The sequence below is a fragment of the Callospermophilus lateralis genome, chromosome 7 (assembly GCF_048772815.1).
Source record: "Callospermophilus lateralis isolate mCalLat2 chromosome 7, mCalLat2.hap1, whole genome shotgun sequence".
In the NCBI taxonomy this organism is placed as follows: domain Eukaryota; kingdom Metazoa; phylum Chordata; class Mammalia; order Rodentia; family Sciuridae; genus Callospermophilus; species Callospermophilus lateralis.
The window spans coordinates 60,089,603-60,161,691 of record NC_135311.1 but is presented as its reverse complement, the minus strand read 5'-3'; positions in this window follow the sequence as shown (position 1 = coordinate 60,161,691).

Genomic DNA, 72,089 nt, shown 5'->3' with positions numbered 1-72,089 from the left:
TCTGAGATGAGAATGGAAACCCCTGCTTGTCCACATAGTCCATATGAGGGATAAGTTTTTTCCCATCCTTTCACCTTTAGCCTATGTATGTCTTTGCCCATGAGGTGAGTCTCTTGAAGACAGCATATTATTGGGTCTTACTTTTTAATCCAATCTGAAAGTCTGTGTCTTTTCACTGATGAGTGAAAAGGCCGTTATCATTCAAGGTTATTATTGAGATATGATTTGTATTCCCTGTCATTTTGATTTATTTTTATTTGTCTTGGTTTCTCATTTGGTTGAATGTCTCTTTAGTGTAGATCCTCCTTTTGCTGGTTTTCATTTCTTTTTTCACTTCATCCTCATGGAATATTTTGTTGAGAATATTCTGTAGTGTAGGCTATCTAGTTGTGAATTCTTTTAATTTTTGTTTATCATGGAAGGTTTTAATTTCATCTTAAAATCTGAAACTTAATTTTGCTGATATAAAATTCTTGGTTGGCATCCATTTTCTTTCAGAACTTGAGATATATTATTCTAGGACCCTTTGAGGGTCTGGGTTGAGAAATCAGTTGAAATTCTAATTGGTTTCCCCTTTTTTTTGTAATTTGATTTTTTCCTCACATATTTTAAGATTTTAGCTTTATTCTGTGTGTGAGTCATTCTCATTATAATGTGTCTTGGTGTGGATATGCTGTAATTTTGTACATATAGGGTTGTATAAGCCTCTTGTATTTGATTTTCCATTCCATTCTTTAGGTTTGGGAAATTTTCTGCTATTATATCATTGAAAAGATTGTGCATTCCTGGAACCACTATTTGACCCAGCTATTCCCCTTCTCAGTCTATTCCCTAAAGACCTAAAAAGAGCATACTACAGGGACACTGCTACATCCATGTTCATAGCAGCACAATTCACAATAGCAAGACTGTGGAACCAACCTAGATGCCCTTCAATAGACGAATGGATAAAAAAAAAAAATGTGGCATTTATACACAGTGGAGTATTACTCTGCATTAAAAAAATGACAAAATCATAGAATTTGCAGGGAAATGGATGGCATTAGAGCAGATTATGCTAAGTGAAGCTAGCCAATCCCTTAAAAACAAATGCCAAATGTCTTCTTTGATATAAGGAGAGTAACTAAGAACAGAGTAGGGACGAAGAGCATGAGAAGAAGATTAACATTAAACAGGGATGAGAGGTGGGAGGGAAAGGGAGAGAGAAGGGAAATTGCATGGAAATGGAAGGAGACCCTCAGGGGTATACAAAATTACATACAAGAGGAAGTGAGGGGAAAGGGAAAAAAAATATAAGGGGGAGAAATGAATTACAGTAGAGGGGGTAGAGAGAGAAGAGGGGAGGGGAGGGGGGAGGGGGGATAGTAGAGGATAGGAAAGGCAGCAGAATACAACAGATACTAGTATGGCAATATGTAAATCAATGGATGTGTAACTGATGTGATTCTGCAATCTGTATGTGGGGTAAAAATGGGAATTCATATCCCACTTGAATCAAAGTGTGAAATATGATATGTCAAGAACTATGTAATGTTTTGAACAACCAACAATAAAAATTAAAAAAAAAAGAAAGAAAAGATTGTGCATTCCTTTGGTTTGTATCTCTGCTCCTTCATCTATTCCATAACTCTTAAATTTCATCTTTTCATGTTCTCTCATAATTCTTGAATAGTCTGTTCATGGTTCTCTAAATGGTCAACTCTACATTCAAGATTATATATTTTGTCTTCATTGTCTGAGGTTGTGTCTTCCAAGTGGTCTAGTTTGTTGGTGATGCTTTCTATTAAATTTATAATTTGGTTTACTGATTCCTTCATTTTGAGGATTTCTGCTTTGTGTGTGTGTGTGTGTGTGTGTGTGTGAGATCTCTCTTTATTGAAGTGATCTTTTACTTCCTGTGTTTTTTCTTTGATTTTACTCCTTATCCTATTATTTATCTCACATATTAATTTACCTATGTACAATCTAAACTCATTCTTGGACATTTCTTCTACTGTATTATCAGTGGCTTCTGTTGTTGAAGCATCTTATTTTGTTTGGGGGTTTTATTCCCTTTTTTTTTTTTTTTTCATGTTGTTGATGTCTTTTCACATCTAGAAGTATGGATCTAAGGCAGCATAAATTCTACCCTGTAAATCTATAATGTCCCTGAAGGTTTCCAGTGCCTCGCCTTTAATGGTGAGACCAATATCAACAGCACCCAGTGTAAACAATATATAGCTTTAAACCTAATATCTCCCACCCAGGCGTCTACTGCTTTCTTGCATTAAACCAAAATAATGAATTCAATAACTATCTATAGTATAAACAGAAAATTTGTTAAAACAAATTACAATTTCAGATGGTAAATGAGAGAACAGAGGTAGTGTATTATGTGATATTTGCAAGGGAGGAAGATAGGAGCTAGAAGTAAAAATTCACAGTAAGAGTGGAAGAGGATTTATTAGAGATGACTGTTGGTTGGAGAAAAGTTGGAAAGAAAATCCAAGAAAATAGGAGAGAGGAATAATACAAACAAAGAAAATTAAAGACATAAGAATACAACAAAAATGCAAAACACCATTCATATATCATTGTCGTCCACACACTGATGCATAAAATATCCTATTCCAAATATGGTAGAGATATTAGAAAATGGAAAAATAAAATAAAATAAATATTTCTGGAAAGTCAAACTGTCTCTGTCAGTGTTCAATAGTTTCTCAGCCCTGTTCTGATGTCTCTCAGGATCACCAATGATTTTATTTATATATATATATATATATATATATATATATATATATATATATACACACACACACACACACACACACACACACACATATATATATATATATATATATATATATATATATAAACAGTAGAGTATATTTTGACATGTTATACATACAAGGAGTATTATTTCCTATTTTTGTGGTTCTATATGATGTGAAGTTACACTGGTCATGTATTCATATATGAACATAGGAAAGTTATGTCTGATTCATTCTTCTGTCTTTCCTATTCCCATCCCTCCTCTCTTCCTTTCATTCCCCCTTATCTACTCCAAGGAACTTCTATTCTTCCCTCCCCCTCTTATTGTGAGTTAGCGTGCCCATATCAGAGAGAACATTCAGCCTTGGATTTGGAGGATTGGCTTATTTCACTTAGCATGATAGTCTTCAGTTCCATCCATTTATTGGCAAATGCCAAATTTTATTCTTTTTTATGGCTGAGTAATATTCTATTATGTATATGTACCACATTTTCTTTATCCATTCATCCATTGAAGAGCACCTTGGTTGATTCCACAGAGAAGCTATCATGACTTGAGCTATTGTAAACATTGATGTGTTTGCACCACTATTTTATGCTGATTTTAAGTCCTTTGGGTATGTGATGAGGAATGGAATAACTGAGTCAAATAATGAATGGTTCCATTTCAAGTTTTCTGAGGGAATCTCCATACTGTTTTCTAGAGTGGTTGCACCAATTTGCAATCCCACCAGCAATGTATGAGTATATATTTCTGGTCATCTCTTTATTATTTTTTTATCTACCTCATATGACAGAAATGTGATATTTTTCTGTGTCTGGCTTATATTGATTAATATGTTGTCCTCCAGTTCCTGAAATTGGAAAGATTTCATTTTTCTTAATGACTGAATAATACTCATTGAGTATATATACACTATTTTCTTCATCCTTTCACCTGTTGAAAGCAATGGGGATGATTGCCTATCTTGTTCAGTGTGAATAATTTTGCAATAAACATGGGTGTGCAGGTACTTTTTTGTAGGCTGACTTAATTTCTTTTGGTGAGGTAGATATATACCAAAGAGTCAGATATCCAGGTAATTCTATTTTTAGATTTTGAAAATCATCCATGTGAATTTTAGGAGTTTTCTCTAGTTCTGTGGAGACTGTCACTGGTATTTGATGGGGATTTCAATGAATCTATAAATTGCTTTGGATACTATGGCCATTTTTCAATACTAGTTGTCAGTCTATGAGCATGGGAGGTCTTTCTGTCTTTCAGTATCTTCTTCAATTTCTTTCTTCAATATTTTACAATTTTTTATTTTAAAGTCCTTTTGTATTCTTAGGTTTATTCCTAGGTATTTTTAACTAATTAATGAATTGATTGATTGATTAGTTAATTTAGTGTAGCCATTTTTAATGAGATTGCTTTTGTAAATTATTTCTTAGGAAGTTTATTTTTGATGTATAGAAAAGCTACTGATCTTTATACATTGATCTTGTATCTTGCATTTTACTGCATTTGTTTTTCAGTTCTAATCTTTTGGTAGATTCTTTAGGTTTTTCTACATGTAAAATCATATCAACTGCAATAAGCAAAGTTTGACTTTTTCCTTTCCTATTTGCATGCCTTTTACTTCTTTCTTTTGCTTAATTGCTTTAGCTCAAATTTATAGCAATATATTGAGGAGCAGCAGTGAGAGTAGAAAACAACTTGGTCTATGAGCTTGACCTACACATAACTTGGGGATTTGGGGGCTAGCCTGACATGGGGGCAGGCTTGGAGAACTGAGTCTTTGGAGTGTTCCTTGGTTCTGGGTCCACAGGAGTCAGCCTGGAGACAGGGGCATCATGAGAACGTCTGGAGATTGGTACCCTGGGGGTTTTCCTGGTGCTAGGGCAGGTGTTAAGCCTGGAGCTGCAGGGCTGTCTTGGCACAGCAGTGGCCTTGGATATAGGGTCAAAAATGGCCAACCTGGCACTAGGATTTACTGTGGTCATCCTGGTGCAAGGATCCACAGTGAAATTAACTGTTCATTTCACTCTTCTTCCCCAATGTGGGAGGTATCTCTCTCCATGATTCACTGACTGGAATTGGGGAAAGAGTCAGTAAACAATGTGAAATTGTCCTTCCTAAACTTTTTCTGGTTGCTTTTCTTATGTCTGTCCTCCACTCAAGTGCTACAATCTCTTCCATATCTTAGGTTGTAAAAGTACCATTGTGCATGGACGTTTGTTTAAATGATGTTTCTGAAAAAAATAATAATCTGGGAAGTCTTATTCTGCCATGCTACTGGTGTTACTCTCTCTGCAGTATGGAACTTAAGTGTCCCTTGAAACAGAACCAGTCCACTTCATCATAGTGCAGGCTTCTTACTCCAGAGTACTACTGATTCCTGCTTCTTATAGCATTGTTGTCCTTCATTTCACTCACCTATACATCACTGTCACCAAGCATGTTATCAATATCATCATTAAAGTTATCCTTTACCTTGATTAAGAATAAGAAAATATAAGTTTACATTTTTACCTTCCTCAATACTTTTCTTTATGATCTGCCTTTTTGACCTACAACATTTCTCTCTCCCTGAAGAATTTCTATTAACATTTCTTACCAAGTAGTCTAAGGGTGATAAATTCCTTCAGGTTTGTTTGTTTGAGAATCTGCATTTTTTCCTATACTTTCAAAGGTAATTTCACTAAAGTCAAATTATAGGTTCATATGTTTCTTCTTTTTTAACACTTCTATTTGCTTTGCTTGTAGTTTTAGAATCAAATTCTATCATAATCATTCCTTTTTCCTCTATAAGGTTTTTTTTTTTTTTTTTGGTTTGTTTGTTTGTTTTACCTGGTGTCTTTCATGACATCATCCTTATTATTATTTAAATATGATGCCATTATGTGTATTTTTTTTCTTTTTAAATTTATAATCCTTTATTGTTATGATTTGCAACCAAAATGTTCACGTGTTGACAGCATGGAACAAGGTTCAGATTTGGGACCTTTAGGCAAAAATTGGATATTGAGGGCTTTGATGTCATTGCTAGCTGCATGGATTTTGGGAGGTGGGACCTAGTTAGAGGAATTGGGTCCACGGAGCCATGTCCTGGAAAGGTTTATATTTTCCTCAACACCCCTCTTCCCTCAGTGTGTGTGTGTGTGTGTGTGTGTGTGAGTGTGTGCTCATCAGTTGCCAGGATCTGAGCAATTTTTCTCTGTCACACCCTTCTACCATTACATTTCTGCTGTGTAGCCTTCCAACCACAAACTGAAACCACTGAAACTGTAAGCCAAAATAAGTCTTTCCTTCTCCAAGTTATTCTTGTCAGGTATTTTGATCCCAGTAACAAAAAACTGCCTAAAACATTCATGTTCTATGACTCTAGAGTTTTAGTTTGTTGTCCATTGTTAATCATGGAAAACCCCATGCCTTTATATTTCAGAGTTTTTCTGCTTCTTTCTGTCTTCCTTCTCCCTGGAATAATTCTATTACATGTACGTTGTACTTTATAAATTATCCTATGGTTGTTTTCCAATTATGTTTTCTTTATGTCATAGTTGGGCAAATTCAATTGACTTATAATAATCAAGCTCTCTGATTCTTTTCTTGGCTGTTACCAGTCAACTGGTAATTCCAATCAAATGACCAATGAAAGGTAGTTTTCATTTCTGTTACAGTGTTTTCAATATTTAGCACTTCTTTACATGTTTTCTTATGGTTCCAATTTCTCTCCATACATTTCCATTTTTTTCTTGGGAATTTTGTGAAATTTTTCCCCACCCTAGATGACATAAGAAGGCTAAAAGGGGCAGAAATGAGAGCAATTCACTGCCTTCAAGTGAAAATGAGCTCCAGTAAAGTCTTTCCTCTGGAGAGTGGGTCTTGACTGTGGAGGATCATGTTTAAACCAATTACTTTAATTCTTCCCTGAGAACCTGATTGGGTATCTGCGGGTAAAACCTACAAAAGTGTGGACCTCCGCAGAGACTATAGTGACCAGGGCACTCTCACTCTCACATTCATCTACACTGAGTCTCCAACCATTTGCCAAAATAGGATTCTTGTGGCTTCTGCTCTTGTAAGGAAATCTCATGCATGACTCTAATTCTACTTATCTCTCCAGATTTCAGAGTAGTAAGTTTCCTTGTGACCTTAAATCTCTGGTGGGTCCAAAAAAAGTAATTGATTTTTAGCTTGGTCAAGTTTTTGAGAATGAAAGTGATAACTTCCAGCACCTTTCAGGCTGGGGCTCATTCTAGAAGTCTACATAGGGCAATATTTTAAAAAGCAATGTTCTGGAAGAAATAATACAATAAATTATTGCACTTAATACGTACTGGGTACTGTATTATATTCTGTATACCTGGCCTATTATTTAAAAGACACAACAAAACTATAAAACAGTTGTCAGGCCACCTTGTTCCCAATACTGTATTCCTTCCCCTAAGTCATGCTGCCCTGTCTCTCAGAAAGCTTGGTTTCTCACATCTAAATGGAAATAATTACAGACAAATATTTTATTCAGCAGAAAATTCTTTGTTCAGCAGGATTAAACTGTATTAATTACCGAAACAGTGTTTGACAAGCAGACTCCGTGTTGAGAAAAGACCTTGAGGCTTCTATTGAACCCCCTTTTTTTTCTTCCATTTGGTCTTTAAATGAATTACATTATATTTATATACCTCTGAAAGAAGATAAGGATATTTTTAATAATAAAATGACAGTTAATTTTTTAAAAAGGTCAACTCTAAGCAACTGGAGAAAAAATATTGTCTTCTTCAGAATATATTTCAAATAAAGAGAAGTTTGATAGTACAATTTCCAGGACAAAGAAATACTTACTAACATACTAGTACTGTACCCAAAAAAAAAAAAAATTGTTGCAACATATGGCACTGTATTTTCTTCAGGAAAACAAGCCTCCTGAGACCCAATTCTTTGATACTAATCACAGCAGTAATTAGAGATGATGTTGGTTACTGTTCGTGAATGCTCTCCATGTTAAGAGCAAATAACACTAGCAAAGTGTCTTCCTTCTCCCTCCCAGGTGCTGGCCTGACAAGTTCATCTCTAAGATTGGCTTCACGACTCCTGATTCTGAAGACTTGTCACATACGTTTCCAAGCATGAAATTGGAAAACTATTTATTTGAAGCGAAGTGAAAGGCTTTCTTTAATTGTAGCTATTTGGACTCTAAATAATAGTTCTATGGTTTCAGAAAATGTGAAGCACATAGGAAGTGGTCTTAAAGCAGGTTTGAACTTATAAAATTAGGTTTACCAAGTAAGCATCTAAATAAAAGAACTAGCCTACAATACTATAGAATGTCTCGACGTATTTATGAAAATTGCATCACAAACATAAGTGAAGGGCACTGAAGCAAAAGGTTTTATAGTCAGAATCCTGACATTTATGTGCTGTTGGAATAAGCCTACATTGTAACCAGGTCGTTTTCAAGAGTCATGGAAAGATTCTGATTAGGAGAGTGTGGGCCATATGGATGGCAGAATTTTGTGTTTTAAATACAGGTGCCAGTCAGTCTAAGCAGGCTAGCCGCATAAAATATGGAAATCAGTTAGAAATCAGAAATGAAAGAGAAGCGATTTCTTTAATATTTCTCACGGAGGGTTGCAGTGGGAGCAGAACAGGATTAGGCCACAGAGCAGATTTTGTGAAAAAATTGTGAGGCTGACTGGTAGTAGTTTCTTTTGAGAAGCCAGAAAGTTTCTTATTCTTTTTAACCCATCGTTGTTCACCAGTGAGAAGGTTGATGTCACTTTGGACTTTTACTGGAAGGGCCTACCTCACAGAGTTTGCCTGCTTAGTTCAGTTCAGCCCAGCAAACCACTGGGGACCTCACAAGCAGGTAGCAGTGCAAACTCACAGGCCCACTCTGACTGGTCAGTTGCACCGTCTCCCAGGAACAAGGCTGAGCTGACTGGAGGGTCAGCCAAGCGTAGGCAGAATGAGCACTTCAGACAAGGACAATGGAATCACACTGTGGAAGAGACATATGTTGAAACTTCTTAAGGTTGCCTAGAACACTTTTTTGGCCTCTGGATAAATCATACTTCTAACATTTATAGAGGTTAAGATTTTAATCTGGTTAAACACACTTTGGTCCTTTCCTTCTATCACTAGCTATCACTAGGCATTTTTACCTAGCTTCAGTAAAGTTCGCAAGAGGTCTTCTGAAACATCCATTACGATGGATGTCCCCCAGAAGGCCAATTATTGTGAAGCCAGAATATACTCCAGTTGATGCTTGATTATATGCACCAACAGAAGACAGGAAGCGGGTGAGCAATTGAAATCAGGGGAATGGTGAACCAATATATTTCTAGCTTTAGAAGTGGTATTTTTCCAAAACATGTACTTCAAATTTTGAAGTTGTTCTCATTGGTCCCATCACTCATAGGACAAAGTTCCTTAACATACCTATTGTGATCTGTGATCTTTCTTGCTTGCATAGGTCTCTTTCTCCACCCATACGAAACTATGTGTTTTAAATACAGGTGCCATATGTACATAGTATATGTGTTTTAAAGGTGTTTTTTAGGGATTGGCTAACTTCACTTAGCATGATCTGCTCTAATGCCATCCATTTCCCTGCAAATCCCTGTGGTTTTCATTGTTCTGAGCAAAGTATGGCTGAAATTCCCTACACCCCTGTTTCCACTTAGCAAGTTGTTACTCTCCTTCAATCTGAAAATCGAACTTTCCTCTGTAAACATTCTTCCACCGTCTAGTCCATTTCACGTCACTGGGAGATACTAACAAACTATCCTCTCTATTCCTTCAGAATTTTGTTCCTACCTCTTTCTCAGAACTCACAGCACCATAGAATAATTATCTACTTATGTGTCATTTTTTTTCTCATCTAAAGTGTGAGCTACCAAGGCCAGGAACCAGTTGAAATTCCCAGAGATCCTAAATAGAAATGAATGGTACATGAACAAGGAACTGAGATATAAAGAAAAAAGGTAAATAGGAAGACTTCATGGAAAGAATACACTGGGGTTTGTTTGTTGGTTTGTCTTTTACAAGAGACAATTCACACAGTACAAAATCTCCTAAAAATAAATTCCCAATTAGCATTTCAGATGTACATTCATTCTGTAGATTATATAGAGAGACCAAAGAGGCCATTTGTACAATTATTCTCCCCAAACAGAGCTCAGTTTTCCAACATACCTGATGAGTGATTTCTGGGGAGGCCACATTCACCCTTTCAAAAGAAGGAACACTCCATTCTTGAATGATTCCTGTTGTTAGAAAGTTGTTCAGGTTTGTTTGAAATCAAACCAAATTTTTTTTTCTGTGTTATTCCAGATTTCCTCTTCCAAGTTTGAAGTAAAAATTTGCCTTGATGAGCATAAAGAATAAAGTTAATATAATTGTGTATAACAAATGATCAAATATTTGAAATCAGTATCTGAGGAAAGTTACTTAATTTTCTAAGTTTCAAAAAAAACCTTTTTTTACATCTTTCAGTGAAATCATTCTTTTCAAACTACTTAAATACAACCAAATTCACAGGGTTATAGGAAAACTCAAGTGAATGGAAACATCTAAAGCAGCTATAACAGAGTCAGGAAATAATGGGAGAAAGCTACTATGCTAGTATAGTTTTGTTATTGTTGTTATTGAAGTAGTCCTATGGCTTCCCTTCCTTTTTAGTCAGTTAAATAACTATTAGTTCTTTCAAACGGAGGTCATATAAAACTTCTTCCACCATCCTGGCTGACCTTGTCTGGATATACTTCAGTTTATAAAAGTACCTCTGCTGATAAAACATCCAGAACAGTGCATATTGAAACCACATGAACAGGGCAGCAGAAACCAAACAATTCCAGTGGAATTATTTCCTTCCTTGATGGGACGTCAGTGTTCCATGAGAGAAACAACATTGATGTGAGGTATGAAATTTTTTTCTTTGTTTTTTTTTTTTTTAAAAAATTCCATGATACTACTGATTTATTTTGAGTTTCCAGTTTACCAAAACCCTTTGGTCATTTTAACAAATACAAAGCATTTTTATCTCAATCCAATTACTTTTCTTTTTCTTGATCTTAGATATTTATTAACCTTCACAAAGTACTAGTTCAGCAGGATATTAGCAACCACTTTGTGGTTTAGGCAAGAACACAGAATATAAAATAAATACAAATTTTGACCTGGGTTGTGCAAATAATTCAAAGACATGCAGGAAATTCCAGACATGTTGCCTAGAACATAATAAATACTTTATAAACTATACTTTCCCTTTATGTGATCTTCCAATTTGATAATCAAGATTTTGTATATTCTAGGAGAGGACCCAAACTGAGTAGTCCTACTAATAAAAATCAAACAGATGTCAGTCAACTACTATGTTCAGGAATTTGCTTATAATCAGTGAGGAATCCACTTAATTCTGCTATTATGTGTATTTTCTGATTACCTTACAGTGCTATTATAACTACCTTTGATTATGGTGTCCTTTACAAAAAAAATCTCACTCATATTTGGATATATGTTATGACTTCTTCTGCCTTGGTACATGAGTGTGTGTGTGTGTGTGTGTGTGTGTGTGTGTGTGAGAGAGAGAGAGAGAGAGAGAGAGAGAGAGAGAGAAAGGAGGGAGAGAAAATTGCCAGGGACACAAACAGAGAAAGACTCTTCTTCTCAGCAGGGCCCTCCTTATTTTCTTATAGATGCTCACTCTGCTGTTTCTCTATAAGGCAGTGCCTTGAGCTACATTATAATAATTCTGCTAAAATGTTAGTAACAAATACAGGTTTTAATTCTTCCAGAAAGATAGGTAGATCATATACGTGTGTGTGTGTGTGTGTGTGTGTGTGTGTGTGTGTGTGTGTGAAGGCAGTACTGGGGAATCCAGGGATTCTCTACTACTGAGCTATATTACCAGCCCTTTTTTAAATTTTATTTTGAGACAGGATTTTGCTAAGTTGCTAAGGTTAGCCTTGAACTTGCGATTCTCCTGCCTTAGCTTGAGAGTCACTGGGATTACAGGTGTTACAGTTTAGATAGTAGGAGTTCTCCCAAAATTTCACGAGAGAAAATGCAAAACATTTAGAGGTGAAATGACTGAGTTATGAGAGCCTTAACCTAATCAGTACATTAATCTACTGGAATGGACTATCTGGATGATAACTATAGGCAGGTAAGGTATAGCTGGAGAAGATAGGTGGCTTGGGAGTACCTTTGGGGTATATATTTTGTCTATGGTGAGCTGAGCTTACTCTCTCTTTGTGGTGGCCATATCCTGAACTGCTTTCCTCTTCCACCAGGATGTTCTATCTCACGCTGTGCCCCAAGCAACAATGAGCTGGACTGAGACCTCTGAAATTATGAGTGCCAGATAAACTTTCTGCTCTCTAAAACTGTTCTTTTCAGGTCTTTTGGTCACAGTGATGAAAATGTTGATTGAAGCAACAGGTACATGCCACTGGGTCCACTTGGAAAATTTTTATATTTTAGTAAAAGATAATGTAATCTTTCATGATTCAGAATAATGATCAGAATTTGATAGGATCCTAGGTAGCTTAATGTTTGCCAAGTCTTTCGGCCACATCCCAAATAACACCATAGAATTAACATGTCCATTGACAAAGTTGGTAAAGCAGACTATCACCACATCCATTCATTTTTTTATCAAATATTTTCTGGTTCCCTATTATGTAATAAATGACAAACAAGACAGGTATGGTCCCTCTCCCTCATAATGTCCCAGTAGATTCTGGAAGACAGGCAATAAACAAATTACCCCAGCACAGGTACTGGTGATACTGGTAGGATAATATATTGAGATACTAATTTACTCTTTTGTAACTTTATACTTTTTCCTTTTCTTTCCTCATTAGCACCCTAGGGCAAGTCTGAGGAAAGGAAAAAAAAAAAAACCAACAAGGTAAAAATAACAATATTCAGTTTCCTTGTTGTCTTTTTATTCAAAATGCCAAAAGTCATAAGAAATTAGGGTAGATACTCTCATAGGAGAGGAGAAAGGATGTGCCTCAGAAACTCAGGGGAAATAGGCTTTCCTTGAGGATAAAAGCAGTGTTTGGAAGGAGAAAGGATCCCAGTCTCCCAGAGGAGTAGTGACAGGAACATGCCTGGCAGGCCCTGGGAGGGAGGCCAGTCCTCGGAGCGGAGGGGCTCTGTGGCCTCTGTCTTCAGTACGGGGAATGGAGCAGAGTGTAAGGCATGATGACAGGGCCTCCCGGCTACCCTGATCCTCCCACTAACTTATGGAGGGGAAAGGCCTCAGGATTCACTGAGTTTGATTCCCTCTTTCCTAGGAAGATTCCTTAAAATTAAAATGTTTATTTCAGGCGTGCTTGATTTCTTGTAACTAAATCCATATTTTTTAAAATGCTATTCATAAAATCAGCAGGGTAGGATGATAGAAAGTCAGGACAGATATTTCTGAGGATTCTTTTTAACCTGTGACCTGAAGGATATGAATAAGTCTGAGGGGTCAAGAGTTGGAGATGGATTCCAGGCCTAGGAACAGTCAGTGTAAAGGCTGTGAAATAAGAGTGACCTTGGCTTGGGTGAACACCTGGGAAAAGACCTGGGTGGTGAAGGTATGGTGAGTTAAAGGCAGAGTGGCAAGAGGTAACAAAAGCAGAGACCAATACACAGGTGGCTTTCTACACTGTGTTAAGGACCGGGAAAGAATCCAGTGGGAAGCCATGGAAGAGTTTTAAGTAGGAGCCTGGTTTTATCTGGTTTGCCTTCTGAACCCACCATTCTGGCTGTTGTAGGGAGACTGAATGAAGATTTCATTGACAAGTGTGAAGAGATGGAGATCAAAGCAACAGTCCAAATGAGAAATTAATGGGACCCAAACTTACAGGGTGACAGTAGGGAGCGAGTATACTTGAGATACATAAGAAAGAGCATCAGGAGTGTTTGCTAGTGAGTTGCATGGGGGAGGGGTGGGTGTCAGACATCTACTGGTCTCTGGCTGTGAAGCAGGGTGAAAGTTCATTCTAGTTACTGATGGGAAACTCTAGAGGAGTAATAAGATTGGGAGGAAGAAACAAAAATTTCTATAATGGCTCTGTAGATTTATAAGTTCTAAGAAACACCTAGAGTGTTTTTGTGTATGAGCTGATGCTGCATGCATCATGAAATACATAACTTTTTAGATGCTGTGAACAAGCATGATGAATAAGCCTTCATGTCTTATCAATACGAGTCCATAAGACCTTCCTATTTGGGGGAAGGGTACAGCTCTCATAGGGATCGATATATCAGGTTGTCCAATGTGAAAATACATTAAGCTTACAGTTGATGGTGGAGGTGGCAGAGCCAGTCTCTGATGACCATTCTAGGCTTGTTTTGAAGTAGGACAGAAGTGGCTGGACACCCAAGGAATTTTCAGAAAGTAGATTTATTGACTGCAGGGTTCAGAGGTAGCTCTCAACTAAGAATTCTTCCTCTGAACAAAGATTTTGAAAATTCTTTGAACTTTATACCCCGTTGAGGTAGGGGATGGAGATTCACATGACAAGTGTTTTCTTGTCCATTCTCTAGATCCTACACAGTTTTCACAAGTTTTTACCACAAAAGCAGAGATAATATCTTTTGCACAAGCTTGCAGACTCTACTTATCACACCTTTTGTGTGCAAACCTGGCATTTTCGAGAAAGAGGAAATACCAACTACAATAATCTCTGCTGATATCCTACTGATCTGACAAGACAAGAAGCTTAATTATGGCAGGGGTCTTTTGAATGGGGGGTCTCTGGCCTGCTTCAATTCAACTTACATTCCTTCAACCAATATGAAGTAATAGAATCAGCAAATTCACTATTCAAATTAAGACTGACATAGTAGGAGTCTACTTAGTATAAAAACCTTGAGCATTAGCAGCTCATTGGTACTCCTTCTAATGCTGGAAGACCTGATGCTCTGGACCAGTGTTTTATGAGAACCTCGTTGTGTACTCTAGTACACAATGACAGCCTAGGAAGCCACGAGAAAGAGGAAAGAGAGAAGTATCCACACAAAGTGCTTCCCCCAGTGGAATTGTACTTATCTATATAAATAGCAAAGCTTGGTTTGGGACTTTGCATGTAACTAATTGGTAGATTATATGCTTAGTACGCATGGTGCTCTGGGTTCCATCCTCAGCACCACACACACCAAAAAAAAAAAAAAAAAAAACTTGAGTGTATTGTATAATTTTAGATAAGTTTATATTAGAAAATCTTTTACTGTCCAAGCTAGTTATTCCATAAAATTAATGTAAATGATATTGTCAGTTTCTGCATTATTAACATCTGTTTTGATAGAGAACGTGTATATTTTCCACTGTAGGTCTTAGACAATTCTATTCCCATTCCCACGCCAGCCAATAAGAGATGTCATAAAACTATGAAATATGTGAGTGTAGAATTCAACTGAAAAGTCCAAGCTATCTGAGCTGAATTTAAAAATCTTTATCATATAAATAGTTTTTAAAGCTGTGAAACTGCTCATAGTCATTCAATGTGAGCCGACCAACATCATCCTCTCCACACAGGAACTGTGCCCCAACCAAACCAAACCCAGAAAAATGATTCAAATTATCAATGAATTATTACAAAAACACGATTGGAAAATAAAAAGATTCCTTTGGACCAAAATTGTAAATAAAACATGATAAATATGTTCACTTTATTGGGAAAAGAAAATGTGTCTCGTCCAGGATACACACACACACACACACACACACACGCACAGCAAAAACTATAATGGAAAAAATAGTCCTTGTGGCTTGACATAACTAAAATATATGTGAAAATTAAGGACAGTCTAAATAAAATATAAAAATTACCTATAAGTTATTAAATCTATGAGAAAAAGGTAGAAAAAAATCTAGTTAAGTAATGAAGAGACTTGAACAGACCATTCACCAAAAGCAATTCAAAAAGGTCTACAAACAAAGGAAAAAAGTGTTCAAACTTTTGATCATAAGGGAAATGCAAATAAAACCCACAATGCAATATCATTACACATTTAGCCATATAAATAGTGTCAGATAACACTACATGTTTAAGAAGTAATGAAGCAATTCAAATTCTTACATGCTGGTAAAAATATAAATCAGTTTGATTACTTGGGGAAACTGTTATAACCCGTTAAAATAAACAAACACTTACCTCCACCTAGGAATTCCATTTTTGAGTAGACACTGGAAAGGAATGTCATGCATGTGTGACAAATACTCATGGTAGCACTGTTCACACTTGCCTGCAACTGGAAATGGCTGAATTATAATCAAAAGCAAGACAGAAACCAGGAGACTGATAAGGGATTCAGGAAAGTTGTTACCCCAGTGGGAGAGAGGGTAGAATGAGGGAGGATCTGTAAGGTATAGTCAATTTGATTTTTTGATTTCTGATTTTTACATTTAGGGACTTGTTTTATTGATGTTTGTTAGAATATTAGAGAGGGAAGGAAAGAGGACATAAAAGAAGCTCTTGAATATCCAATAATGAGAGTCAGGAATCAAATATACCATATCATATCAAAGAAAATTGATATGTCATCTGGAAATTACTAAAAATTTCAGGGGTTTTGTATAGCAATCATGTTAATGAATTATGGAATGACTTTAATACCTTATTTGAAATTGAAATTGTTTTTAATTGTCATATCCACAACCTCAAATTCAATTAGCTTCTATACACCAATGACTCACAAAATCTATATCTCTAGTCCAAAAATTGCTCCAATAGCTTTGCATCTCCTTAATTTGTATGCCGAAGTAAATATGACACAGGGGCTTGTAGTTCATATTCTGCTGTTATTGGTTCCATCTTAACCCCTGGAAGAAAAACTTTCTCCTTTAAAATACATTTTTATTTCTATATCCCTTTATATACTTATATACTTGAAAGAACTATTCCTCACTAATTATCAGAGCTAGAAATAGTTCTTTCAATGACATTCCATACAACATCATAAATACCTAAATAGTTTATGTTACAAATACATATCATGTGCCTACTGTTTCCTTTTTTTCCTCAATGATTTACTTCAAAATTAGTGAATAGGATTCAACTAATTTGTCAATCTTGTATGAAAATTTTTTTAACAAGAGATAAAAGAGTAACATTCATGCTACAAATATATATGTAAATAATTACAATAACATATTATGAAAAATCTACAAAAATGAATGATTTTTTGCAGTTCTATTTTTTAAAATTATTTTTTTAGTTATACATGAGAATAGAATATATTTTGACATATCATACATACATGAATATAACTTCCCATTCTTCTGGTTGTACATAATGTGGAGTTATACTGGTTATGTGTTCATATGTAAACATAGGAAAGTTATGTCCCATTTATTCCTTTTTTAATCAAATTTTTTATTTATATATGACAGTGGAATACATTACAATTCTTATTACACATATAGAGCATAATTTTTCATATATCTGGTTGTATATAAAGTATATTCATACCAATTCATGCCTTTATGAATCTACTTTGGATAATAATGTCCATCACATTTTAAATTTAAATCTAAAAACTTCAATGCATTAACCACAAGGCTCCAAAATGGCTCAAATCTCTGAAATGAATGAAATTAAAAAGGAGGCAAAATTCTTCAGATTTTACTCTTATACACAGGAATGAGAAAAAAATTAAAAAGTATTAAGTATGAAAAATGGTGGAAAACTGGAAAAAATGTGATGTATAATCAAGAAAATGCAGTCTACAGAAGCAGATGACCCAGATAAGGGAATGAGTGGGCAACAGCTTCAACACCTGTTTATAAAAAGTACCAAAGATGTGACAAGATTTAATGGGGAAGATGAGGTGTTTCATGAGAAAAATAAAAGTACAAAACAGAAATAAGAATACTTGAATTGGGGCTGGGGATGTGGCTCAAGTGGTAGCGCACTCGCCTGGCATGCGCGCGGCCTGGGTTCGATCCTCAGCACCACATACAAACAATGATGTTGTGTCTGCCAAAAACTAAAAAATAAATATTAAAAAATTCTCTCTTCTCTCTCTCTCTCTCTCTCTCTCTCTCTCTCTCTCTCTCTCTCTCTCTCAAAAAAAAGAATACTTGAATTGAAAATTACAATATCTGAATTAAGATATTCATTGGATCAAATGACAGTAGTAAAGAGCAAATGAGATTGAAGCATTGCTGGTAATAAAAAAAAAAAGCAGTGGCATGTGACTCCTGGTGTGGGGCACTTTGGAGTCAGTGTTGCTTTGGTTACATTCCTACCCAAACACCTAATCTATATCTAACCATTGCAAACATCAGACAACCCCAAATTGAGCAACATTCTACCACAAAAAATGACCCTTCCTCTTCAAAAACATGTCATAAAAGGCAAAGAGAACTCAGGTATATAACAGATTAAAGAAAATGAAAGAAATATGACAAAGAAATAGAATAGATTATGAATCAGAAAAAAATGTTTTTTCTTTTGCTTTGTTATAGAAGAGACTAATAAAATGGTTTTCAATACTTGAATAATAACTATTATTGGATGCTAATATGATACCATTATTAATTTTATGACTTTGATATTATATTTTACTTAAATAAAACAATGTCCTTGTTTTTAGTGAATACTCACTGAATTATATGATGATTAAGAGATTTTTGTGTAGGTTTCCTTTCTGTATTTATACACATTATATATAAAAATATATATGTGTGTACATCTATACAACACAGAGAAGAACAAAGTCCAATGTGATAAAATATTGACATTTGGAGAAATTAGGTAAAACATATGAGAAGTTCTTGTACTATTTTTTTATTCACTAAGAAGTCTGAATTATTTTTTTTTAAAAGTAAATTGCAGATTGAGAAAATATTTTAAATGCATAAAATGTCTGTATCTTACTAAAGACTTGCTCAAATATAAAAATTCTCACACAATTCAGTAATTAACAACAATCCTAATCTGGTAATTCTTTGTCTTTATACATATGAATTTAGTTACTTTACATTTATATAATTAATATACACTAAAAGTTAAGTTTGCCATTCTTTTATCTTCTTTATTTTTCCTGTGTTCTTATGCTTATTTTATTCAACTTTCATGTATTCTTTAAATTTATCATGTTTTATTTCATTTTTATCTACTTTTTTGGGGGAATTCTAAATTATATTCATATTATTTTCCTATTAGATTTCTAATACACTTAAAAATCAGAAGTTTGGGAGGTCTGGGGTTGTGGCTCAGTGGTAGAGCATTTGCCTAGCACATGCAAGGCCCTGTGTTCAATCCTCACCACCACATAAAAAAAAATAAATGAAATAAAGGTAAAAAAAATCAGAAATTTTTACTTTTGTGCTTCTAAATAATACACATATTTCAGATTCTTGAACTCAAGTGATTCCAATTTTTTCTTGTCTTGTCATTACTAACCAATATCACAAAGTTCACAAAGTAGAGATTTAATCATTGTTTACACAACCAATATTTATGTAGAATGTTACGTGTACTTTTTAATATTTACTCTCCATTCTTTCTTATATCCTACATCATTATTTCCAGATTACGTTCCTATTTTTCCTTAATTACCATGTTGAGAATTTAGCAATTTCTTGTCTGAAAATGTCTTCATCTTAATCACATCTAGACTGATAATTTTGCAGGGCAGAGAATTTTATGTGGATAGCAATTTTCCCTGAGTCTAATATTTCTTGCATTTAATCAATCTGTAATCAGTCCCTATCTCTCTAGTTATTATCTTCCCTGCATTCTCTTATTTATTTATTTATTTATTTATTTATTTATTTATTTATTTTGGAAATCTAATTAAATGTATCTTTGAGACTTATTCTTATCTCCATGCCGCTTAACATCCTTTCTTATTTTCTATCTTCTTTATTTCTGTACTTCATTTAACACTTTCTTCTGGTCAATCTGCCATTTAACAAATTTGTTCTGTAGCTATCTCTAATATCCTATGTAACCATTGATTTAATACTCATTTCAATTACTATGCATATTTTCCATTTCTTATGTTTTAAGAATATATTTTTTTCCTTAAACATTTTAATATGATCTCTTTGTATCTACTACTTAATTATTAAAAAATGTGAAATTTTGGTGAAGTTTAATTCTTCCTGTCTGGTTTCCTTATGTGATTTCAATTTTGACTTGTGTAAATGACCTTTATCTATCAGTATTTGGAGAATGCAAATGAAGATACAGAAGTCTACAGATAAGGCAGGCACTCTGGGCATAGCAAACCAAACAAAATAATGTTTTCACTTGATTTTTTTTTAGGCACACCTACATAAGTATAGAATCATGGTTACAAATTCTGCACATGCTGATTGATAGATTTGTTTCTAGCTCACATTATCCAAAGATATAGGCTTTGAAGAATTCTGATTTTATATAGTATTCTTCGTTACAACACTGTCCATGAGAGGGATCCAAGACCTTCTTTCCTTTTCTGTATGGTAGATTAAAAAAAAAAAAAAGAATTTTGCTGTCAAAGTGCTTATCAAAGTAAGCCCAGCATCAGTTTGTACTTAATCACATTCATAGCTGTTTCCTTGCTCAGTATTTACCACTTTCCTTTTTCTTTCAACTTTAGCTAGTGTATTTGATATTTTAAGTTTAGAAATCTCAACTATTTAGTAGTAAAACTTGAACAACTATCTAGAAAACCTATTGTCAGTATCCCAAACCATATATAATTTTAGCATTTTACTTACAGTAAATGTAGAGAGATTATTCTATTCAAATAGTTCATGATCCAGAACCATCATTTCCAAATGAATGGCCCTCTTTGGAGTTTATTTCTTCTATTCTTTCATTTATTTGTTTGTTTAATGTATTTATTTCCTCTATTCTCATTTTGTCCTTCAATTTTTTACTCTACTAGCAGTTACTCTGAAGTGTTTGAAGTCTATTCTTTCATTTTTAGGCATTCTTTTAAAATATGCAAGATTATTTGCACACATGTATTTAATTGACATTAGTGCTCCTGTATTTTATTTATATGTATATATAAGCTTTTATGGACCATCATTTGGGTGTATGTACCTCTGTTCCTTTGTTTTCCATCGTTCTATGGTGTTTTATAGTGAGTATTCACTTTTGGTAGCTTCCAACTTTCTGTTACTCCAAAGGACATTGTAGTAAATACCCCAGCACATGTTCTCCAATAAATATTTGTAAGAGTTTCCCTGAAACTCTTATACGTAGGAGGAACATTTATGGGTGGTATTGTATACTTGTAGTTGCCAATTCAATTAACTGTTAGCACGCTTTACACATCCAACCAATCCCAGGATGTGTCCTTACCTCTCTAAGAGTTTCAAGGGAAGCAACTGGTCTTGCTTTTCCTCTGTCCTTACAAGTTGCTTAGTACCTGGCATACAGTCATGGTTCAAAACATTTGCAAACTTTACGAAGGAAACCTAGTCTACAAACAACTGAAAATAATAATTTCTGAATATTTGAATGATCTGATACCAATGTAGCAATTTTCATAAAATGAGAACATGGTGTAAGTAGTAATGTGTTTTTTTTCCTCTGTACACTTACACATTTTGTTTTAGCTCTCATTTTAATGTGGGAAAATCATTATCACTATTGCTTTCTTTCCTCTATTATATTTCTCAAGAGGGAATTATTGACACAAGAAAAATCTATTTCATACTATATCCTCTTAAAAAATAGTCTGGAGCCAATAATTCAGCTCACTTTTCAAATTCCTCCTGTTTCCTATTTATCTTTATGTTTTATTATGATGATTTGGTTCTTCGAAGTGCTTTGTTTTCTTTCCTGAAACCAGGTGTATTGCAGATGAGATTGTGTTGTTATATAAGAAGAAATATTTTAAATTCAATCTATTAAAAATGTAACCTCTAGTCTTGACAGCATCTTTTGAAATATTGTACTTTAGAAAACTTTCAGTTTCCACTGAGAAAGCTAATTTGTTTCACTCTATAGTGGTACAACATGTCCTAGCTTTAGAACAATAAACATAGATATTCCTTTTTCAAAGACTTGTTGCTGTTAAGATTTGATGTCTAATAAGATGTTCTATATTCAAAGATCTCATTTTATAAAGTTTGAGACCAAATTCTTCCCAACAATAGTTTGCAACTTTGAGACGTGTAGGAATAATTTGTAGAAATAGCATTTACTATCCATTTCTATTTCCTTAAGATAAATACTTCTTTGCTTCTAGGTGAATTTTTTCCTGCATGATTGCTATCGATATCTTTAATTTTATAGTCTTTGTCATAAACTAAATTAAATCATGACACCTTATGCTTTTAGATGTGTGATATTTTCAGGGCCTTTCATAAGCATGAACTAATCCATACCCCTTTGTGACTCAGTATATAACACTACCTGGTACTCATTCACACTACTGGATTATATTTATATTGATAATATAATATTTTTGTTGGTCATGGCTTTAACCCTAATTTCATAGTGATAGATAATCATTTAAACACTAATAAATTAAAAATATTCCCTGATATAATTTGAATTATTCTATTTTAGTGTCAAAAGGGATATATCACTACCTTGTTGTCCTTGCTTTAAGAATGTATGAGATGTCAAGATAATGATATAATTGAAAAGGTTTCATGGCCCAGCTGAATTAGAGTGTAGATTCAGGAGCTGGAACAGAAACCCAAATAAAAGCAACTAAGACATGACATAATTCATTTTTCTCCCATGTAAAGGATTAGATTAAAATGTCAGGTTGGTGTGAAGAGACCAAATTTCTCCTATCTTGCTGGTCATCCCAAGACCTTGTTTTTATCATGTCATCCAAGAGGAATAGCCACCATATATTCACATTCCAGTTGGCAAGAGGGGACAGGGATGAGGGAAGGAGTTGGAGAGAACAAGCATCTCCCTGAGAAGGTCGTGATGCAGACCCTTTAATCAAAATTTAGTCAATGACCGCACTTAAATGCAATAGATACTTGAAAACATAGTCTTTTTTTCAGGTGGCCATATACCCAACTAAAATTCAGGAAATCTATTAAAATTGAAAAGGAGCAGAATAGATATTATAATAGATATTCTATATGCCTTGTGCCTTAATTTCAATTTATATTTCCATTCAGAATGGATAACATCTAAAAACATGTGAGTTAAAAGAATTTGCAGCCAGAAAATCATCTCTTCAAAACATCCTCGGCAAAATATTACAGGAAGAGGAAATGGAAAATATCAATGAAAACCAACAGTGGGAGGTAGTACAGTAAAGCAGGGGCGGAATAATCAAAGAGAAAAACAAACCATGTTTAGCAACATAAAGATAACAAATAACCCAATCAACAAATGGGCCAAGCACCTGAACAGACATTTCTCAGAGGAGGACATACAATCAGTCAACAAGTACATGAAAAAATGCTCACCATCTCTAGCAGTCAGAGAAATGCAAATCAAAACCACCCTAAGATACCATCTCACTCCAGTAAGATTGGCAGCCATTAGGAAGTCAAACAACAACAAGTGCTGGCGAGGATGTGGGGAAAAGGGTTCACTTGTACATTGCTGGTGGGACTGCAAATTGGTGCGGCCAATTTGGAAAGCAGTATGGAGATTTCTTGGAAAGCTCGGAATGGAACCACCATTTGACCCAGCTATTCCCCTACTCGGTCTATTCCCTAAAGACCTAAAAAGAGCATACTACAGGGACACTGCTACATCCATGTTCATAGCAGCACAATTCACAATAGCAAGACTGTGGAACCAACCTAGATGCCCTTCAATAGACGAATGGATAAAAAAAAAATGTGGCATTTATACACAATGGAGTATTACTCTGCATTAAAAAATGACAAAATCATAGAATTTGCAGGGAAATGGATGGCATTAGAGCAGATTATGCTAAGTGAAGCTAGCCAATCCCTTAAAAACAAATGCCAAATGTCTTCTTTGATATAAGGAGAGTAACTAAGAACAGAGTAGGGACGAAGAGCATGAGAAGAAGATTAACATTAAACAGGGATGAGAGGTGGGAGGGAAAGGGAGAGAGAAGGGAAATTGCATGGAAATGGAAGGAGACCCTCAGGGGTATACAAAATTACATACAAGAGGAAGTGAGGGGAAAGGGAAAAAAAATATAAGGGGGAGAAATGAATTACAGTAGAGGGGGTAGAGAGAGAAGGGGGGCGGATAGTAGAGGATAGGAAAGGCAACAGAATACAACAGACACTAGTATGGCAATATGTAAATCAATGGATGTGTAACTGATGTGATTCTGCAATCTGTATACGGGGTAAAAATGGGAGTTCATATCCCACTTGAATCAAAGTGTGAAATATGATATATCAAGAACTATGTAACGTTTTGAACAACCAACAATAAAAATTAATAAAAAAAAAAAAAGAAGGAGAGACACAGAGAGGGGCAGAGAGAGGAAGAAAAGAAAAAGCCTTCAGGGATAAGATATAATCCCTAGAGGCAGTTCCCCCAAGGATCCATGCCTTCAATTAGTTCCTACTTCCCCCAAACCTCTGCACCTTCCAGTAGTCCAAGTACCAATGGACTAATCCACTCACCAGGTGAGAATCCTCATGATCCAATCATTTCCTTGAAGTCCCACCTCTGAGTATTGCTGCATTGGAGGCAAGCCTTCAACACAAAAATCTTTGGGGACACTTCTTATCTAGCCATAAAAATTATTTTAGCTCCATATACAAATTTTACATATATTCAATAATTATATTCTAATTCCAAATAGTTTCTATTATTTTATTACAATGTTTCTCTAGCTTTTGAAGGTTTTAATTTTCTAATTTTTTTAATAAAAAAAATATGTATTGATAGGTAATGGGAATTAATGTCTAATTATTTTTAGTTACTGATTTCAAGTTTAAAATTCTATTATAATCAATAGAGAGAAAATACATTGTATTATTTTACTCAATTATAATGTGTTGGGATTTGTTTTATGTATATAGGGTCCAGTATATAAAAATTTGGGCTATTCTCACATATTTGGCACAGTTGGTAGCAAGTGCTCTATTTTATCATTTAGGGCAAAGTTTATTAATCTTCCTTTTCAAGTACTCTCCATTTTTCTTGATATTTTTGGTCTGTCTTTGCTATAACATTCTAGAAATTTTGTATTAATTTTTTTCTTTATGTTCATGAATTTATTTACCCATAAATTCCTTTATATTTTGCTTTATAAGCTATGAAATTAGGTACATGCAAATTTTTATACATTCCTGATGTATTGATCTTAAATCATTGTGAAATATATCTCTTAACCTCCAGTATGCTTCTCGTCTTAAAGTCTACTACTTTATTTTGGTCACAATTTAAATATTATATTTTATTTTAAATTCTGTCTTTATAGTTTCTATAACCTCATTTAAGTTTTTATCTGTTGTAAGTAGTACACTATTGGCAACAATTGCTAATTCTGATAATCTTGGATAATTACTTACAATTTAATAATAGTTGGGCTGGGAATGTGACTCAAGCAGTAGGGTGCTCGCCTGGCATGCACGGGGCACTGGGTTCCATCCTCAGCACCACATAAAAGAATAAAATAAAGATGTTGTGTCCACTGAAAACTAAAAAATAAATAATAATAATAGTAATAACAATAGTTAATTTATTAATCATTGATATGCTTGGATTTAAATCTATTATCTTAATACATTTTTTCCCTATTTCTTACAATTATTTTATGCTTTCTTTTCTCTCACTTCTTGTCTTCTTTTGGGTACATTGAATATTTTGCTTATTTTAATCATATTTGTTCTATAACTTTTGTGATACATTCACTGACTTCAAAATTTCTATTTTATTGTATTTATCCTTTTGATGATCCTTGTATGGATCCATCACCTTCTAAGTCTTATATAAATTAGCACTTATTGACAATGGAAATATGTTAGAAAATTTAATTTAGACAATTTAATTCTAATTATCTCCTTTGAAATGATAGTTCTATTTAAATGGATCTTTTAGCACTATTTTTACTGATTTTATTCTGAAACCAAATATTCTCTTTTTCTGTGTGTATGTGTTTAATATCTTTAATCACATTAACATCAAGTAATAGTTTATTCCCACCCTCAAAATAGCTTTTTCAAAATATTTTTAATTTGTTCTAATTAATTATACATGATGGTAGAATGAATTTTGACCCATCATACATGAATGGAGTATAACTTCTTATTCTAGCATTAATCTCCAGGATATAGAAAGAACTAAAAAAAACTTAACACCAAAAGAAAAATAAATAAGCTGATCAATAAATGGGCAAGGAACTGAACAGACACTTCACAGAAGAGGAAATACAATCCATCAACAAATACATGAAAAAATGTTCAACATCTCTAGCAATTAAAGAAATGCAAATCAAAACTAAAAGATTTCATCTCACTCCAATCAGAATGACAATTTTCAAGAACATAAACAAAAATAAATGTTGGCGAGGATATAGGGGGAAAGGTACAGTCCTGCATTACTAGTGGGACTGCAAATTGGTGCAACCACTATGGAGAGCAGTATGGAGATTGCTCAGAAAACTTAGAGTGGAATAACCATTTGACCCAGTTATCCTATTCCTCAGTTTATACCCAAAGTCAGAATGTTACAGTGATATAGCCACCTCAGTGTTCATAGCAGCTTAACTCACAATATTGTCTCTTTTGTCTTTGCAAGAAAATCTCTTTTACCTTCATTTTTAAAGGGTATTTTTACTAAAAGAAGAATTCTAATACTGTGACTTTTTTTTTCTTTTTTCTTTCTTCTTTTTTTTTTTTTTTAAGTTGTCATGCCAATCATCTCTTCTGGCTTCCATTATTTTGGTTAATAAATAAGCTAAGAATTGTAAAATTGTTCCTCTGGAAAGAATTTGCCTTTTTTTTCCTGTTTCTCATATTTTTCTCTTCATCATCAGTTTTCATTCATTTTCCCATAATGTACTCAAGTGTGTTTTCTTCTACCTCATTCTGTTTAGGCTTCATAGTGTTTCATTAACCTAAATCTGTGGCTTAATGTCTTTCATTACTTTTGGCTAATTTTTGCCCTTAGCTCACATATTTCTTCCATTCCTGAGAATCTGTGTGTCATATATGTAGACCCTTTCTGTATCATGTCTCTCTTATTCCTCTTTTGGTGTTTTCAATTCTTTTTATATGTTCTTCACTGACTTTTTTTTTTTTTTCAGAATCACTAATACTCCTTTTGGCAATTGGCATAGAAGTTAATTACTTACAGCAATCAGAGATTGGGCTATTTGTAACTGCTTAGGCCTGGTCTTCTCATGTGGCATTATTCATAGTGCATACTCTTTCAGGAGTCTTAACTAAATGCCTAGAAAGCTTGTTATGATCTCTCCCCTTGCTAGGCCGTGAACTCCATTTTTACATTTCCAAATCACACTAAAATTTTATGTCTCAGCATCTGTCTTATTTTAGCTTCTGAGGCTTTCCACCCACATTGCATATGCATTAACTAATGACTCAAGGGGAAAAGCTGCCAAGAATAACACACTTAACAAGTTTCTCATCTCTCTGGAACCCTAGGTCTCCAAGTTTGGTTGTCTTGATAGATTTCTGGTGTGTTCAAACAGTTTTCACATCTTGTCCAGCTTTTATTTTGGCTCCCAGTGGAAGGGTGGTCTGCAACAATCTATTTCTTCCTAGCTGGAAGGATGAAGTTTTTGATATTTTTATAAGCTTACATTAATGACAGCTGCTCTAGGAAGTTTTTTCTTATCAACTCATCATAAATAATCACTCAATTAAATTCCTATAAATGTAGTAATTAATATCCCAGAAAGTAGAACTATCAGAATCAACCTCCACTATGACTTTGGACAAGTTAGCTTACTTTTGCCTCAGTGTTTTTCATTTATAAGATGGACATAATACTTGTACTCATGTCACAGTGTTATTACAAAGATAAAATGAGATAATATATGTAAAAAAATAAGCATTACATAAGTATTAGATGCTGTTAGTGGTATTTTTAGTGATATGATGGCATCTTTTATTAAATACTTTGGTATTTGAATATATGTTATATTTTGCATATATATGTACCTGACTGGGTTGTACTTTTTCTGAGAGAAGGACATGTTTTCTACATTTGTTATGGTTTGGATATGAGGTGTCCCCCCAAAGCTTGTGTGAGACAGTGCAAGAATGTTCAGAGAAGAAATGATTGGGTTACAAGAGCCTTAACCCAATCCATGAATTAATCACTGGATGGGATTAATTGAGTGGTTAGTAAAGGCAGGTGGGGGTGTGGCTGGTGGAGATGGGGCACTGGGGACATGGATTGGGGGCATATATTTTGTATCTGGTAAGTGCAGTCTTTCTCTCTGCCTTTTGATCATCATGTGAGCTACTTCCCTCTGCCACACTCTTCCTCCATGTTCCTGGCTCACTTAGAGCCCTGAGTAATGAAGCCAGGTGTCTATGGATGGAGACCAATTAAACCAGGATCCCCCAAATAAACTTTTCCTCTCCTAAAATTGTTCTGGTCCGGTTTTTAGTCGCAGCAGTGAAAAAGCTGACTAAAACAACATCTTTGTTTATTTTCTAGGCTTCAGATATTTTCATAGAATATCTGTTCTTTTCATTAATGAATTAATGAATAAAAATTACATATATCCAAATTGGTTAATTTGATGAAATAAAATGGTAACTTGTACTCGAAGTTCATGGCAGGGCAAGAAATTTAGCTCTTTCAAATACTTACTGAATCTGAGATTTCTCATTTGCTGAATTTATTTTTATTCCCTCGAATGCAGAAATTTGTTATTTTTCATCTCTTTATCTCAGCATTTAACTCCGTCCTGGTTAATAAGGGACACTCAATTATTGTTTGCCAGATAGATTAAAAATTGTTCAGTTTATCTTATTTCTTACTATCGATAACTATCATTGTCATTTTACAAGTACTAGTGTATTTAGATTTCAATTCATCAAAGATTCTCCAAATTTTAAAATAAAATTGTCTGACTTTTCTTTGAAGAGTCTATTTTATTTCTCTTTTTCAATGAACTATGCTTTCCACTAATTTTATTTTAAAAGCTTTTTATAAATGACATACATCAATCAGATTTGGTTTTATTTATGTTGAATTCCTAGGATGTAAGTATGCTCCAGGGGTCCACAACCAACAGATCAAACAATTTGAACACTATCCCACATGCCACAGAAGCCTGAGATTTTTAAAAATATTTTTAAAGCTAAAATTATTTCAAACTTTTGACCCAAACTGTATTTTTCATAATATTTACCAAAGTCTCATGGATTTTATTTTCTATATAAGGCCTTCTTGAATGTTCTTAATAAAGATATTTCTGTGTGTTTCATATTGTTGGGGTTGTTGGCTTTAAGAGAAATTAGAAATTTTATTTATAAAGGGTCAGACAGTAAATATCTGTGTGTGTGTGTGTGTGTGTGTGTGTGCACGTGCACACAAAATGTGGAATGATTGAATCAATTATACTTAGCATAATGGACTCTAAATAAATCCTTGTTGTCTCAAATGATAAAATTGTCTTTTTTAAAGACTGAATAGCATTTCATTGTATAAATTATCATTTTTTTAAAATCTACTCACCAACTGATGGACACTTATGTTAATTCCATATCTTAGCTCTTGTGAATAATGCTGCAATGAACATGGGAATGTAGATATCCCTCCCACATACTTAGTTAAATTCCTTTAAAGACATTCCCTAGTGTGGGATTGCTGGATCCTGTGAAAATCCTAATCTGAGATATTTTGGTGGGGGGAGAAGAGAATTGTCATATCATTTTCCATAATGGTTATAATAATTTACATTCCCATCAAATAGTGTGTGTTACTTTTTTTCTGCATCCTTGTCAACAATTTCCTTTATATAAAAGCTACTCTAACTATATAAAATTGTATTTCATTATGATTTTACTTTTACATTTTCCTATCAATTAGTGATGCTGAGCTTTTTTTCATGAGTATATTGGTTATTTGTATATCTATTTTGGAAAAAGTGTAATCAGGTTCTCTGCTTATTTTTGAAATCAGGATATTTCTTTTCTTGCTATTGAATTGTTTGAGTTTTATGAATACTGGATGTACAAAAATTGGCCAAGGACAGGATTTTGCCAGCAGATGACAGTTTATCAACCTCTAGTCTAGGGGAATGTCATTATCAGAATAGTCCAAACTGAGTTTTAACACTATCATGCTTATCCTCTGTAAGACCTACCAATAGAGAAACACTGGCCTTTGTATTTCTCTTTCCAACATTAGCTTTCTGTCTCAGTGTATGGAGGCTAGGTAAGTGATTCAAGAGTACACACACACACATTTATATTTAGGAAACATTTTTCTAGTAAAACATGATGTTCATAAATATAATTCCATCCAAACTGAAGTCCATTTTAGTACTACTACGAAGAAGAGTTATTCCCCCATTGATTTAAAACCCTACATCAAAATTTAGGGTTGGTACTTTTTTGCTTCAGACACAGAAAGTCTATTGATATCAAAGGAGCAATATACTTTAATCTATAATTCTTAAAAAAGAAGACACTGCAGTTTAAAGTGCTAATACCTTATCTCTAGACTCTGTCATCCCAGATTACCATACTATCTTTAATACAGGCTTAGGAAACATAAATACAGTAACACATGTTCATACATAAAGAACTGTATATGTTGTGACAAAGAATAAATTAGACTAAATTTTGTATTATGATTTTTAAAAATTTTGTATCATTTGTTTAATGGCATATCTAATATGTGCCTATTACACGTACTGTATTACATTTGAATTAGAAGTGTCATACAACTGTATTGGTTAGAATGCATGATTGTATGTAATCAGCACCCCCAAATAGTAATGGTTTATACAAAATATGCACTTATTTATCTCTCACTTAAAATCCTTGATTTAGATAATTCATGCTTGATGTGACTACTTTATAGTCATCTAGGACACAGGCAATATCTGTCCTTTTGTTTTTTATCTCTAAGGCTTGCCCTTAGACTCAAGGTCCAAAAATGTGATTCTAGCATATAAGAGGTAGAAGGAAAGTTGCATCCTTTTCACTAAGAAGAAATTACAGAAGCTATACATATTACTTTCTCCCATATCCCACTGCAAATAACTTAGTCTCAAGGCCACAACTAGCCTCAGAGTGACCTGAAAAAATAATTTTCCAATAAACATGAAAATTATATGTTCATGAGAACAATAGGTATTAAGAAGCAAAAAGCTGACTTTCATCCTTGTGACCAGCAAGTTAGAAGACCATTTAAGGACATATAACTTGAATTAAATTATCAATACAGGAGTAAAACATTGTGGTACTTTTGACACAGTGAGCAGAAAAAAACAAACATCCCATCAGAAGCTATTTGAAGGGTAGCATACAAAGTTGGAGGGATAACACTTTCTAATTCTATTTATAGGAAATGTAAATTTGAACAACTATCCACACATTAATATATCTCAACAAGGGTCGAAATAAATAATCTAGATGCAACACAGAAATAAGAAATGATTTATTGAAGAGGGTAAGAAAGATAGTTTCACATTATCCACATGAGCCTTCCCCTATGAGCAGGAAGCACAATGGAGATACTCTCCACATGAGACAATTACAGTGAAATGAGTACCTAATTTTGCCACAGAACAGAGTACCAGGCCTACATAGTGAAATCCAACATAAGACTGGCCTCCAATACCTACATGCTCAGTTTTTAGGACTTCCCCAGCTTCACACTATCCCCTAAAATCTCAGACTAATGGCCATCCTTCTAATCCAGACTCTAGGCCCAACTCCATAAACCCAGGATCCAGGTACCAATCTGGTGCAAGCATGGACCCAGGAACCAGTCCAGTCACAAGCAACAAGCCCACAAGCAAACCCTATCAGCCTTCCACAAATCTCTGGACTAATTGACTGGTCAAAGCCTTCCTCTGAAAAGTAAGTCCATTCGAGTGAAAGAGGTGCCTACTTCTTCAAATTTGTAGGTACCAATGTAAGGTTGCAAAAATCAGGACTAATAAAGAAAACATGACACCTGCAAAGAAACAAATAAACCAGTGGTAAATTACCCTAAAAATTGATATTTATAAACTCCCTGACAAAGAATTTAAAAGATGGCTTAAAGTCAATGAACTTCAAAAGAATACAGAGAGACATATAAACAATATCAAGAAACACTACATGAACAGTATTTGAAGATCAACAAAGAGATATAAATGATAGAACCAAACAGAAATTCTGGAGCTAAAAAAAATAAAATGAACTGTATTGACCAGAGCTGACCCAAATTGGAAAATTCTATAGAAAGCTTCTGTAGCAGACTTGATGCAGCAGAAGAAAGAATTAGTGAGCTGATCATTTGAAACTATACAGTCAGAGGAACAGAAAGAAAAATAGTGAAAAAAAATAGTGAAGAAATTGGATGGAATTCATGAAGCATCATCAACTGAACCAACATATAAGCAATGGAAGCCCTAGGAGGAGTAGAGAAAGAGAAAGATCTAGAAAATTTTCTTTAAAGAATAAGTGACAGAACAGAAAAATTGTCAAATCTGGAGAGGAAAATGAGTATCCAGATCCATGAAACCCAAAGAACTCAAAAATAGATTAAATGTAAGGATAATCTCACTGAGACATGTTATAAACAAATTATCAAAAGTTAAAGACAATTTTGAAAACAGTAAGAAAAATGAACTCTTCACATATAAGGGAAGAGCATGAGTACCAGTGGATTTCTCAGCAGAAATTTTTCCAGCCAGGAGACAAAAGGATGATACATGTAAAATTATAAATATATATATATATATATCTCAAATGCAAATTGATATTACCATGCAATCAACCCTTGTTAGAATGCCTATTATGAAAAAGACAAGATGGATTGTATTGGTGAGAATATGGAGAAAAGTGAATTCTTGTTGGTGGCAATGTAAATTTTACAGATTTTCACTGCTGTGACTAAAGGATCTGAAAAGAACAACTGTGGAGGAGGAAAAATGTATTTGAGGGCTCACAGTTTCAGAGGTCTGAGTCTATAGAAGGTCAGCTCCACTCCTCAGGGTTTGAGGTGAGGTTGAACATCATGGCAGGAGAGTGAGGCACAGGGAATATCTCACATCATGGTGATCAGAAAGCAAAGAGAGAGGGAAAACATGGCGGCGGGAAGGAAGTGAGCCGCCCTGTAGCCCCATGCCGCCACACCCCCAGATCTCACCTAGTGGGAATACTCCATCTCCCAGACTGTCAGAGGACCCCTATCCAGCTGCTCTCCTCAGAAATCACCAGCGCTGTGACCTAAGACCAGTGCAGGGCTCCAGGCCTCAGCATTCAAGTAGGAAGCCTGGCATTGGAGCAGGACCCAAAGCCCAAAGTTCTAGCTAATGCAAGACTCAATGAGCATCTTAGCAGAATCACCTATCAACACATCTATAGATCTCCAAGACTTCGCTCTGCTCCCACTCAGGTCACTCAGCTGCTACCTACCCACAGCACAAGGCCATTGTAAGGCTCCCCCCACCTCATCAGACACCCAGGCACTGAAAGCAGACTGCCGCCATCTTGGCTGAGCATTCTCACCATATTAGGTGAAGGCAGTTCCCAAATCAGATCTCCAGCGGCCAGGTACCAGGTTCCCAACCTTTCCCCTCCCCAGCAGCAGTAACCCAACACAGTAGCTGCCCAACACAGGTGTGCAGTGCGACCAGGGAGCTGCCCACGGGAGCCCCGGGGTGAGAGTTTCCTCAATTGGGAACTGCTAGAGGAGAGGGAGATGAGGCTCATGTCTGGAGCCTAATAGAGAGACCAGGAACTGGGAAATCTCCAGGCAAGAGAGGGAGATAGTACCGGGGGAACAAGTCATATGAGCGGTCCCAAAAAAGAGACCCAGGAGGTGCAGTCTCCCTGCAGGGACCAGCAGGTGCCACTCCCCTCATCCAGGCACCCTGCACCAGGACCAGTCTTCCCACCCTGGTTACCTCCACCATCCTGAGGGCAGACACCAGCTTACAACAGATGAACCCACCTATTGGATGAGAAGAGAAGCAGGAAAGGTACGGATCTCTAAAGCTAGCTACAACCCTGGTTTCTTCCTTTGAATTTTTTGTTTGTTTGTTTGTTTGTTTGTTTGTTTTTTCTCTTCAACCCCTCTCTCCTCTGGCCCTCACATCCCCAGCATATGTGAAACCAAGAACTTTGCATGAAATAGGACTTTGAGGACTGAGTCATCTGAATAATATAATATAGAGGTGTTGTACATGCCCTTTTTTTCTTTTCCTTTTTATTCTTTCATTTTTCTTTCCCCCTCCAAATTTTACTCTTTTAACATCTGTATATTTCTAAATACATATGTGTGTTTGTTTTCTGTACTCTACTGTCATCCCACATACATGCCTATCCTAAATTACTTCCTGTCTATTCTCTTGCTACTAAACCCTCTTCACTAGATTTCTCCTTCATACTTCCTAATATATATTAACTCTATATCCCCACATTCTACCTCCTCAGCATATCGTCCTACACCCCACCACTGTTTATTGTCCACATTCAGAAACTATAAACCTTTTTACAAAACTACTGATTATATTTTAGATAATAATTGAATTCAACATTTCTGAACATTGAGACTAAACTGTAAACATCTTAATAACAACAATAGTTCATAGGTGGTATATTGTTGATATTGGGATCTATTGATATCATCCTTCCCTCACAAAGGAGAAGTCTTGGAACCCTACAAGAGCACTATAAACCTATAGGTTAAAAACTATAAGAATCTAGACATACAGAGCTTAAAAGGAAGATACGTGAGCAACATGAAAAGACAAGGGAAGAAAGTGCCCCAAACAAATGAAGACACCACATCATTAGAATCATTGGCAGCCACAGCAGAAGAAATGACAGAGAAGGAGTTTAGGATGTATATGGTTAAAATGTTCTATGAACTCAAGGAAGATATAAGAGAGAAAATACAGGCAGTGAAAGATGACTTTGACAAGGAGTCACAGAAACAAATACAGGAAGCAAAAGATCACCTCAACAGGGAGTGCTAAAAAAAAAAAAAACAGAAATCCGTGAAATGAAAGAAATAATAAACCAAATTAAAAGCCCAATAGAGTAGACCACTTGGAGGATAGGACATCAGACAATAAAGACAAAATATGCAATCTTGAAAAGAACATAGACCACACAGTGATAATGGTAAGAAACCATGAGCAGACCATTCAAGAAATATGGGATAGCATAAAAAGACCAAATTTAAGAGTTAATGGGATAGAAGAAGTAATAGAGCTCCAAACCCAAGGAATGAACAATCTATTCAATGAAATAGAATATTAAAAAAAAAACTTTCCAAACATGAAGAATGAATTGGAAATCCAAATTCAATAAGCCTATAGGATGCCAAATGTACAAAGTCACTACAGGTCCACACCAAGGCAAGTTATAATGAAAATGCCCAACATACAGAATAAGGAGAGAATTTTAAAAGCCACAAAACAAAGGACTCAGATTATATATCTGGGAAAATCAATTAGGATAACAGCAGAATTTTCAACAAAGACCCTGAAAGCTAGAAAATCCTGGAACAACATATATCAAGCTCTGAAAGATAATGGGTGCCAACCAAGAATCTAGTATCCAGCAAAATTAAGCTTTAGATTTAAAAATGAAATAAAAACCTTCCATGATAAACAAAACATAAAAGAATTTATAGCTAGAAAGTCTATACTAGAAAATATCCTTGGAAAAATATTCCATGAAGAGGAAACAAAACAAGGGCTGGGGATGTGGCTCAAGCGGTAGCGTGCTCACTTGGCATGCGTGCGGCCCAGGTTCAATCCTCAGCACCAAAGATGTTGTGTCTGCCAAAAACTAAAAAATAAATATTAAAAATTCTCTCTGTCTCTCTCTCTCACCTCTCTCTTTAAAAAAAAAAAAAAAGAGGAAACAAAACAAAACAAAAAACAATGAAAATCAGCAGAGGGAGGTAATACCCTAAAGGAAAAACTAATCAAAGAAGAAAATCAAGTCACGTTAAATACCAAAAATAAACAAATATGGCTGGGAATACAAACCATGTCTCAATAGTAACCCTGAATGTTAATGGCTTAAACTCAGCAACCAAAAGACATAGGCTATCAGATTGGATTTTAAAAAAAGACCCAACAACATGCTGCCTCCAGAAGACTCATCTGATAGGAAAAGACATGCGCAGGCTGAAGGTGAAAGGTTGGGAAAAATCAGAGCACTCAATGGATTGTAGAAGCAAGTAGTGATTTCCATCCTCATATCAAATAAAGTAGACTTCAAGCCAAAGTTAATCAAAAGGGATAAAGATGTATATTGCATACTGCTCAAAGGAACCATACACCAACAAGACATAACAATCATGCCCCAAACAATGGTGCAGCTATGTTCATCAAACAAATTCTTCTCAAGTTCCAGAGTCAAACTGATCATGATATAATAATGTTGGGTGACTTTAAACAACTCTCTCACCACTGAATAGATCTTTCAAACAAAACTTGAATAAAGAAACTATAGAACTCAATAATATAATCAATAATTTACTGACATATAAAGAATATTTCAACCTGCATCAAGCAGATACACTTTTTTCTCAGCAGCACATGGATCCTTCTTTAAAATAGACCACAAAGCAACTCTTAGCAAATACAAAAAAGTAGAGATACTACCATGTATTTGATCAGATCATAATGGAATGAAATTGGAAATCAATGACAAAGTAAAAAATAAAAATTACTCCTACACCTGGAGACTACAGAATATGCTACTGAATGAACAATGGGTTGCAGAAGACATCAAAGAGGAGGTTAAAAATTCTTAGAGGTAAATGAGAACATAGACACAACATATTGAAATGTCTGAGACACTATGAAAGCAGTTCTAAAAGGAAATTTCATTGCATGGAGTTCATTCCTTGAAAGAAAAAAAAATCAACAAATAAATGACCTCACTTTACATATCAAAGCCCTAGAAAAAGAAAAACAAGTCAACAGCAAAAGCTGTAGAATGCAAGAAATAATTAAAATTAGAGATGGAATCAGTGAAATCAAAACAAAAGAAACAATTGAAAAACATTGACAAAACAAAAAGTTGGTTCTTTAAAAAAATAAATAAAATTGACAGACCCTTAGCTATGCTAACAAAGAGAAGGAGAGAGAGAACTCAAATTACAAGCATACAAGATGAAAAAGGTAATATCACAATAGGCAATACAGAAATACAGAGGATAATTAGAAATTATTTTGAAGGACACATCAAAGGAAAAAAAAAACTTCAGACCAATATCTCTAATGAATATAGATGCAAAAATTCTCAATAGAATTCTGGCAAGTTGAATACAAATACATATCAAAAAGATGGTGCACCATGATCAAGTAGGATTCATCCCAGGTATGCAAGGTTGGTTCAACATAAGGAAATCAATAAACATAATTCAGCACATCAATAGACTCAAAGATAAGAATCATGATCATCTCAATAGATGCAGAAAAAGCATTTGGCAAAATACAGCACCCCTTCATGTTCAAAACACTAGAAAAACCAAGGATAACAGGAATATATCTCAAAATGGTAAAGGCTATCTATGCTAAGCCCCAGGCCAACACCATTCTACTTGGAGAAAAATTTAAGGCATTCCCTCTAAAAACTGGAACAAGACAGAGATGATCTCTTTCACCACTTCTATTTAACATAGTCCTTCAAACATGACCAGAGAAATTAGGTAGAAAAAAGAAATTAAAGGGATACATATAGAAAAAGAACTTAAATTAGCACTATTTGCTGATGATATAATTCTATACCTAGAAGACCCAAAAGCTCCACCAGAAAACTTCTAGAATTAGTAAATGAATTCAGCAAAGTAGCAGGATATAAAATCAATACCATAAATCAAAGGTATTTCTGTATATCAGTGACAAATCCTCTGAAAGGGAAATGAGGAAAATTACCCCATTTACAATAGCCTTAAAAAAATAAAATACTTGGGAATTAACTTAACGAAAGAGTTGAAAGATCTATACAATGAAAACTACAGAACCTTAAAGAAAGAAATCAAAGAAGACCTTAGATGATGGAAAGATCTACCTTGCTCTTGGATGGGCAGAATTGATATTATCAAAATGATCATACTACCAAAAGCTCTATAAGATTTAATGCAATTCCAATCAAAATCCCAATGGTATTCCTCATAGAAATAGAAAAATCAATCATGAAATTCATGAAATAAGAGACCCAAAATAGCTAAAGCAATCCTTAGCAGGAAGAGTAAAGCACATGACATCACTATACTAGACTTTAAACTATACTACAGAGCAATAGTAACAAAAACAGCACGGTAGACCAATGGTACAGAATAGAGGATGCAGAAACTAATCCACAAAATTATAATTATCTTATATTAGACAAAGGTGAACAAAACATGAGTTGGAGAAAAGATATATAGCATCTTCAACAAATGGTGCTGGGAAAACTGGAAATTGATATGCTAAAAAATGAAATTAAACCCCTATCACTCACCATGCACAACACTCAATTCAAAATAGATCAAGGACCTAGGAATTAAACCAGAGACCCTGCATATAATAGAAGAAAAAGTAGGCCCTAATGTTCATCATGTGGGATTAGGCCCCAACTTCCTTAATAAGACTCCTGTGGTGCAAGAATTAAGCCAAGAATCAATAAATGGGATAGACTCAAACTAAAAAGTTTCTTCTCTGCAAAAGAAATAATCTGTGAGGTGTATAGAGATCCTACATCTTGGGATCAAAGTTTTACTCCTCACACATCAGACAGAGCATTTGTCTCTAAGGTATATAAAGAACTCAAAAAGCTAAACACCAAAAAAACCCAAATAACCCAATCAATAAATGGGTCAAGAACATGAACAGACACACTTCTCAGAAGAGGATATTCAATCAATCAACAAATATATGAAAAAAATGTTCAGCATCTCTAGCAATTAGACAAATGCAAATCAAAAGTACTCTAAGATACCATCTCACTCCAGTCAGAATGGCAGCTATTATGAAGACAAACAACAATAAGTGTTGGCAAGGATGTGGGGGGAAAGGCACACTCATATATTGTTGGTGGGACTGCAAATTGGTGCAGCCAATATGGAAAGAAGTATGGAGATTCCTTCCTAAACTGGGAATGGAACCACCATTTGACCCACCTATTCCTCTCCTCAGACTATACCCAAAGGTATAGTCTTAAAAACAGCATACTACAGGGACACAGCCACATCAATGTTTATAGCAGCACAATTCACGATAGCTAAACTGTGGAACCAGCCTAAATGTCCTTCAGTGGATGAATGGATAAAAAAAAAATGTGACATATATACACAATGGAATATTACTCAGCAATAAAAGAGAATAAAATCATAGCATTTGTAGGTAAATGGATGGTGTTGGAGAAGATAATGCTAAGTGAAGTTAGCCAATCCCAATAAAACAAATGGCAAATGTTTTCTCTGATATAAGGAGACTGACTCATATTTGGGTTGGAAGAGGTAGCATGGAAGGATTTGATGAACTCTAGACAGGGGTAGAGGGAGGGAGGGAAAGGGAGTGGGCAGGGGTTAGCAATGATGGAGGAATGTAATGGACATCATTATCCAAAGTACATGTATGAAGACATGAATTAGTGTGAACATACTTTATATACAGATATGAAAAATTGTGTTCTATATGTGTAATAAGAATTGTTATGTCATGTATTAAAAAAATAAAAGCAATTTAATAAAAGAAGAAAGAAAGTAGAGAGGGGGAAATATCCATTTGCCAGATACAAATATGTACCCCAAAGTCACACCCCAGTTCCCACCTCCTCCAGCCACACCCTACCACTTCAGTTACCACTCAATTAATCCCTATCAGGGGATTAATTCACTGATTGGGTAAGACTCTTGTAACCCAGTAATTTCTTCTCTGAACCTTCTTACATTGTCTTACACATGAGCTTTTGGGGGACATCTCACATCCAAACCATAACAATAGTTATCATAAAAAATATGGAGATTCCTCAAGAAGTTAAAAATAGAAGTATCACGTGATCCAACAATCCTACTTCTAGATATATATCCAAAGGAAAATATCTAGAAGCACCATTGCAGCACCATTGACACAAGCCAAAATAAGTAATCGACCTAAGTGTCTATGGGTAAAGACACACACACACACACACACACACACACACACACCACAGAACTCTACAAGATTTTGTGTGTGTGTTTCTGAATGTGTGCATATGCACTTACATGGATAGTCTTAAAATTTCTGTTATATGTGACAGAAAAAATGAGCAGGGAAGACATGAAGTTAAGTGAAATAAGCCAGATACAGAAAGTCAAATATTGTATGATTTTACTTATATGTAAGATCAGAAAAAGTTGAATTCACAGAAGTAGAGTGGAATGGTGGTTGTTAGGGGGTCTGGCTGTGGGGAATATGGGGAAAAGTTGGTCAAAGGTACCAAGCTGCAGTCTGACAGGAGAAATAAGACCTGGAGTTTTACTGTACAGCTTGGTAACTATAGTTAACTACAGTTGTAATTTATTATATACTTGAAAATGCTAAGAGATTGGATCATAAATGTTTTCATCATGCACACACACAAAAATAACCACATATAATAATGAATATGTTAATTAGCTTGATTATGGTAATTGTTTCATAAAGTGTATATATATATATATATACATATATATATGTACATATATATACATTGTACACATAAGAATGCATAATTTTGTCCAAAAAATAAGATGTATGAGGAGAAAGTTGTTTAAAAAATTTAACTTAGAGATGCTCAGTAAGGGCTTAAGAAGTTTAATTGGAAGATGCTAAATGGTGAATAAAATCATTTGTTTACATCACCATTATTTGTGATGTTTTTAACCAGACTTAAGAATAACAGAGGCATTTGTAGCTTCAGGATATCCTTTATCCACTCTCTTTTCTTCTGGAGAAGCAACTCCAGTTTTCTCTGGAACACTCTCATCTACCTCTTTGTGTTCAGCCTTGGTGTATCTACCAGAAGGTGCTCTGCCCAACTGCTGGGTATGTGAGCCACATTACACCAATGAGATACCTCAAGGCATGGAAACCAAGTCAAATGATGCCAACTTGGAAGTAAGCCTGACTCTTTTCTGTGACACTCTAATGAGCCATAGACCCCATAGCTTCCTTAGTGCCTATTCTACTATTTGGATGCTATGTCTATCTGCATACCCATTTCTTTATGTTAGTGAGCCACCTCGGAATCATTTCAATTATTTCTTTTTGCTTGTGTTAGGTAGCATTATATTTTTGTATTTACAAACAACAACAAAAACCTTGCTATATCCCAATAATAAACTCTGTGTTTGGAAATGAGTATAAGGTGTATATGCACACATGCATGTCATGTAAACACATATACACACGCATACACTCATACATGCTGATATAAGTCATGAAAAAGAAAACAGAATTTAGTGCTTTCTGTATTTTGTATTCTGTTGGTGATTTTATTTTTCTGGATGTACACACTGATAGGTGAAATGCCTTACTCTGATCATACGAGAAACAATTGGGGGACATGTTAATAACTAGGACAGAAAATGCCTGTCTTGGTAGATGAGAAAGGCATAGTGAAGCATTTTTAGTCCAGATGGAAATATCTTACCCAGCAGCATAATGATCTGAAGAAGGTGATTTTTCTGGGAGATTTTATATATATATAAAAATATGCCTAATATTTTCAGGGCTCTTGTTCCCAAGGATAAAATTATACAATACAAATGAAAACACAATGCATGCATTAAATGCCTCTGTGTGTGTGTGTGTGTGTGTGTATGTATGTGTCTTTATTATTGCTTTCCTATTGTCATTTTAGAAAAGAGTTTCTAACAGAGCCTTCCTAAAAGGTACTTCAGGCTTAATAGTTACAGCATTTGTGAAAATGTTCACAGGGTCAAATTGATTCAATTATTTTCATTTAAATAAAAGGAACAAACATTTTTGAAAGTCTACTGTGTTTGTTCCTAACCCAGGTTCAATATTAGATGTACCAGGGAGCTTTTTTAAATGAAGATTTCCAGAGCATTTGAAGTACTCCTCTCCATCCCTCTGATTTTGAAAAATCTTTTAAGTGCTGAGGGTTGAGCCATGAGCAGAAAGGCTACTGCAGCAGTTAAGAACCTGTGCTCTGGACCAGACTTCATTCAAATTTTGCAAATTTGAATATAGCTAAGTAACAAATAAGCTAAGAAACTTTGAGCCATATTTTTATCCTCATTGTGTCTCCAGTTACTCAGCTATAATATGAGGACAACATGTTTGCTTCATTTGATTGGGCCTTCTATGTAGTTAGTAGTCACAATTGTGGACCACACAATAGCTTATTTTAAATACTTATGAAAACTAATTGAAATAACTATTACTTGCAATTAACATATAAGGAAACTGAGTTAGGTATAAAAACTAATGTTTTCAGGACCATCTAATTGCTACTAAGCTAGGATTTGGTACATGTGCAATGATGGAGGATATAGAATAAAAAATACTAGGGGTATCTCAGTCATGAAGGCTTTGAAGTGGTTATGGAGCAGCCAGAAGATGTCCAGTAATCAACTGGGTAATGAGACCTGGGTCTCAGCAGAGCAACCAATCACAGAAAGGGGTCATTTGTACATAGATTGTGATTGAATTCTTGAGTGTGAGTTTTCTCATGCTGTAATCACATATAATAAAAATAGTCTGACAATATAATCCTTGAAAGATTCAACACTTATAAGTAGTCAGTTCCAAAATTAAAAGAAGACTAAGAAGTCAGAGGCAATAGTGAACTCTGAGAAAGTATATCAAAGAAATTCAGATGGAAAGAAATAAAGATGGGTAATGGTAGATGTCAGATAAACTTGAGAGTCTAAGCCACAAGATACCAAACAGTTTGGGAAAGGTGAAGATTATTATCAGTGATCTTGGGCACAGTTTTTCCTAGAATAAATAAGGCGGCATAGCAAGGATATACCCTCTTCAAGAATTTTCGGTGATAAAGAGAAAGACGATTGAAGATAGGAATAAATATAAGGTTGGATTTGGGGGCGGGGTTGTTGTTTTTTTAGTGAAAAAGAGTTAAGTTTGTTTATTCTCAGGGGGAAATGTGAGGAGTTTGGAAATAAAGAGAATGAGGAAGAAATAATTAATGAAGATCTCAAAGTAAGTACAAAGGTAGATTCAGACAGGAAAAGAGGAATTTTTTTAATTAATTAATTTTAATTTGTTCTATACATGACAATATAACGTGTTCTAACATTATATATATAAATGAAGTACACTTCTCATTCTTCTGGTTGTACGTGATGTGGAATTACTTTGATTTTGTATTCCTATATGAACACAGGAAAGTAATGACTGTCATTCTATTAACTTTTCTACTCCCAACTCCTCTCCTTTCCCTTCATTCCCCTTTGTCTAATCCAAAGAACTTCTATTTTTCCCAACTCCCTCTTATTGTGAGTTAGCATGTGCTTATCAGAGAGAACATTTGGCCTTTGGATTTTTGAGACTGGCTTTTTCGCTTAGCATGATAGTCTCCAGTTCCATCCATTTACCAGAAAATGCCGTAATTCCATTTTTCTTTATGGCCAAGTAACATTCCATTGTGTATATATATTACATTTTCTTTATTCATTCACCTGTTGAAGAGCACCTAGGTTGGTTACATAGCTTAACTATTGTGAATTAAGATGCTATAAGTATTGATGTGGCTGCACCACTATAGTATGCTGATTTTAAATCCTTTGAGTATAAACTGAGGAGTAGGATAACTGGGTCAAATGGTGGTTCCATTCAAAGTTTTCTGAGGAATCTTCATACTTTCTTCCATAATGGTTGCACCAATTTGCAGTCTCCCCAGCATTGTATGAGTGTACCTTTTCCCCACATCCTCACCAACATTTATTGTTTCCTATATTCTTAGGTAATTGTCATTCTGACTGGAGTGAGATGAAATCTCAGAGTAGTTTTAATTTGCATTTCTCTAATTGCTAATGATGTTGAACATTTTTTCATATATCTGTTGACCATTCTTAGTTCCTCTGTGAAGTGCCTGTTTAGATCCTTTGTCCATTTATAGATTGGGTTATTCGTTTTGTTTTGTTTTTGGTGTTAAGTTTTTGAGTTCTCAATATATCCTAGAGATTAATGCTCTATCTGAGGTGCAGGTGGCAAAGATTTTCTCCCATTCTGTAGGCTTTATCTTTTGTTTTATAGTTAATTACATTTTTAATTTTATTCTATTTTTTAAATTTATTCTAATTATTTATACATGAAAGTAGAATGCATTTTGACACATTGTACACAAATGGAGCACAATTTCTTCTTCCTCTGGCTGGACATGATGCAGAGTCACACTGGTAGTGTAATCATACATGTATATAGGGTAATAATGTCCATCTCATTCCACTGTCCTTCCCATCCCCACAACCCCTCCCCTTCCCTCACTCCCCTTTGCAAAATCCAAAGTTTCTTCATTCTTCCCTTATCCTCCTCCATTATAGATTAGCATCTCCTTGTCAGAAAAAAATATTTGGCCTTTGTTTTTTGGGGTTTGGCTTATTTTGCTTAGCATGATATTCTTCAGCTCCATCCATTTATCTGCAAATGCCATAATTTCATTCTTTAAGGCTGAGTAATGTTACATTCTGTATATGTACCACATTTTTGGCAATTATCAAGAATATAAGCAACAATAAGTGTTGGTGAAGATGTGGGGGAAAAGGTACACTCATGCATTGCTGGTGGGACTGCAAATCGGTGCAACCATTATGGAAGAAAGTATGAAGATTCCTCAGAAAACTTGGAATGGAACCACCATTTGACCCAGTTATCCTACTCCTCAGTTTATACCCAAAGGACTTAAAATCAGCATATTCTAGTGGAGCAGCCATATCAATGTTTATAGCAGCTCAATTTACAATAGCTAAACTATGGAACCAACCTGTATGCCCTTCAACAGATGAATAAATTTAAAAAACTGTAGGCTCTATCTTTACATTCTTGATTATTTCATTTGCTGTGAAGAGGATTTTTTATTTTTATTCCATCCTGTTTGTTGATTCTTAGTTTTATTTCTTGAGCTTTAGGAGTCTTGTTAAGGAAGTCAGTTCCTAAAACAATATGATGTAGATTTGGGCCTACTTTTTCTTTCTGTTAGGTACAGGGTCTCCGTTCTAATGCCTACATCCTTGATCCACTTTGAGTTAATTCATCACATAAATAGACTTAAAAGCAAGAATCACATGATAATTGATGCAGAAAAAGCATTTGATAAAATACAGCATTTCTTCATGTTCAATATACTAGAAAAACTAGGGATAGTAGAAACATACCTCAACATTATAAAAGCTATATATGCTAAGCCCAAGGCCAACATCTTTCCAAATAAAGAAAAATTGACAGCATTCCCTCTAAAAACTGTAATAAGAGAGGGGTGCCTTCTTTCACCACTGCTATTCAACGTAGTCCTAGAAACTTTATCCAGAGCAATTATGCAAAAGAAAGAAATTAAAGGGATATGAATAGGAAAAGAGAAACTAAACTATCACTATTTGCCATTGACATGATTCTATATTTAGAAGACCCATAAAACTTCTAGATTTCATAAATGAATTCAGCAAAGAAGCACAACGTAAATATACCAGAAATCAGTTGTGTTCCTATATAACAGCAGTGAATCAACTGAAAGAGAAATTAAGAAAACTACCCCATTCATAATAGCCTCAAAAAAAAGGGGGGGGGAATCAGTCTGACAAAAAGGGTGAAAGACCTCTATAGTGAAAACTACAGAATACTAAAGAATGAAATTGAAGTAGACCTTAGAAGGTGGAAATATCTCCCATCTTCTTGGATAGGCAGAATTAATATTGTCAAAATGGCCATACTACTAAAACTGCTATACAGATCTAATGCAACTCCTATTAAAATTCCAATGACGTTCTTCATAGAAATAAAAAAAGCAGTCATGAAATTCATTTGGAAAAATTAGAAGTGCAGAATAATAGCCAAAGCAATCCTCAAAAAGGAAATTTAACAGAAGATAACACAATACCAGACTTAAATTATACTGCAGAGACACAGTAAAAAAAAAAAAAATGGTGTGATATTGGCACTAAAACAGGAAAGTAGAACAGTGGAACAGAAGACACAGAGACAAAACCACGTAAATACAATTATCCCATGCTAGACAAACGTGCCCAAAACATACATTGGAGAAAAGATATCCTCTTCAACAAATAGTGCAGGATGGTAAACAAGAACTCATCCATGGGACAGGAGGGTGAATAGAAGCTCCTATGTGGGGGACCCTTCCAGATCTCGCCCTGTTATCTCCCTACTTATTTGTATCCTTTTAAAGAGTCTCTTGTGATAAACTATATAGTGTCTTTCTGAGTTAGGTGAGATTCTTTTGCAAACTAATCTAACCTAAGGAAGAGATCATGGCGACCCCGATTCATAACCCGTGGGTCAGAAGTTCCAAGGGACTGGGTTTGTGACTGGGTTTGAAGCTGGGTTAGTCTTGGGGACTGAAGACTCAACCTGTGAGATCTGAGACTATCTCCCCATAGATAGTATAAAAAATGAATTGAGTTAGAGGACCCCCAGCTGATGTCTGCTGCTAGAGAATCTGTTGCTTGCTCACTCACAGGCACAAAGAAATTCTCTCACATTTTGATATCCCATAATTGAACTGTTCTGAGCCCCTAGGGTAGGAAAACTGAGTATGGTTGGTTTTTTCCTTTTGTATTCTCAGAGACTCACACTTGCCTACCCAACACTGCTCCTCTTCATGCCTCATCTGCACTGGTCCCAAGCCCATAAACTTCTTCCCTCTTTCCTTATCTCCTTCAGAAGATTCTGGGTTAAATGCCCTTCCTATAAGATTTTTTTTTTCTTGTCAATAGCCTTATCAAAAGGAAGTTCTCTTTAGTCTTTGTCTCCTTAGGAGTCTTAGACAACAGGACTGGTCACTTAATTATAATTTTGCGTTTGCTGGAAAACCCAAATGTCCCAATCAATAGCTGTGTCTAAGGAAAAGTAATATTTATCATTGCAATTCATTCAAATATGTAAGGATCTGTACCAAGTCACTATGCAACACAAAAACACTTACTCATATCTTTAAACATGGTGGATTAATGTCATAGTAAATTTGGTTTCCTTTGAACATAGACCATGCTCACTTCATCCTTTTGGTTTGTACATGCTTATGTCTGCCTCAGCCTTGAGTAGCTGGGATTAGAGACACAAGCCACCACACCTGGCTAATCAGTAAGTTCTTGATCACCCTCCCCCATCGTATTCTTGACCTAAAGATATAAACAAAATCACGACAAAAGATATGTTTTGTGTCTTTATGAAAGGCATAGGCCACACATTTAAATATTTACATGTTAAGGAAATATTGGAATGTTAATAACTGTTACAAAGAAAAGGTCTAAGGTGATATGATAAGCAATCAGAGTATCTGACTTGGGAAGAGGCCGAGTCCTCCTAAGAGGTGGCAGTGGAAATAAAAGCTGAAAGAAGAGCAGTTTACTAGACAAAGAGCAGAGCATTCTCAGCAAGAGAAGAGTGCACACAGGGATACAGCGAAGAAAAGAAAAACAGCAAGCCTAACATGTAGGAAATGAGGAGCATCACTCTAGAGATTAGCATGGAGAGAAGAATGGAAACCAGACCTGCAAAACCACACAAGCCAAACCAAAAAGTTTGGAATTAAAAAAAAAAAAAAATGTAATATTGTAACAAGTGTGTGTGACTGGTGACATGATCTGAATTTGTCTTCTAAAGCTCACTGTGGCTGAAGTTTTGGGAATTTCTGGAGAAAAAAATATTGATTGGAATTCCCTTTATCTATGAGTTATATTTAAAAATGAGTCCACCGAAGAGATCTCTTAAAAGTGAAATGGTCAATGTAAATAGGTCACAGTATGACCAAATGTTTGCTCATCTTCTTGGCATTCTCCCATCTCTCACCCCCTGCATGAGTGGGCGCGCGCGCGCACACACACACACACACACACACACACACAGCCCATCTCCAACTGCAATAAAGGATAGAAAAAAATCAGCTTTCTAAGGAAATATTTTTCACACTGTAGGTTTTGAGTATAATTATTACTGCAGTATCCACTTGTGTAATGCTCATGGCTACAACAGGTAAACCCCACTATTTTATTGTGTTAAACAAACAAACAAAAATAAGTTTATTTCTCCCTCACAGAACATTTCAGCACAGGTGTCTTGGTCTATAGATAATCTTTCTCCTATGCAGTGATTCAAGCTTCAGGCTCATCTCATTCTGTCATTCTGTGACTGTGCCTTTCCCTAAGGTCTTAAAGTCTTCTCATCTTTGCAGAAGGGGAAACAAGGATAGAGTTCCAATTGCCAATTAAGTACCTCAACCTGGAGGTGAAAAACATTTCTTCCACTCTCATGCCTTTGATGAGGACCAGTTGGGAGCAGAGGGTGAGACCTTGGCCAGACAGCCACTTCCCAAGTCTAACTATAATATAGAAAAGACAGCAAAAATTGTTGGTGAATATTTAGCCATTTTTGTCAGAACTCTATGTTAATTGGACACACAAGAAGGCAAAATCTCTCCCAATTGGATTGCTTAGGGCAGGGGACCGGTAAATTATCCATGAGCCTAATATATCCCAATGCATGTTTTTGTATAGCCCAAGAGCTTAGACTTTTGCATTTTAAGTGATTTTATATATATATATATAAAGAATAGCTTATGGCATATTGAAAATTTGTGAAATTCAAATCTCAGTGTATAAAAGTAAAATTTTATTAAGAGACAGTCCCACATTTTTTAAGTATTGTCTATGATCATCTTCACACTACAATGGCAGGATTAATTAGTTGTGACAGAGACTGTATGACTTGAAAAGACCTTTATAGAAAAAGTTGCTGTCCTTTCTTTAGAGGAATGCCTTAGTACTAAAGAATTTCTGTGCTTTTAAAGTTAAAATTAATCTTGTCAATATTTAGAATCATTAAATAATATTTAACTGTAGCAGTTTCCACAAAGTTCTTTCATTGCCACACCTTATTCTCTTGTTGAATTATATATTACAGTGGACATTGTTTGCAGGTACTAATCACGTTTATGCAGTTGTGCTACCATTTAATTACTCATGTAAAATGCCTCAACCATTGCCAGAGGCTGACCAGATCTAGCTTCTATGGCTCCATTGCCTACATAATAACATTCGATAATCTTTCTGAAATATGTCAGAACCAGAAAAGAAAACCAGTTCAAGTTAATTCTTTATGAATGTGATACAATAGATAATTCTGACATCATTGCAGAATACAACCTCACACACCCAATAACTGCCATTCAAGAAGCTATATTCAGCACTGATGTCAATTTAACAATGACAAACTATAATAATAACTAGTTAGATCTGAAAGAATGTGATCAGGTGTATTCATACCTGATAAATTATTTGACTCCTGTTTTGTTCCTATTAAGCTGATTCTTATGAATTGTCTGTACCATTTAAAGAATATATTTTACTATTGAGTAAAACAGAGGGGATCACTTGAAAGAGATGCAATATTCTCTAATGCTGTTAAATATATATATATATATATATATATATATATATATATATTCATATATAGATATGAAAAAATATTTACTCTTGGCATACAAATATATGCTGATAGTTGGCATAAGCTTTAGTGAGTCCATTCCCAAAGAAAGAAGGGAAAAAAAAATTGAGTTCCTGAAGAAAAAAAAAATTTAGTATTAAAAGACTTCTACCAATTAATTCCTCTGAGCCTCCATTTTCCAATTTGTAAAATGGGAGTATAATTATATATTACAGTGTTTTGGTCCTAAATTTAACCGAGTAAGGCATCCAGCATCCTGTCTGGCATGCACTGCAGTGTGTGTTATTTTCTCTCTTAGTCCACATTTCTTTCTGGGTTACTCATCATAGGTCAATTAACTGTCTTTCAAAATTCCAGAAACATTTATTTGTTCCTTTAGAAATGCTCATTAGTTTGCCAAAAGTGAAATCATTATACCAATACTTGTCTAGATTCAGTGGAAATAAAGACGTTTTAATTCTTAGAAGAATTTAGAAAAAAAATGAGTACACAGAAATTGCTATTTTTTAGCTGTTATTTGAGATAGGATATAAACTACATGCAAAGATTTATCATGATTTACAAGCATTCATATTTTATAAATGCCATGGCAGTGACAATGATTTACATTTGAAAACTCATTTTCTGGAAGTGATAGTATTATTTATGGAGGTTAAGGCCAGAGACCAATCCACATGAACCCAATTATTTCATTCACTTATTTTTCAACAAACATTTAATAAGTCCTGGGTGTAAAATAACAGGTAATAACTGCAATACAAGTGTGAAAATTTTGTATGAACTACAATTATGGAAAAGTGAGTTGTTACATAAATTAACCTACAGACCCAACTAATTTATATATAGTTTTATAGGGGTAATAAGAACCCAAAGGCAAAAACAACAGTATACTAAGAGTGAAGATAGTTGATGCACAATTTGTATTTTAAGCTTAAGGAAAACTATAAAGAAATAACATGCAAACTAAAAAGCAAAGGGTAAGTTAGACTTAGTCAATGGAAAAGTTAGGAGGCATGGGAGGTATCTTTGCCCTACCAAATACCCCTTCCTTCTGCTCTGTGCACAGAAGCGTGACCTACATGAAGTACATGCCGGGTTCCTTTAACCTCTGGCTTCTGCTTGGATTTCATTAATGAGACAGGATATTATAATAGAAGATCAGAGAAGTTTTACTTTAGGTATTTATTTCCTTGGTTTTTACTCTGTTTTATTTAGGTAGCGGTTGTTCCTCTACTAAAGGTTATACCTTCTTTCAACAACCTTTCTCTGCAGGATTATCCTTTGCAGTTCTAGCAACCATGCCCTCCTATTAACATTAACACCCTGCTACTCTTCACAGCCCCCAGGGTACAGTGGGAAGAAGAACCCCAGGAGGAGATATTGGGAGAACAAATGGCTGTCGATTGATCACTGTGATAACAATGATTATGATGATGATGATATCAGCTGGATGTTTCAGATGACCCCACAGAGATAACCCAGAAAACTGAGAGCTGTGAATTTCTAATTCAGAACCTACACTAAAAACCATAAAGCCCTAATTGCAGCTCTGAGGGTCTTCTCCTCTACTGTTGTCACAGGAGAGATAAGGCTGCAGATCAAGCCCACAGCCTGATTGTAAGGGGTAGAGTACAGCACTAGAGTAAATGCTTTAATATTCTGTACTAAACTCAGGGTATAGTGGGAAAGAAGTAGAAGCCCTAAGTGAAAACAATTATGGTAATGTCTTAGTCCATTCAGGTGACTGTAACAAATTACTTAGATTAGATAATTTATGAAGGACAGAAATTTATTTCTCACAATTCTGGAGGCTGAGGAGTCCTCGATCAAGGCACCAACAGAGTCCTTCTGGTAAGAGTTCAATGTCTGCTTCTCAGATGGTGCTGACAATCTCTCTTTGGTGGAAGAGCCAAAGGGCTCTATCAAACCCCTTTTCACAAAAGCACCAATTGCTTTCAGGTGAGTTCCACCCTAATGACCTAATCACCTCCCAGAGGCCTCACCTCTTAATATCATCATCTTAGAGGCTAGACTTCAATGTACAAATTATAAGATGTCACAAACATTCAGACTGGAGTGGGCAGAAAATGCCAGATGAAAATTCATGGAACTCCCTATCTTCTTGTACATCTGTTAAGAAGAATAAACCAAAAGCAATTTTGCATTCCCAGAATCATTACAGAGGTTAGTAAAACCATCAAAGAGTCTAAATATTCCTATAATGTCTATAATTTTCCAGTTTTTCATAGCTGTATGTCTTGGTTCACAAACCAAATGGGTCATGGAAAATGAAGGTAGATTATTACTGACTTAATTATGTGGATATATACCAATCACAAGTGGATCTCTGGATGTGGTATCTTTAATGGAGCGAGTCAGCCCAACCCCTGGCAGTTGGCATGCAGCTATTGATCTAATTGACCAAACATTTTTCTATACGTTTCAGCAAAAATAATCAGAAGTTCTTTCACAGGTGCAGGGTATAGAGGTCCTCCTTTATCCAGAAGAGACACAATTCAATAATGCCTGCATACCAGAAACTGAAGATATTACCCAACCCTATATACACACTAATTTTCTCCTATTTATACATAGATGCCCATGGTAAAGTTTTGCTTGAATATGCTGTGATAAAATTTTTGTGAATGTATTCTCCCTCAGAATATTGTGCTGCTCAAAATAACTGTCACTCCCACTGCTCTTCCTGTGATTATGTGACCTGTGGTATGGATGGTGATTGACCATGGATAACTGAAACTGTGAAGACAAAACCATGAATAAAGAGGGACTACTGTGTTTCTTTGTGGTCTTGCTTCAGGTGTCTAGCAATAATTCCTTTAGTGTAATAATGTATTCATGAGGCCCATTTGATCACCTTGGTATTCACAGAAAGTTATACTGCTCTACTACATCTGTGAAATGTTGCTAACCTAATCTAATAGACAGATAGAGGACAGTATTTCAAATGCCCAAGTAATAATTAAGTATGCAAAAGAGAAGGAAATAAGGCCTATAAAATTCAAGACAATATATTCTGAGGACCCAATAATTCAAGGACTGTCATGATATCCTCTTTATAGTGAAAGACGAGTTGTTGCATATTATATGGACCACCATGAAGAAAGAGGCACAATTCTAGCTGAGTTTCTTTGTGTTTGAGAAGCTACATGAACTCTATTTGGTAACCAAGAAGATGCCTAAATATTTTGTGTTTTCAAGCTTCCCTTTTCACGGGCCTCATTATCTTTTGGACCCAATGGTATTAGAAGTGTCTATGGCAGACAGTTATCATATGAAGCCTTGGGCAAACCAATAGATGAATGAGAGCTCAGACTGCTAAAATTATTTTTATTATTTAGTTTAAATGAGCCCCTGACTGGCTTTTGGACCCTAGTGTTCCCTGAATTCCTGTTTATGAGACCTTAGTGATAATGTAATTTATAATATATATATTATCTGATTCATCAAACATATCTGAAAGATGTTCAAATATATGTGAAGTGCACAAGACAACTTCATTGTCTGGTAACTCAGATTACCAAGATATTTGCTCCTAGACTTTTAGCAATCCTCCCATAACCTACACAGGGGATCTCATGGGAGTTTCCTACAGCCAAGAAATGGGAGGGAAAAAAACAGAACTCTGTGGTTTACCAATAGATTGCTTAATATGCCAATTTATGCTAGAAATTAATAGTCACCGCAATACAGCCCAACTCGGTCGTAGCCTTGAAAGATGTAGTGTGAGGAAGTATTTCCTATGGGTAAAAGTTAAAGTCACACATCTGCTTGGCCATTTTTCACACACACACACACACACACACACACACACACACACAAATGCCTTAGGTTCAGATCTATAACGATTCATAAATTGTGGCCAACAAGTTATTCAAATGGTCAGAAACACAGAAATAATTAAAGAGTGGTGGCTCGTGAGCAAAGATGGTATAGACCTTCTTGGAAAGAGTGCAGAATGTGAAAATATTTTCCCCACATGGATGCCAAGCAGAATAAATCCACTAGAGAGAACAAATAATTCTTATAATTATCAACCAGTCTCTTTGTCCAGCCACCCTAATGTTTGCCCAAGTGACTTATATGTGGAGATTTTGTCAGGGGAGGTTTGAAAGCCATTTACATAGCCAGCAACATGAATTTCCCCACAGGAAGGCCAATCTTACTACCACCATGCTAAATGGTAAAGCCTCCATTATAACTTCATATGACACCATTCCTAAGCAGAGAGTGGCCTACTTCTTGGTGGCAGTTGATTGCAGTACATTTTTCTATTATGGAGGAGACAGTGATTTGTCTATAGCTATGGAACTCTTCACCGTAGAACCTGTGATATGCATTACAGCAAAGGATGTGAACCAATGGATTTATGTTCACATAATTCACTGGCCTTACTGTGTGGCTCCATCACCCAGAAAGCAGATAGCTAAACAGAAGGATCATTGGCTACTATGTGTAAAATGTATTGAAGAGTAGGAAGAGTGAAAATCAGGTAAAAAAAAAGAGTTTATTACAATAGATAGGCTTCAAGATGATAAATGTTGAATTGGAGTATTTGCAGTAGTGACGTAGAAATTTTAATATTACTATGAAGGTAAAAAGCACAATGCTTGGTAATAATGAATGTTGCTTAAAGATAAGGGAAAGGTGAAGTAAAAGTGACTCCATTTTCTGGTTAAGTGAATAGGATGGAAGGTTGATCCAGTATCAAGGAAGAGAACACTGGAGGAGGTATGGTTGGTGCTGGAACTTTGGAAAAAGAAAATCAATACAATACTATACAAGTAAGACTATTGAATTAATTACCAAAATTGGAATAGACCGCCCAAAGACAGGAGATATGTGTGTGTGTGTGTGTGTGTACAAGAGAGAAACAGAGTAAAAGACGCTGGAGGTGCCATTAAATTATGGTGAAGAGGGTTTTGGTTTCAGCATGCTCTGTTTTTTGTTTCTTTGTTTTGTTTTGTTGTTATTTTGTTTTTATTTGTTTACAATTCCAAATGTTTTTCCAATAATTCTCATTTTGCATGTTTCAGTTTCTTGTAACCAAAGAACTCTTATAAGAATCAAGAGAGGGGGTCCATCTTCATTCTCTCAAAGTCAAAATATCCATATAGCATTCATCCTAGGACGTTTTCAGTAACCAAAGACAAACAGTAAAATAAACTAAAAAACTCTTAGCTCAAAAATGACTTAAACAATAAAGAGAATATTGACTTAAGCCACTGAAAAGTCAAAATGAAGCTTGCCTTGTACCTCAAGAGAGGTCTCCTGGGACCTTCTTTCTCCTATTCTTTCCACACAGCTTCTTTCTCAGATGAATCCCCTTGCTTCCCTGGTAGCCCATGGGATTTCCAGGATTTTCTGAAATTCTAACAAACGTTTGCAACAATTCCAAATGTCAAATCTTCTCAGGAAAACGAGCCTTTTACAGTAGCTGCTATACATGTCCTGGGAATCATTTCATTTCATTGGTCTAAATTGTAACAGTGCCCTTCCTTGATCCAATCACTGTGTGAACAGGGTTACGATGTACTATGCTTCTTGGCTTTGGCCAACAAATGTCCATCCCTAAATGTGAGCACACATTCGATATCAATCTCACCCAAATTACACAAATGAAAAAGTGAAGGGAACAAATTTATTCCCAAAATATAAAAATATTCTCCGTTAAAAAGCAAATGGAGTAGAGGGAGAATACATATGGGAAGTTTGTAAAAATTATCCTTCAAAATCGTTTCTAAGAACTATCTAATAACATGATATCAAAGTAATTCTATAAAGAATGGAAGTCTTTAGGTTACTTTAGATTACTTTTCACCTTTGAATAAACCAAAAAAAAATGAACAGAATGTTATTTTTATTGCTCTATTCTGCTCAGTGGAGCCAAAGCTTGAAATAGTGATAATGAACATTACGATGCAAAGTCAGTGTGCTGAATATATTGTCTTTTCCCATCTTTCATTTAAATTCTTTGCATATATTAGCAAGGGTCACTCAGAATTTGCCATGCTAATCAAAAAAGAACAACTATGGTGATGAATGCTAGAGATGGTCCTTTTTCCTAGATGACTAAATAATATTTAAAGTCACTTGAGTTCCTTAAGGTAGCCAATATCCTGCAAATATTTTAAGAAATTAGTATTCTTATGACATAGAAAAATATAAGTGAAAATACAGTGATTCATCACAGTAGTAATGAAAAGATATATAGCTTTTGTACTTTCAAATTAGCAGTATATTTAAAATTACCTAAAAATAAGTACATCAATCAAATTGCTTTGTTACCTAAAGTAGAAGGGAAAAGAAACACAATTAGGAATTACATGTTGTCTTGTTTTTGTCTCTTTACATGTAAAAAGCATTTTCACCTGCCTCCTTTGGGAAGTCTGATGTATGGAAAATTCTGGGTCTGGAAAAACACACATTATATTTTTTTTAAAAAAAAAAAAGTTTTATTTTTAAATCATGCTATTGTCAACTTTCTTATTAACAATAAATTTAAAATATATAATCACCATGTTTTCATTACCAAAACCATGATATAAAAACATTATGTGCTTATTTTTAAATTTGTGTTTATGTGATATACTAAGCCAAAAGATGATTGACAGTAATATACATCACTTAAACATTCCATAATACTTTGCGCCACATAGCTGTATTACAACAATATAGAACTTCTAAGTATATACTGGTTCATCATTTACAGGATTTACTCAACAAATTTATTTTTAACTTATTAAAAGAAGAAGCCTTATTATTCTTTTAAATGTTAAACTCCTTTACTCCTGTTGGTGAGATGTGTATTTCTGACTCATTTCTTCATCCTTTTAAAAAAAAATAAAATTCCTAAAGTTTGAGCAACTCTACTTATTTAAATTCTGCTTTCAAATTACTTGACTTTAACTATAAAATGTTATTTATTCTTTGGAACAAAAGGTATTCCATCTCCAGACAAGAATAGATGTGATCTGTCAATGTTCTATATAGTATATAATGTAGACATAACTGATTCAGGAACAGCAATAATGAAGTAATACTAAATTATTGCATTAGCAAAAATATTAGGAATTCCTTATATTGAGTTTATTTCATAAATTAAACAGGTAAATGAATAAAATATACAGAATTTTCAATTTGGAGATTATAAAGACATTCTCCTATATTTCCTCCAAAATACTTTAAACTATTGATACCATACTTAGATCTTTAATTCAGAGAAAATGACTATGATGCTTAGTCAGAAACCAGAATTCACAATTTTTTCGCTTGTGTATTGATTAGCAGTGTTGTGAACACTATCTGATCACTAGCCCATCATTCTCTAATGGCAACACTGCCTCTGCCATCTATCAGGCTTCCATCCAAGCATTGATCTGTTTCAATTCCCTGTTTAACTCTCTCAGTCTACTTATCTTTCTCAGAACAACGCACACTGACTTTATTGTTTGTGGCTTTTTATTATTTATAGTGTATAATAAATATTTCTATAGAGTAAGGAGGTTTCCTTATATTTCTTAAAAATTATCTTGCCTAGTTTAACTCTTTACACCTTTGCAAATTTTGCAATCATCTTGTCAAGTTCCAAGGAGAAAAAAAAATGCCCGTTGAGGTTTTAATGGAAATTTTATTTCACTGACTTGGATGTACAGTTTTGAATGGAGTAGGAGTGGGAGGTAAATTTTAAATTTTTCAGTATATCTTTTATCTTTAAGAATTAGTCATTTTTATTTCTTCTTGAGTCACTATGGTATAGTTATATTGCACTAGAAAATTGAATATTTTGTCCTAAGATTTCAAGTTTAATGGCTTGAAATTGTGTCTTCTTAAAAAAAAAAAAAAAGTCTATTTTTTTCTGTTTCTGGGGTTAAGACACTACTCTTTTCACTGCTAATATTCTTCTTTGATGGATTCTTTTCTCTTACTCAATCTTGCCAGGGGTGTCTATTTTATTAGACTCTTCAAAAAGTGAGTGTTTGGTTTTGTGAGCCCTATTTCACCTTGTTTTTTTTCCCTGTTTAATTAATTTCTCCTCTTATTGTTATTATTTTATTCTTTCTACTCAGTTTGAGTTAATTATGTTGTTCTTTTTCTAATTCCAGTTTGATATATTATCCATTTTCAAACTTTTTTTTAGAATAAAAATAATCAGGGCACTAATTATTTTAAATAATATTTTGCTGATGTCCCCTACATTTTATAATAGAATGTTTTTGTCAATTTTCAATCTAAAACATTCTCTAATGTCCTCTATGATTTCTTTTAGACCCAAGAATTATTTGGAAGCATCTTTTTATTGTAATTTCCAAAGATATTTTTTTAAAGTGCTCACATGATTTTCACATTAAATTTGTAAAAGAAAAAAATGCTCTGTTTAACATTTTTTTTTATACCTAGGCCCATTTTATGACCTAAAATGTGGTCGATTCTTATAAATGTTTCAGTGCATTTGTTGAGAACGCATTTTCTCTAATTGAATGTAGAATTAGAGTTGTATATGAGTCCATTAGATCAGACTTGCTAATTGTGTTGTTCAAAACTTCCATATCCTTACTGATGTGTAAATTAAAGATTTCCTATTAGGAATGCTAATTTATTATTTTATCTTTACGATTAAATCATATTTCTACACATGTCAAATATATATTACATATATAAAGACTATGCTTTCAGAAGCTTATAAATTCAGATTTTTTTGTATCATCCTATGAAAACTGTACCTTTTATTATTAAATATTGACACTCTTTGTACTCCAAAAATGTTTTTACTTCAAAGACAATTTTGTCTAATAGTTTTAGAGACATGCATAGGTGTACAGAACTACACCAGGTTATTTTCTTTACTATTTGCCTGGTGTACGTACCCTTTAGCATTTTACTGTTATGTGTCTGATGCATAGTGTTTGTTTTGAAAATAGTATATACCTTAAATTTTTATTTACCTAAACATGATATTCACATTTTGACTTGCATGTTTACTTCATTGACACTTATTGAGATTACTAGGACATTGTGAGTTAGTTCTACCCCTCACTTTTTGCTTTTTATTTATCCTGCTTTTCTAATTGCTTTGCACTCAACAAGCATTTTACATTTCACTTTCCCTCCACCAATGACTAAGAAGTTATATGTGTATCTAGGTAGCATAAAACTAGTTTTTGTAACAAGTTTCCATGTTTTAATGGCTTAATATAACCTAATTGTGTTCCTTGGACACCTTTCAGCCAATATACTCTCTTTATGTGATAAATCAGAAATCTGGGTACTTATCTGCACCTTCACCGTCCCCAAGACCTCAGTAACCTCTGTATTCAGCTAAGTAAAAGACCCAATTCCCTTCTTACAAGATGTGGCCCTTCAGTGACACACATCACTGACTTTCCATTGAAAAGAATAAATCACAGCCATCCTAGGTAAGAAGGGGTGTCAGGACTGCAGTTGTTGGTGGGCAGGCATTGCTCCAGTGTCAGTTCTGTACTATGAAAGTCTGAGCATCAGTTTGTTGAATAGCTAAGCTGGCAGGTATACCACAGTATGTTTAACAAAATTTGCAATCATTCAAAACCTCTGCCTATACCCAAACATTATAAGATATTCGGAATGTTTTAACTTTCCTCGTTGCTTTCATCTGATAAATTATTTTTTCAATATATCAGTTCTGTTTTTTATCTATCGAATCAATTATTATTATTTTGTATTCAGCTTTATACAATAGGTCCTATGAATAACACTCTATCACTATTACATCATTTAGTACTCATAACAACACATGAAGTTCTACCACCTTCGAATTAGGATTATTCCTATTCGAAGCATGAGAAAATTAAGATAAAGAGCAGTTCATGAATTTTTATACAGTCACACAAGCATGTGGGGAAGCCAGGACTCCAAACCCAGTCAATCTGGCCAGGCCAGACCCCTATTCTATGCTGTCAGTTCTTATTCACATTTATCCACAGTCACGATTTAATGTTCATCTAGACAGGGTTCCCTATGGCGAAATTTTTTAAAGAGGATCTGCAAAGATGGTGGAATGTGATAGACATCATTATCCAAAGTACATGAATGAAGACACAAATTGGTGTCAACATACTTTATATACAACCAGAGAGATGAAAAATTGCCCTGTATATGTGTAATAAGAATTGTAATGCATTCCGCTGTCATTTATTTTTTAAAAAAATCAATTAAAAAAAAAGAGGACCTGGTTGCATTCAAGCCAATTACTCCACTCTGCCTTTCTAGCACAAAGGCAGCCATAGACTCAATGTAAAAGAAAGAGCGTGGCTCAATAAGCCTTCAGAGATGCTGAGATTTGACTTCCCCAGAAGGCTCCTGCGTTGCAATACAGCATTCTTTTAATTTTTTTTTCCAGCCTTATAAAAAACATTCTTAGGGAAGTTTCCATTTTAGGTAAGCCAAAACCTAAAAAGTTTTGAAGTCATCAACCCCATCTTCATAACAAGAAAAATGGCTTAAAAAATCTGAATATCAACAATTTTCCTTAGATCCTTGAGAGAACTGAAGTCACAGAACATTCAACCTCCTGGAAAACTGGAAGAAGGGTTCAATAGAGTCTCAGCTTTTTGGAAGCTGGAGCTTCTAACTGGAGAGGACCTTTAAATAGTAACTGATAGAACATTAGAGGCTCAGTGACGTAGCTGGAGAGTTACAATCTCCAGGGGCCCAGTGTTAAGGAGGTCTCATGTTTTGGTGAGTTCTATTTCCAGAACCCAGATTGGAGAAAATTTCCACCTTATTTTCAACCGGGGAGGGAGAAAACAACCATCTTGAAATGCTCTGGGCAGAGCATTCTATTCTTCCTAACAAAGCCCTGCCCTCAAGGGGAAACTACTCTACCAGGGATTAAAAAGAGACATTACATATGATAATGTGTATATGTGTATATTGATTTGTGTACATATTTGTGTGTATATATACACATACTGGTGTAAATCAATACATATATACATGCATGGTTATGTGTACACATATGTGTTATATATGTTAAGTATATTATATATTTGTATATATCATATATATATATTAGATATGGAAAAGCTATATGTCTTATACATGCTATATATATTTATCATATATAAAAATTATATATAATATATACGTCATATACATGTATTATAGATATTGCATTAGTGTAATGTGTTAAAATCATCAAACCGATATTATACTTTATAATATATATTATATATAACTATATATTAATATATTACATATGACACAATATATTATTCATAATATATGTGAATACCTTATATAATATATATTATAATACATAATATATTAATAACATATCAGTACTATAGAATGTATTTTGACATACCATACATACATGGAGTATAAATTTCCATTTTTGTGGTTGTACATGATATGGAGCTATATTGGTTGTGCATTTATATATATATGAACATAGAAAAGTCATGTCCAATTTATTCTACTGTCTTTCCAATTCCTATTATTAATTCTGATTTAATTCATTAATAACATTGGTTTAATAGTTGTAACAAATGTTGCACACTAACGCAGGATCTAAATGATAGGGGAAACCAGGCAGAAGTGGGAAAATTATGCTTATAAACTGTTTATATTATCTACTCAATTATTTGGTAAACACTAAAACTGTTATAAAAAATATTCTCAGCTCACAAGAATTACAAAATCAGTCTACAAGCTGGACTCAGCTGGCAGACCATAGTTTCTTGGCTTCTGCTATGAGACAACTTCATTTTGAGATTTATTTCCACCCTTTAAAAGTCTTTTGGAAATACCTTTGATGAGGTATGGCAGACAGTGGTCAACAGTCTCATCTTTGTTTGGTTAAAAATATCTTGATTTTATTCTTTTGAATTTTAAAGGGATAGGAATTCAATTTTAAGTTCTCCAAGCAATTTGAAGATTAAATTGAAGTACTTACATTCCTCTTTGCCCTTGAGAAATCTATGAGTCTTTTCCAACAGCTGTAACAATTTGTTTGCTTCCAATGTTCTCTATTTTCTTTTTTTTTGAGTTTTTATTTGTTCCTTCTAGTGATACATGACAGTAGAATGTGTTTGACATATCATACTTACATGGAGTATAAATTCCAATTTTTATGGTTGTACATGATGTGGAATTACACTGGTTGTATATTTGTATATGAACATAAGAAAGTTATGTCCAATTTATTCTACTGTCTTTCCCATTCCCATCTCCTCCTCTCCCTTTTTTCCTCCTGTCCAATCAGGTGAACCTACACTCCCCCCAAACCCACTGCTATTGTGAGTCAGCATCTGCATATCAGAGAGAACATTCAGCCTTTGGATTTGAAGGATTGGCTTATTTCACTTACCATGGTAGTCTCCAGTTTCACCATTTACCAGCAAATGCCATAATTTCATTCTTCTTTATGGTTGAGTAATATTCCATTGTGTATATGTACCACATTTTATTTATCCATTATCTGTTGAAGGGCACCTCGGTTTGTTTCATAACTTAGCTACTGTGAATTGAGCTGCTATAAACATTGATGTGGCCATGTTAATGTAGTGTGCTGATTTTAACTCCTAGGGTATATGCTGAGGAGTGACATAACTGGTTCCATTCCAAGTTTCCTATGGAATCGCCATACTGCTTTTCAGGGTGATTGCACCAATTTGCAGTCCCACCAGCAATGTATGAGTGTACTTTTTCCCACACATCCTTGCCAAAATAAATTTATTGTTACATGTATTCTTAATAATTGCTGTTCTGAATGCCATGAGATAAAATCTCTGTGTAGTTTTAATTTGCACTTCTCTAATTGTTTGTGATGTTAAACAGGTTTTCATATATTCACATTTATTGATTGGGTTATTTGTTTTGTTGTTGTTATTGTTGTTAAGTTTTTTGAGTTCTTTATTTATCCTGGAGATTAATACTCTATCTGAGGTGCAGTGGCAAAGATTTTTTTCTCACTCTATAGGCTGTCTCTTCATGTTCTTGATTCTTTCTTTTGCTTAAAGAAGCTTTTTAGTTTGATAACATTCCATTTATTGAGTCTTGGTTCTACTTCTTGCACCGTAGGAGTTTTGAGCAATTTGGTTCCTAAGCCAACATGATGCAGATTTGGGCCAACTTTTTCATCGAGTAGGTACAAGGTCCTTGATACACTTTGAGTTTAGTTTTCTGCAGGGTGAGAGATGGGGTCTAATTTCATATTTGACTTCCAACTTTTCCAGAACTATTTGTTGAAGAGGATATCTTTTCTCCGGTGTATGTTTGTTCCACCTTTGTCTAGAATGAGATAACTGTATTTATGTGGTTTTGTCTCTGTCTCTTATTTTATACCACTGGTCTACTTTCCTGTTTGGGTGCCAATACCATGCCATTTTCATTATTATAGCTCTGTAGTATAACTTAAGGTCTAGGATTATGATGCTAAACTTTTCTTACTGAGGATTGCTTCGGCTATTCTGGGCGTCTTATTTTTCCAAATGAATTCTATGACTGCATTTTCTATTTCTATGAAGAATGTCATTGGAACCTTAATAAGAACTGCAGTACATCTGTATAGCACTTTTGGTGGTATGACCATTTTGACAATTTTAATTCTGCCTATCCAACAACATGAAAGATCTTTCCTTCTTCAAAGGTCTTCTTTGATTTCTTTTTTTATTAGTTGCTCAAAACATTACAATGATCTTGACATATCATATTTCATACATTTGATTCAAATAGGGTATGAATTCTTATTTTTCCCACGTGTACAGATTGCAGGATCACATTGGTTATACAGCCACGTTTACACATACTGCCATACTAGTGTCTGTTGTATTCTGCTGCCCTTCCTATCCCCTTCCTATCCCCCCTCCCCTCCCCTCCCCTCCCCTCCCCTCCCCTCCCATCATCTCTCTCTACCCCATCTATTGTAACTCCTTTCTCTCTCTCTCTTTTTTTCCCTTTCCCCTCACATCCTCTTATATGTAATTTTGTATAACAATGAGGGTCTCCTTTCATCTTCTGTGAAATTCCCCTTCTCTCTCCCATTCCCTCCCACCTCTCCTCCCTGCTTAGTAGTAATCTTCTTCTCATGCTCTTCCTCCCTGCTCTGTTTTGAGTCCCCCCCCCTTATATCAAAGAAGACATTTGGCATTTGTTTTTTAGGGTTTGGCTAACTTCACTTAGCATAATCTGCTCTAATGCCATCCATTTCCCTGCAAATGCCACGATTTTGTTATTTTTTAGTGCTAATATTCCATTGTGTATAAATGCCACATTTTTTTTATCCATTCATTTATTGAAGGGCATCTAGGTTGGTTCCACAGTCTATCTATTGTGAATTGTGCTGCTATGAACATTGATGTAGCTGTATCCCTGTAGTATGTTCTTTTTAGGTCTTTTGGGAATAGTTCGAGAAGGGGAATAGCTGGGTTGAATGGTGGTTCCATTCCCAGCTTTCCCAGGAATCTCCATACTACTTTCCAAATTGGCCACACCAATTTACAGTCCCACCAGCAATGTACAAGTGTACCCTTTTCCCCACATCCTCGCCAGCACTTGTTGTTGTTTGACTTCATAATGGTTGCCATTCTTACTGGAGTGAGATGGTGTCTTAGAGTGGTTTTAATTTGCATTTCTCTGATTGCTAGAGATGGTGTGCATTTTTTCATGTACTTGTTGATTGATTGTATGTCCTTCTCTGAGAAGTGTCTGTTCAGATCCTTGACCCATTTGTTGATTGGGTTATTTGTTTTCTTATTGTTTAATTTTTTGAGTTCTTTGTATACTCTGGATATTAGGGCTCTATCTGAAGTGTGAAGGGTAAAAATTTGTTCCCAGGATGTAGGCTCCCTATTTATCTCCCTTATTGTTTCTCTTGCTGAGAAAAACAGATTCCAACTGTTAGAGAAGAAACTTCTTCTAACTTGAAACCATGATAATATAGACAAATTGCCTTCAGTGCTCCCTTTTTCACTGAGGAAAGATGCTTTAAAGTGTGTGGCTTTATTAGGGTGTCTCCATTCCAAGCCTTTGTCTTATACAGGACTAGGATTTTTTTCTTCCTTAGAGGTTGTGCCATTACAACCCAAGTCTGGCTCCAGTGCGGGAGTACTGTTACCCTAGCTTGCAAATGTCTTTCAGCTCTCTTCAGAGTTTTATTTCTGGCAATTTCTGAAATTTCTCAGATATTCTTCCATGCCTTGAAAAAGGCTTTTAACCAAAACTTTCAACTGTTGTACTGTGAGTCTTTCAGGTTTTCTATCACATTGTCAGAAAATAACAAATACCTTCTTTCAAAGATGCATTTATTTGTGGTTTAGAAAAATCTTTAAAATTGAATTAAAAATCAAAGTAAGTATGCATTGGTAAAGTAAATATTAATTATCACTGACTTCTAATTTCTCTTTGCTTTTTGTATTTTTTACATTTCCAATGATGAATTTGTCTTAATTTTATAGTCAAAAAATTTAAAATATAAATATACATACATACACGCTACTTAAGAACTATGAGCCAAATTTACATGAATAATGGTGGCTTTAATCAGAAATGTTGGTCTATACCAGTAGTTCCCAGCCTACGCTGCACATTAGACTAGACTATGGGGACATTTAAGAAATAGTAATGCCAGGTCTTCACCCTGAAGGACTCTAATTTCATTGGCCTGAGGTGAAGCTCATTCAAGGATATTTTCATAAGCCACTCAGGTCTTCTAACAAGAATTTACAGTTGAAAACCACTGACCAAGACCCATTTAGAGGGATTCCTGTAAGAAGAGATTGATAATCAGGCTTAGAAAGGACAGGATCAAGTATAGTACAGAAATTTCACAACTGAGAGTCCTCATGCTGCCTTGAATGTGCAACCCAGTATTCTTATCTCCCCAACTACTGGCCCTAATTCCTAACTAGGATCCAATTGTCTCTTTGGAGTAAATCAGTCCTGCCCTAACTTGACCTACAAACAAGAATCCAGGCTCCTTATAGGCATGCTAAGAGTGTTCTGATCCTTAACTTATTAATCATCTATTTAAAGAAATGAGGTTTTGGTATCCTCACCTTAGACCAATGTTCTGCCTTAGTAACCAGCATTCCATCCCATCTCCCTCTAAGACTGAAGCTCTAGCTTTCTCTTGCTGGATGCCTTAAGGATTCCTACATTGTGGTCATTAAGAGCACTCAGATTAGAAGTCTGACCTACCTGGGTTTGAATTCCATTTCTATAATATCCTAGCTCTGTGACTTTGGGTAAAAAGTTGATGTCTCTAAGTTTTTGTCAACAAAATGACTGTGGCAGCAGTGACTGCATTATAGAACTGGTGTGATAATGAACATCAAATTTTTTGCTATAACACAGAGCAAATCGTAAACTTTTAATGCCATCATTGATGATATCACTATTATTATTTAGTATCCTTCTCAAAACCTCAATTTCTCATGTTGCCTCACCTCATTCAGGGTTATTTTCAGAACAGTCACAGTACAGTGCCTGGTTCGAGACACCCTGGCACCCTACTCCTGACACCAAGCCCTAGGGGGTTCCCTGACTTAGACTGCTCATTCATTCATTCACTTAATATTTATTGAATGCTTATGTATGGCAGGCCCTTTGCTGGGCTACACTAATACAAAACCTGTCATAGCCTGGAATGGCATTTCCCACATCTTATTTTGTGTTCTATGTGGAAAGGAAGAAATATATAAATTTTGAAAATTTCCCACTAGCTAGAGAAATGCCTATTCCATTAATGTCCCAACACACACCCACATACACATACACTCACACACACACACACACACACACACACACACACACACACACACGATAACCACACACACACAGAGCCCATCAAGGATTATTGGTCTTGCTAAGCATTTGCATTGCTCACTCAGCTCCCACATGCTAGTCTCACCGCGATGAATAAGTTTTTTCTTATCATCCCCACTAGACCCTTTTAAGATCTTCTATGATTCTAGGAACATAATAGAAGTAATTCAAGCATATTAACATGTGCCCACATCATACAATAAATGCTTGCTATAGTAACTCTGCATAAGCTGAGTGAGCTGCAATTGAAACCAAAGTTGTTTTTTTCAGGTGGCAAGCCTTATAATAGCTCTTGAAATCTTTTGTACACTGAGCACCTTGCTGCATGTCATTACTTTGCCCCACTCACCTCACTACCATATTAATTCTCCTTCTGCTCTGACCTGGCTCTCTGGACAGCAGGGCAAAGAATAAATGAGCAGAAAAAAATGTTCATGGGGAAATGAGGAAGATTCAAATTTTGCCTTCCATGCCATTTTGTCCAGTTTTCTGATGGCAACTCATTTTAAATGCCTACGTGAAAAATAACCATTAATAGTTAGAAAGAGGTAAGCCAACATTCCCTGAAGTCAGTCCAATTATATAATCATAATCCCATAATATAGATGGCAAAACTAAAAATCAGAGAAATAATATAATTTGCCTGGGATAACACAGTCAGTACAGGAAAGCCAGGACCTGGTCAGATGTGATGTCCTGAAACATAAATTTTTCTCTATATAACCCAAGGTGGAGCATTTCCTCCAGGGAGGCCAGGGTCAGGTGCATGTGTGCTTTCAGATTTCTACTTCAGTCTTCTTAGAATTTTAACAACATGTACCTAAAATGCAAGTGTCTGCTGACTCTCAGCCCCAGCTGAATGGAATTGCACACATACACTCCTATTTAGTGCCAGCTCACATCTTTAGCAGCGATCCAAGAACAAGGACCTCCAAACCCATTTCACATTTGCACTGCATCAAGGTCAGTATTTTTATTTTACCAAAGTCATAAATGCATTCTGCACAGTTTTAAACCAAATAATAACCATCCCATACAGACTGTGTGACTTCAACATTATTGCTTTTTCTTTTTCTTCTTCTTCTTCTTCTTCTTCTTCTTTTTTTTTTTAAGGTCCATAACTACCTCAAATTTACTGTTCCCTCCAGCATCAGCAGTGCCATACAATTTTCAGGGACAAGGCTTTACTGCCTACCATTGTTTCTTGCTTTATTGTCAGTGGTCATTTTAATTCATTTCATTTTTGTGTCACTGTCACTCCAACTTCTATCTTCAACACTGTGGTGTTCTGAAGTTCCGAGTTAATATAGAAACCTTTGCCTTAATAGAAAAATAATGTTCTTGGACTTCCTCCTCTAGCATAAATGGAGAGTCAGCCATGAGTCAACCCAAAATTCAGCAAAATAAAATCATTTTCAAACGTCAAGGGACTCTTTACTGTCTTTGTACAAATGTTAGTGGGACAAGATTATGTTTTACCTGAAATAAATAAGAAAACAAAAGGTTTTAGGAAAATAGTGGTTTGGTTTTTCTAAGGCCTGACTTTTGTTTCCTGTTTTATCATTGATTGGTTGGACCTATGACATAAGGAGGTCTTAATCTCTCTAAGTTTCTCCCTTTTCTCTCTCCTTCCCTTTGGAAAAATTGAGATACAGCTATTGGCATTTATTTTCCACTCAGTAATGCTTTAAATTTGAGCTACTGGGGGAAAAAATGGTACAAATTGTTACTGCTGACAATGGATCTGATCTTGTATGAACAAAATGCTCTCTGGGGAAGAGAAAGGTTCACCTGTGTGAAGTAAATGAATTCTTCCACAGCTCTAGGGAACAGTGAGATTGCTGTATCCTATACTGATGCCCCAAAGAGTTTATTATCTTTAGCCTGCTTGTGGATAACTTGTCCTGACTTGATACAGAACCCAGTCAATAATAATGTCTTTTTGGATTTACACTGAAAAATTGGGTAATATGTGTGGTACTTTGTTTTATTTTGGTATCAATAAATATATTATATCAGAGGCATAGAAGGTGTGTGGCTATTTCTTTTGCGCTAACATCTGCCCTTTCTCTGCTCCCCAGTCTAGGTTACCTGAGTTGGCACACAAGATTGAAGAAAAGGGGTAAGAAAAAGTTGAAAAGATACAGAAAAGACATAAATGTTGAAAGTAGCATTTCCTTATCCCTAGGTATCTGTTCCTTACTTGCTTTACGTTTAGGACAAAAGAACTTGAAAGGAAGAATTCATAAAGAGCTGTGGGGAAGGATGGGGTTTATAAAATTGTAATTATTTCTGGGCAAATGACAGACTTTCTGGGAAAAAATAGATTAAAACATGGAATAAATGAGTCATATAACTTATGGTCTTTACATTCTGTGATACTTGAGTTCTTGAAGTAGAACCAAATAAATCAATCCATGCTAGAAATTGGGTCTTTTCCTGGAAAACTCAGCTGACTCTTTCAACTCTGATCTATATCTGAGAGTGAAAACTTATCTCCTCTATGTCTCTTTTCTTGCAATACACACACACACACACACACAAATATATTTGTGTGTGTGTGTATAATATATATATATATATATATATATATATATATATATATATATATATATATATAATTAAATTGCATCATGTTGGTAATAGGCCAGGCACTTTTCCAAGCATTTGGCAAATTGCAAAGCAGTAATTGGTAGAATGACTATTACTAAAGTTTGCCAGAGTCTCCAAGATGGTCCGTTCTTTAGTTTGTTAGCAAATAACGTTTCCTTTTTAGACTGTAATTTCCACAGTAAAATTGAAATTCTAAGAAAAGCACAGTGGCATTTTTCTGTAGCCTTGTAGCTGCTATTTTGTTATATTCACTTTCTCAAGAAAAACTTAATCCCTATTTAATATATGTTGAAATTTTAGATTTCCCACTTCCTGTCACACTCATTTCAGAAGGGCGCTGTTCCCACACGATACAGAAATTTTATACTGCTAGAACTCTTCATTTAAAGAGATTTAAGTGTTCTTTTATGATTTTATGACCTTAACTTTAAAATAGGGTGAAATAGAAAAAAAAAAAAAAAACAGCCGTATTGAACATTTGGGATGTTGCTTTGACCAGTAATAGTCTTTGCATTAAAGCAAATAAATGTAAAGAGTGGTTGTTATTATTCAGTAAGTATAAATTTTTTGCTTACAATAGCATAAAACTCCAACTGATATTATTCAAATTGTAGAAGATTAATTGTGTCACAAAATAAAAGCTTGTCAGAATGAAGTCCTTCACTTATCAATTCAGGAACTACACTGTGTCGAGTTTCTCTACAAGTCTCCTGTTTTTTATTCATGGTCACAAAATTTGCTCCAATGGCTCCAAATATCATATCCTTACGCAATAACTTAAAGATTAAAAATAAATGGCATGAGATTTTATTAGGTGGCTCTTTTTGAGGACAAGGAAATCCTTCTCAAGTACTTCTAAGCTTCCCTTTCCATTTCCTTGACTGAGGCACCATCACATGACCATGGCTTTAGCTGACATGAGACTGAAATGATCGTGATTCAGCACTCATCCCTCTGCTCCTGGGAAGGGACCCGTGACCCAGCTGGTTACCCAACACTTGAATAAAGACTGTTAAGAAGAATGAAGGTAAGAGCTACTTACCAAAGGAGAAAATTCAAAAAGGGATAAGGTGATACTGTAGGACCTTAACAGTGGGGGCTTTTACCATACCTGAGGCATGAAGGGGCAAGGAAAAGAGTGAAAAGACAGTGAAACATGGGCCACCTGGCAGAAGCCACAGCCTTCAGAGAGGCAGATAACCAGCTCTGCAGTCCTGCGGGGAGGAGACAGGGGAATGAATACCTGAACCTATCTCCCCTCCCTGACTCAGGTCCTCTCCATAGACAAAATACAGAGAAGCCAGAGAGCAGCGGAGCACCTTGCCTCATGTGTCAGCCACCTGGGTACGAGCAGGAAGGGGAATTAAAGGAGGTTAGAGTGTGGTGCGAAAGGAGATGGCAGATCTCAATGGCAGCCATCATTCATCAAGCATGAGTCCCTGAGCCAAATGACATAAGTGATCTACATGCATAAACATGAGTTCGCGTGAAGACATAATGTAGTCAATGTACCCCTCGCTACATGCCCAGGAAAGACATATCAACATTGTTTGTGAAGACCCTTAGAGGGGAACTCTCCGAGAAGTATCCATGGATGAACAGAGAAAGTATAGAGGCTTAGAGGACAAATATTGTGGACCGATCTGAAGGAGGAGAAGAACCCCCAAACATGGGAAAGGGGTTGGGACAGTTTTGTAAGTAGTAAAGATCTATGCACAATTTAGTTTCTGCTCTCTCAGAAGATACAAGACCTTAGAGTGAAATAGCTGTGTTCCTTACAGAGGGACTCTAAAGCCTAGGCTCCCAGCCTTAGCAAAGAAACCATACCCAGGCCTGACAGAGGAATACTCTCCTGTTTGAATAAGTCATGTGGACTTGCACAATGGACATCTGAATAGCAACCGCGATAGGTTGAGTTGTTGAGCCACAGTATGAGACTTCTAGGATTGTTAGGCAACATTTATCTATGGCTGGAGGCAGAGAAGAACAAATATGAATGATAATAACTGTTTCACCAACCTGGTAAATGACTACTCAGTGTGAGATTTTAACTCTTATTTAGAAAAGTCACAAGACATTCTTTAAACCCAAGGGTGACAGAATAAAATCAATACCCACAGCACTTGTATCATCTTCTTTGTCATATCAAGTTTGATAAGCAAGAATTGCTGTCTCATTTTATTGATAGGGAAAGCAAGGTTTAAATAGTTCAAATAATTTATGATCATTCCATAAGTAAGTGACTGATCTGAGATTTGTGCTGGGGACAATGTGCTCCAGAGTCTCTGCTCTCAACCACTATTCTTATTACACAGAACTGACTGAGATGGAAATTTGGTCATCTTTTTCAGGCATCACAGAGCGTTCTGTACAACGGATCAGGTAATCCCATTGGATAATAGTTCCTGCTATTGTGCTTTAAGTCAATAGCAACACAATAGTCTTGCATTGAATTTTTATAAACACTGTACCATTCGATTTTTACATTTGATTCCTGCAAGGTAACTGCCACATTACAACTACTACCACCATCCTTCATCATCTTATAGATGACAAAACCAAAGTTTAAAACAAAAAAGGGGGTGGGGAAGAAGAAAGAGGAGAAAGGATAGGGAAAGGAAAAGAAAGGCTACCTAGTTTGAGCAATCAGGACAAGGATAAAAGCCTTTTGACTTCTAGTTCTAAACTGTAACGCCTCTTGTTTTAGACAAACATATTTTAAAAAGGAAAAAAAAAAAGCATTGGCTCCCCCTTCCCAGAGCACAGACAGTGATTCAGTGTTTGTGCAATGAGACTGAAAAGGCAAAGGGCTCTGCCCGTCTGAGTGTAGAATGCCAACGGGCTGCTAATGGAAGCTAGAGAGAATGGGTAAATGTCAGACAAGGATCAGTGACTCTTTGAGGATCACATTCCTTTTCAATACAGATCAAAATCCTTAGTGCAAACTGTTAATATGCCCCATGTGTCAGATTCCTCTTCAATTTCATCAACAATATCAATGGGATGCAGGTTTCCTGTCCTACAAGGATGACAACCTCAGCCTTAAATACTATATCTATGACCTAAGACTTTTCTCCAAACTCTATTATTAAAGCATGAGGAATGCTTTTCTCTCTTCTTTCTCTTCGTGGATTAATGATCTCAACTGATGCCATAATATGTCCATCATTTTCTCAAGAGTCAGATTTGATTATTTATGCTTGACACTTAACTT